The 68,902-nt window shown below is 36.1% G+C and overlaps 10 protein-coding genes and 1 non-coding gene across 12 annotated transcripts in view; 7 read left to right on the top strand and 4 right to left on the bottom strand.

The window, feature by feature from the left end:
• LOC126692801 (homogentisate solanesyltransferase, chloroplastic) overlaps positions 1-976 on the bottom strand; it is a 5,521-nt gene extending 4,545 nt beyond the window's left edge. Inside the window, exons 1-3 of the mRNA XM_050388569.1 lie at positions 675-976; positions 139-260; positions 1-45 (exon numbers count right to left, since the gene is read on the bottom strand). The exon at positions 1-45 is cut by the window's left edge and continues 102 nt beyond it. Of these exons, the coding sequence (XP_050244526.1) occupies positions 1-45; positions 139-260; positions 675-905 (398 nt within the window). The 5' untranslated portion in view covers positions 906-976. The remainder of the gene's footprint in view (positions 46-138; positions 261-674) is intronic.
• Positions 977-1,183: 207 nt separating this feature from the next.
• TRNAA-UGC (transfer RNA alanine (anticodon UGC)) lies at positions 1,184-1,256 on the bottom strand. Its single transcript has one exon. It is a non-coding gene; the product is annotated as a tRNA-Ala (tRNA).
• Positions 1,257-6,434: 5,178 nt separating this feature from the next.
• Positions 6,435-7,788, top strand: LOC126692800 (40S ribosomal protein S28). The gene is made up of 2 exons (XM_050388568.1): positions 6,435-6,567; positions 7,363-7,788. The coding sequence occupies exon 2, from the start codon at positions 7,364-7,366 to the stop codon at positions 7,559-7,561; it is 198 nt and encodes a 65-aa protein (XP_050244525.1). The 5' UTR covers positions 6,435-6,567; position 7,363; the 3' UTR covers positions 7,562-7,788.
• A 12,723-nt stretch (positions 7,789-20,511) lies between these two features.
• Positions 20,512-22,980, top strand: LOC126692799 (40S ribosomal protein S5-like). The gene is made up of 5 exons (XM_050388567.1): positions 20,512-20,659; positions 20,743-20,868; positions 21,772-22,043; positions 22,272-22,475; positions 22,654-22,980. The coding sequence occupies exons 2-5, from the start codon at positions 20,749-20,751 to the stop codon at positions 22,706-22,708; spliced, it is 651 nt and encodes a 216-aa protein (XP_050244524.1). The 5' UTR covers positions 20,512-20,659; positions 20,743-20,748; the 3' UTR covers positions 22,709-22,980.
• Positions 22,981-24,123: 1,143 nt separating this feature from the next.
• On the bottom strand, positions 24,124-25,865 carry LOC126691176 (uncharacterized). Its single transcript, XM_050386241.1, has 3 exons — positions 25,544-25,865; positions 25,139-25,481; positions 24,124-24,781 (listed from the first exon to the last, which is right to left on the bottom strand). Exons 1-3 carry the CDS (start codon positions 25,863-25,865, stop codon positions 24,124-24,126), a joined length of 1,323 nt encoding a protein of 440 aa, XP_050242198.1.
• A 2,037-nt stretch (positions 25,866-27,902) lies between these two features.
• LOC126692797 (pentatricopeptide repeat-containing protein At2g20710, mitochondrial-like) lies at positions 27,903-31,326 on the top strand. Its single transcript, XM_050388566.1, has 2 exons — positions 27,903-28,323; positions 29,879-31,326. Exons 1-2 carry the CDS (start codon positions 28,024-28,026, stop codon positions 31,166-31,168), a joined length of 1,590 nt encoding a protein of 529 aa, XP_050244523.1. The 5' UTR covers positions 27,903-28,023; the 3' UTR covers positions 31,169-31,326.
• Positions 31,327-32,478: 1,152 nt separating this feature from the next.
• LOC126691175 (uncharacterized) lies at positions 32,479-33,984 on the top strand. Its single transcript, XM_050386240.1, has one exon. It carries the CDS (start codon positions 32,479-32,481, stop codon positions 33,982-33,984), a length of 1,506 nt encoding a protein of 501 aa, XP_050242197.1.
• On the top strand, positions 33,981-35,147 carry LOC126691174 (uncharacterized). The gene has a single exon (XM_050386239.1). It carries the CDS (start codon positions 33,981-33,983, stop codon positions 35,145-35,147), a length of 1,167 nt encoding a protein of 388 aa, XP_050242196.1.
• Positions 35,148-38,407: 3,260 nt separating this feature from the next.
• On the top strand, positions 38,408-42,017 carry LOC126692796 (uncharacterized). The gene is made up of 5 exons (XM_050388565.1): positions 38,408-38,840; positions 40,016-40,174; positions 41,057-41,138; positions 41,275-41,457; positions 41,680-42,017. The coding sequence occupies exons 1-4, from the start codon at positions 38,499-38,501 to the stop codon at positions 41,424-41,426; spliced, it is 735 nt and encodes a 244-aa protein (XP_050244522.1). The 5' UTR covers positions 38,408-38,498; the 3' UTR covers positions 41,427-41,457; positions 41,680-42,017.
• Positions 42,018-44,877: 2,860 nt separating this feature from the next.
• LOC126692795 (rhomboid-like protein 15) lies at positions 44,878-57,176 on the top strand. 2 transcript variants are annotated; one of them, XM_050388564.1, is made up of 13 exons: positions 44,878-45,019; positions 48,500-48,665; positions 49,710-50,013; positions 50,220-50,252; positions 50,353-50,444; positions 50,560-50,633; positions 53,071-53,165; positions 53,239-53,308; positions 55,044-55,222; positions 55,864-55,912; positions 56,010-56,066; positions 56,639-56,713; positions 56,834-57,176. In XM_050388564.1, exons 1-13 carry the CDS (start codon positions 44,996-44,998, stop codon positions 56,837-56,839), a joined length of 1,224 nt encoding a protein of 407 aa, XP_050244521.1. In that variant the 5' UTR covers positions 44,878-44,995; the 3' UTR covers positions 56,840-57,176. The 2 variants fall into 2 exon arrangements, with proteins under 2 accessions (XP_050244521.1, XP_050244520.1); XM_050388563.1 differs by lacking the exon at positions 56,834-57,176 and having other exon boundaries at positions 56,639-56,722.
• A 1,568-nt stretch (positions 57,177-58,744) lies between these two features.
• Positions 58,745-61,546, bottom strand: LOC126692794 (uncharacterized). The gene is made up of 4 exons (XM_050388562.1): positions 60,986-61,546; positions 60,434-60,537; positions 59,674-59,792; positions 58,745-59,194 (listed from the first exon to the last, which is right to left on the bottom strand). The coding sequence occupies exons 1-4, from the start codon at positions 61,254-61,256 to the stop codon at positions 59,104-59,106; spliced, it is 585 nt and encodes a 194-aa protein (XP_050244519.1). The 5' UTR covers positions 61,257-61,546; the 3' UTR covers positions 58,745-59,103.
• Positions 61,547-68,902: the final 7,356 nt, after the last annotated feature.

The raw sequence follows: 68,902 nt of genomic DNA, 5'->3' as shown, positions 1-68,902 counted from the left end.
TTTATCAAATGCGAGTTCTCAACCAACGCTCTTGCCACCAAAGCACTGCAAACATATTAAAGATTAAGGCATGGATTGGATTGAGCAAAAGATGAGCAAACCCTCATTAAAAAATGTCATCTTTTGGTAATCACTTACATGGACCCTAGAGTTGTTCCCCGAATGGTATGTGGTCTAAGAAATCTCCAGCACGCATCTTTAAAATCCGAAAATTTATTCAGTACTGGCTCAGATCCAGCTGCTCCTACCTGAGTGCAGGCCTGGTAATATCCCACTTCACATTAATGCCACTCATAGAGATTATATAGTCTTTGGTCTCAGTAACCACAAAGAACCCAACTATAATATAATTAATGTATTAAATTAAACCGAATCAAGTTCTAAAATTGAATAGATGACATTGTCGAATCAAATTATCATTTTTTATACACCAAAAATCATATCCTTATTGTATTACTGTCTAGTACTATCCTGCCTGAACTGCTCATTTTCCTTTATCTAGAGTAAAAATGAACTGGGCAAAGTGCAAAAGTGATGATATTTGTATAAAACACATGAATTTAAAGAAATTAAACAGACCCAAAGAAACAATTTTTGAATATGTTTCCTTTCCAATTACTCCCTATTTTTATTTTGACAAAAAACTCAAAGTAGTTCAAGAAAATGAAACGTACCCGGATGGAATTGCGCCTTGTGTGTAGTGTGGTTGAAGCAGGGATTGAGGAAGTAGTGTGAGTGTAAAGGGAAAGTGAAGGAAATCTTAATCTTAAGAGAGAGTGGTGAGATTTGGTAGTAATTGTGGGCTTAGTGGGTATCTTTTTATGATGAAAGGGAAAGGGTGTCTTAAACTGTGTGTTTAAGCAGTGAATTCGAAGTGAAGACGAAGGAGAGAGTGAGAGCTCCATGCAAAGAGAGAGAAGGAGAGGGATTGGGAATGAGAAGAGTGAAGAAGTGAAGAAGTGAGGCAAGTACTAGTCCAAGTCGAGAAGTGGGGTCAGTCTTTTTAGCAGGCTATAGAGCTTTAAATTGGTTTCACTTTCACACCGTTCGTTTTTTTACACGACTTAACACCAACTAGAAAGTCTAGTAGAACTAGGCGGTAAAAGGTCAACAGACTCAAAAAGGACACAGACAAAGTTAACAAACATAGAAAAGAGGAAAAAGAGAAAGAAAGAAAAGAAGGTGGAGATGCGGGGTATCGAACCCCGTACCTCTCGCATGCAAAGCGAGCGCTCTACCATGTGAGCTACATCCCCTTTTGTTTTATTATGTATACATTATAATTAATCACTACTTTTAATTTAGCAAAAAAGATTAGGTCAGAGAACGGTATTAGATGAGCGAAAAAACAGAGAGGGTCCAACGTAGGGGAGGATTAAGACATTGATGGATAAAAAAGTATAGGATTGGCTCCATTAACCAAGTTTTGATGTAGGTAAAATATATATATATATATATATATTCACATAAATTAACATTATTTTCATTTAAGCCTTGAAGTTCCAGGATTATGTTCTAATTATTGTACTGTATAAAATAATGGAAAATGAAAATACAAATTGGTTCTAATTTATAAATAAATTTCGTATACAATGTAGAATTAAAATGTTTTCACTTTTTTTTTTTTTTTTTTGTGAGAAAAAAATGCTTTCACATGTGATTGCCCATTAAACTGATTTGAAATTTAATATTGTTGTGCACAATAAAGAATTAATATTTTTTTTTTGGTCGAATATGTACAATAAATATTGTAGAATTTAATATTGTTACATAGAATTAGCATTTAGGTTTACATTATTAGATCATCCACAGTAGTGGAGCTAAATTTTTAGCAATTTAGCTCCACCAAAAGTTACTTTATCTATTTTACTTACACACATGCTGTAGCAGTAGATTTATTTTAGCTTTCAACACAATAAAATAATATATTCATCACAATAAAATAATATTTCTACTACAATAAAATAATAATATTTCTACTACAATAAAATAATATATCACCACCACCACCACAGCACAAACATCCTCCACCACCACCACCGGCCACAAGTCCATAGCAGGAAAGAAGGAAAAAAAAAAAACACCAACCCAAATCGAACCCACAAATCCACAACCACCACCACCACCTCCACCACCACCGGCCACCAGTCCACAGCAAGGAAAAAAAAAAAAAAAAAACTCAACCCAAATTGAACCCACAAATCCACAACCACCACCACCACCACCGGTCCACAGCAGAAATAAATAAAAAAAATTTAAAAATTAAAAAAAAAAAAAACAAATCTCCAATCTTTTTCCACAGCCACAACACCACCAGCAGCACCACCACCACCAGTCCACAACAAGAAAAAAAAAATAATAAAATAAAAAATAAAGCCCCCACGACGAGCAAGCACCGATCACGTCAGCGAGCTAGGTCGGCAGAAGCGATGGATCGGCGACTTGGGTGATCGGAGTTGAGAGAGTGAGAGATCAGAGTGACAGAGCGGCGGCTTGGGTGATCGAAGTTGAGAGAGTGAAAGATCGGAGTGACAGAGTGGCGGCTTGGTTGATCGAAGTTGAGAGAGTGAGAGATCGGAGTGAGAGTGAAAGGCCGGCCAAAGTGAGGGAGTGAGAGGCCGACCGGAGTGCAAGAGTGAGAGACCGGAGTGAGGGAGTGAGACCGGAGTAAGGGACTGAGAGACCGGATTGAGGGAGAGTGATGTTCAGACTTCAGAGATGAGAGAGAGAGAGAGAGAGAGAGTGAATGTGAGAGAGAGAGAGAGAGAGGCATTATTTTAATCTACCGGATGATTAAAATAATAAATTTTTTTTTTTGCTCCTCATGAACAGTGCACATCTATTTTTAGATGTGCACTATAGCAGTGAAGCTAAAATTTTTAGATTTAGCTCCACTGTTGGAGCATCATTTTAGCAGCAATGTAGCTAAAATATATTAGAAACTTAGAACCCCAAATCCTCTACTTTATATGTTTGTCTGTTTCTAAGAAATAATTTTTTTTTTTTTTTTAAAATCTATTACCTTCTTAGCAGTTTCACGGGATCACACATTTCATGCATTATAATTACTCTCCTGCATTTTAGGTTTAGGTAGTTTGTTCACGTAAATTATGGCTATAGCTTAATTCTAGTTTCATTTATGGTAAGGATCTTTATGTTTTGTTTGAGACTCTTAGGATTACAACTTGTTTATCTTGATTAGCATTAGTTTTCTTTCTGGTTGAATGGTAAATGTGGACTTTGTCAAATTCTTCATGTGTTCTCTTTTACAGATGTTTATAAATTATTTGAGTGATCGAATGGTAAAATTGGTTTATATTGGTCATTGTACCTGAATACATCAATCTTATGACAGAGCAAAACGGACATAAAATTTTATCATTTCGTAGCTTAGCCTATAAAATTAAATTATAGGACATAGATTAAGTGATTTGCCTATATTATTTTCCTTTTTACTCATATTGTAACTAGGATCCAATCTCATTCTCATTTTTTGCATTAATGTATTTATTTTAAATTTATTGAAGTTGCCATCTTTTTTTTTTTTTTGATACAGAAGTTGCCATCTTTAAATCAAGTGGAAACTTTATCGCAAGTTCCGTAATTTAGGGAGTGCATATGCAATAGAAAATCTACTACAAAATTCGCTAAGAGAATATCCAAATAACATAAATCATCTTAGGTTGTGGCTTTCATCCTTAGAATATTATTTTTTTTGTTTGCTAAATTAAAAAGGAGGTATTTGGAGTGGACTCATCGACCCCATCCTACGTGAAGGTAATGGATAATACCACGTGTGCCACTGAGACCTTGATGTGACTATCATTCGAATCGGTTGCCAAGTAAAGTAATATGAGAACTCCTACCATTAAGGGTGGAGCTATAGCAATGCTTGGGGGGGGCCATTTTTTTTTTTTAATTCTTTTATATTATTTGTAAGTATTAAAATTTTTAAATATTTAGCTACAAGAATAGAATTCCCCCGCCCCCCTCAAATGTTTGAGTTAGTCCAATGATAATCATAAAAACCAATAGAATTTGTCAATCGATCTAGTAATTATAGAAACAAGGTAGTTTTTATTTTCTCAAATTCATTTTTTTCATGTTTAATATTAAATTAGACAGTTTTTGTATATTCAATTGAGCTTAAAAGATGATAAGTTCTCCTAAAAATTATCTTGCGAAGATACTGTGAAGGGGAGGAAAGCTGAGAACGAGAAGACAATAAAAGGAAACCAAAATTAAGGGTCACCTCCTCGAAGGCCGAGGAGGCTAATGGTCCTAAGGAGTGTGGAGGTACATAGGCACTCCTCAGAGGGTCGAGATCTGGCCACAAACCATCAAGCCTTTGGACGAGGAACCGAAGGAAGGCTTGCATCAAGTAAATAAATGAAGATTTCAGGTAAAGCACCCAACGCCTTCGCATTCAATGCTCTACACCCACATAGCTAGCCGCATTAATGAAAGAATGACCCCTAAAACAGTGTCACCACAACTCATAACTTACCACAACAACTTTCTAGCAAGGTCCTGTTGGGACAAGTATCTAGTGGGAAGATCCCTAGACGTCCAAATGGAAGACCAGGATGAATCCTAGAGGGCTATATAAGGAGAAGGGTCCCAGCAAGGAACAGGGGATAAAAAGAGAGAAAGAGAAAGAACTTTGTAATAGCAATAAGTATTCACCATATAAATTCACCTTCCTCCGCCCATTTTTGAGGAGAATGGTTGTGCTTGTATTTGATTTACCTTGCATATAAAAGAGAAGTATCCCAATTTTTATGTGGCAAATTAAATATAGGTCAATCTATTACTGTATTAAGGGCTACATAACATTGATTACTCATCCCATCTCTACAAATTAGTTGTGCGTGTTCAAAATTCATAATTGTGTGCTATAGATACATATGTGAAAGTTATTAATTTTATATACAATATATTTTATAAAATATTACCAACTCTAGTATCAAAATTTTAATGTTTATATATGTGTTTGTGCATTTACGCATGTGTGATGATTTATCTTGACTCGTGACTACTATATTAGTACCGAAATTCCCCCCCCCCCCCCCCACCCCAAAATAAAAAATCCTAGCTTTGCCCCTACCTACCATCAAGTTACACCCAAGCAATGGTTCATTCTTAGAATTTCAAAAGTAGTAAGATGGCCCTTTAATATCATAAAATGATATATTTTCGTGTATAGAGCCGCTAATTTTTCACTTTCTTAATTTAAATTTGCTTAATACATCAATGTTTGGTGGATGAAAAAACAGTTGTCCTCCACACTCCATAAGCACTTATAGAGTGATTGTCACGCCAAAGATGCATATATAGTAGTCAATTATCAAATTATTAAATAAATTAAAAGTACCAACTAAATTACATTATTTGCCATTATTTGAAACTTTAAGGTTGAAAATGGAAATCTGGACAAACTTTAAAAGACCAAATGTAACACCGAACACAATTTTTTATTTTTTATTTTTATAGTTTCGTGCTTGCTAATAATGGTAAATGTCCAAGCATATGTTAAATAAACACGAGAACCATGATGATCTTCTACCTTATTATTATTATTTTTTCTCATTCATTTTGTGGGTTTCAATTAACTCAATTAATAAAGTTTTTTTTTTTTTTTTAATATAAGATAGAAATTCTACTCTAGCCTAATCAAAGTGTATATGTGTGTGAAACTCCCTTCTGAAAACTTGAACCTCGACCCTTACCCCTCACACCCCACAAACACTTATACTTATGAAGTAATCATCATATCAAGGGTGCGCAGTGATATTTTCTCTATGAATAAGGATCATGTTTGAATCTCACTTATAGTCAATAAATGATAATTATAATTGAGCAAACGTAACAAATTAAATCCAACTGTATTCTTCTAAAAAATATATATATATAAATCCAACTGTATTTATTTATTATTTTAAAAAAAAAATTGTTCTCAACTCTGCATTTATTTTTTAAATTGTAGACTTAAGAACAATTTACCACGGATCTTTCACATCTTAAGGTGAAAGATAATAATTTACATTTAAAAAGTTACATCCCATCATAAATAATCAATCCGTAGTTTTTTTTTTTTTTTTTATAAGAATTAATCTGCAATTAAATTAATTAATTTTTTTTAATAGGAATTAAATAATGAAGCAGTGACCTTACCTTGGACCAACTCCACAAGCAGGCATTTGTATTTAGAAAATAAAAAAATTATCACGCACCTTTGTGCGGTGGTCACTTCATAAGTATAAATGCTTGTGGGAGTAAGGACCTGAGTTCAAATCTCAAAAAATGAGTTTTACACACTTATATTCTTAGATTAGAATATAGTATAAATTTTTACTTGTATTAAAAAAAATAAAAAAACATAAATGACCAAAACACCCTAACCATTCATGAAACACTCGTGGGCAATATGGTAATTTAGCAAATAGGGGTCTCTCTATAACTAGGGTTTTTCGCCTCCATTCTCGGTTCAAGGCAAGAACTCCGAAGAGAGCGCAGCTACAAAATCATCTAGTTCTAGCGTTCCCTTCCTCACTCAGCTCAGCTCAGGTATTCCTTTTTCATTTTCTTTTCTTTTCAATACTTCCTTTATTAAACTTTGTTTATGAAGTTCGTTTTTATTTCCTTAACTGTTGTGTCTTAAATATCTTTGTTGCTGAAAGGGTTTTTTTGCTATTTTGTAGATCTGCTAGTTGTTCTATATTTGTAATAACAATACTGTCTATATTTGTGAGAAAAAGCCCTCTGATCTTTGTTTGGTACCTGGGAAAACCTAGGAAAGTGCTATTCTTATGTTTTAGACAGTAACTGAATTATTATAGACTTAAGTTGGAAGCTTTTTGATACAGGAGCTATGGACTGACTTGTTGAATTTATTGTAAATATTGGTTTGCAAACTGTGTATGCTTGTAGCTCTCCAAGTTTGCTCTTTATGGTTTTGAATAGAAATACCCACTTTGGTTTTAAATTCTTTGTTGATATTGCGAGCTGTAAATGTATTTTCTGGAACTGTAATGGTGTTTGGATCCTGTTTTAATGAGTGAATAAAATCATTGTTACAGGACACCTACATAATTTACTTTATTTGGTTATGTTATTTGCTATATGCAAAAGTAAGTTTGTAATGCTAGTGACAATATTATAACATAAGTATTAGTTGGTATTGTTCATATTGTGTTTGATTGGAAGCTGGCAATGGGTATGGGTTTATGTTTTCGCAGGAGATTGAATCCCCAGATCCTTGACCAATTCTTTTGTCGATAATTTGCATAGATGTTCATATATTTTCATGACTGCTTTTGTGTGAAAATTTTGTTTTACTGATATTATTTGTTACTTGTGCAGGATGGAATCTCAGGTGAAGCATGCAGTCGTGGTGAAAGTTATGGGTCGGACTGGATCCAGAGGTCAGGTGACTCAGGTCAGAGTCAAGTTTCTGGATGATCAGAACCGGTTCATTATGAGGAATGTTAAGGGACCAGTGAGGGAAGGTGACATCCTTACCTTGCTCGAGTCTGAGAGAGAAGCCAGAAGGTTGCGTTGATGGGCTCGTTGGTTTCACTTCCTATCCTCTCAGTTTTGGCAGCTCAGCTGCTTTCATGATGTGTTAGTTAGTTAATGGCTTTGTTGTTGTTGTTGACATGTTGCCACAATGTTGTTTTTAGTTTATATTTCTGAAATTAAGTATAACAACTTGAATTTTGAGATGAAATATTTGTATGGGATGCTTCAATCTTCAATATTTGAAAGACTAAGTTTGGTTTGACATTAGTATTGCACTCTTGCTGGCTCCAACTAAATTTTAGTGCTCTTTACACTGCGCTCATTGCTAGATGGTCATTATTTAAGCTTTAAAATGTGGGATGTGACTATGCTGAACTCTGTTAAACCTATGAAATCATTACATAACACTTGCAGATTGTCAATTGTTAGTTTCCATAACGGGCAAGTTTCATAATCAAGATGGTACAGATTCTATTGACGCTTTATTAGGGCCAAGGAGGTCTCTTTCGTCAATTTTATTATGGCCAAGGATGTTAAAATATGTGTATATTTATCAATATATTTCATTTAGGTTTTCTTTTCATCCCTAATTTTGATAGTGTTGAGGATAGAGGAGAAAATCCCAGTAATTTTGTCTTTGTGACAAATTAAATCCTATAAACTTGTAAATATGTTACTTTAAACATTACACTTCCATTATTATGCCAAATTAAACCTGGCCACTTAGTTCTGGCTTGCCTGATTACCCTAATGTTAGCCAGGTTTACTCTCACATGAAAATCATTTTTTTTTTTCTAAATGGCGGCTGTTGTGTTCTTTATCTCACAACTCAATGGAGATCCTAAAAAAAAAATAGAGGCTATTGTCTTTCTCTCATATCAATTGAAGATCATGTTGTGGTTTGGTTCCACCAGTAAGGCAAAACTAAAGCAGTATCAATGGAATTCACCATGATCCTCGTTATCGTTATAACTTGTAAGAGCGCATCAGTCTTAACAGGATTTTTTATTTTTTGAGAGGAAATCAAATTCAATAACAAGAAAAGGATTACAACAGAGAGCCACCGGCAGGATATAGAGAGGGGGGCTCTAAATCTGAAACAATCAGATGAGATACAAAGGCTGGGGTAACGCCTTTCCAAACTTGGGTGAAATGGTTGATCTTGGCGAACTGAGCCAGCTCATGAGCAACTCTGTTGTAGTCCTGTTTCAAGTGATTGAAAGAGCAGCAAGAGAAGTATACGTTTTTAGACTCCTTAAAACACAACCAGATTAACCTAGTTAATTAGTCAAGTGATTACTTAATCAAATTATCAGATCTAGGTTAACACAAATATATCATATTATTGTAAAGTGCGGAAAATAAATAACACAACAATATGATAACCCAGAAAAACCAAACTTGTAAAAAACCTGGGAATGATTTAACCTAACTATCCTCAAGGTAAAATAAATCCACTATGAAAGAATTGAAGTTTACATAATAGCGACTTAGACCACTAACATCCTATTGCTACCTCAAATAGGAAACTTACTACCACGACCACGTGACAGCTCCAAGTCCACGAACTACTTCTTTCTTGGATTCCTAGCAAGTACAAGCACTCTCGTTTGTGTATCTTTAAACTCTTGAATCTGCAACTGAATTGATCACGAAGCTCTCGACATCAATCTTGAGATTGGAAACCCTAAGTGTATGCGAAGGCAAACACCTCTAGATCTCACAAGAAAATTCTCACACACAGCATAAAGAGCAACCAAATCCTTAGAGAGCTTTTAGGTACAAAACCGTAGATCTACAAAAGAGGCACACTCTTCTCTCTCTAAAAAACTTATAAAAACGTTTTAGGGTTTTCTTTATATATAAGAGTATTTTACTTGAAACCCAATATGTTTAAGTAGAGTTTGGGCTGAATTGGAACTCTGCAAAAAAAAAATATGCACATGATTCGATTAATCGAGCTTTGCAGATTTAGTCTAATAAATTCTACAATACCTCGATTCCAATTTTACAAATAAACATACCTTAAGCAAGCCTAAACCTAGACTCTATGTTTTGATCATGGTTTGTCAACATAATACAAATTGAAGTTTTAATACATTAGTTCCTAAAGTCTTAGAACCTAACAAGAAGGAAGCCTTGGCTTGCAAAATACCCTCCATCAAGTGCCCTTCTTCACTTCCAACAAGACCTTGGTTGATAGCTTGGATGACCTAGAGTGCATTAGACTTAAAGATGACATGGGAGAGTTCCATTTCTTGCGCAAACAAGATGCCTTGCTCAAGAGCATAAAGCTCCGTCCAGGCTGCTGGGAACTGTGAAAGGAGAGACTTGCATAGAGCTGCAATAACCCTGCCAAACTCATCTCTAATAACCACCCCAACACTAGAATTCACTCCCATTTCAATGGAGCTCGCACCATCAACATTTACTTTAAAGACTTTGGGAGGGGGTGTGGACTAGCTTGTTTGATTGAGTTGATTAGGGGGAAAGTCCAATGTGATGGAGCCATGGAAGTCATCCACTAGTCTCTTTGTCATCTCATGGGTTTGTAGAGGGGAAAGGCTACCTTCATTGTGGAAGCAAAGATTACTATTATGCCAAATTGACTAGGAAATGGCAAAGAAAAACTCCAAGTGTTGCAATGGGGAATTTTCATGGAAATGGAGGGCAAGGTCTCTGAAGTCTCTTGTTTCCAACAATAAGTTAAGTGGGCAGTCCTGCCAAAGGGCCCAAACAAAGAGGGCAGAGTCACAGGATATTAAGCCATGGGTTAGACACTCTGGATCCTCTTCATAGATTGGGCAAGTATAGTTAGTGCATAGACCCCTTTTCTGCATATTATCCAAAGTTGGCAGGCCATTTAAACAAGCTCTCCAAGCGAAGATTTTGACTTTTTCTAGTAGCTTTAACTTCCAGAGTTTCTTCCACAGAGGAGAATTAGGATCACCTAATGAGCACTCACCTACCTCAGACGAGTCTAGAAGGTTGGCAACTATGTAATAAGCGCTTTTAATAGAAAATTCTCCTTTTTTATTCCTAATTCAAATGATCTTGTCTTCGGGCAGATTCTAGCTCAAAGGAATCTTGAGAATAGTGTCTGCTTCAAAAGGCAAGAAGAGAGCTCTAACAGTGTTGGCCTTCCACCACCTGGTGTCCGGATCAATGAGAGAGAAGACCATGGGGTAGTCTACAGTAATCCAAGGAGGGGTAATGACTTTAAAAGTCGAGAGAGTTGGGAGCCATTTGTCATCCCAGATATGGATCCTTCGACCATTCCTTACTCTCTAGCGGGAACCTCTTCTTAAGACCTCAAGGCTATTATGGTTACTCTACCAGGCATAGAAGGGGTTGCTGCCTAAGTTAGCATTAAGCACATCACAATAGGGAAAGTATTTTGTCTTGAGGATACGAGCTGCCAATGAGCTAGGGTTTGTGAAAATTCTCCAAACTGCTTAAGCTAGAAGGGTAAGGTTGAAAGCTTGCAAATTTCGAAACCCCATACCCCTAAAGGATTTTGGCTTACACATCTTTCTCCAACTAATCCAAGCGATTTTCGACTCTTGGTTTTTTGTCCCCACCAAAAATTCCTCATCATTCTTTCAAGCTCATCACAGAGGCTTTTCAGAAGTTGGAAGCAGCTCATTGTGTAGGTGGGGATAGCTTGGGCCATCGCCTTAATGAGAATTTCCTTTCCACCCGAAGAGAGTAATTTCCCTTTCCAACCGGCCAACTTTAAACCTACTATTTCTTTGATCTCTACAAAGACTTGTTTCTTAGATCTGCTAATGATGGAAGGGAGACCCAAAGAGTTGGTATGCCTCGAGTCTTGCATGGGCCCTAATATGCTAAGGATTGCCTCCTTTAGTTCTAGTGTAGTGTTTGGGCTAAAGTAAATTGAAGACTTATCAGTATTGACCTTTTGCCCAGAAGCTGCCTCTTATTTCTCAAGGATCTCTTTGAGCTTCCTACATTCTTCACTGTTGGCTTTACAAAAGAGGAGGCTGTCATCGGCAAAAAAAAGATAAGTGATCTTTGGGCACCCTTTGCTTATAGATATGCCACTCAAATGTTGATTTCTCGCTGCTTCATGGAGGAGGGCTGATAAACCTTCGACGTAAAGAAGAAACAGGTAGGGGATAGGGGGTCCCCTTGCCTAAGACCTCTAGAGGGAACAATGTTTCCATAGGTATCACCATTGATAATGACAGAATATGATACAGAGGAGATGCACATCATTACCAAGTTAATCCACTTCTCATTGAACCCTAGTTTCCTCATGATCCCTTCAATGAAACCCCACTCAACCCTATCAAAGGCTTTGCTTATGTCAAGCTTTGTTGCCATAAAGTTGTCTCTCCCCTCTCTATTGTGCTTTAGGTAGTGCATTAACTCACAAGCTATAAGAACATTATTTGTGACGAGCCTATCTGCAGTAAAAGCACTCTAATTTTCTATGATAATAAGGGGAAGAAAAACTTTGAGGCGATTAGCTAACGTTTTCAAAATAAGCTTGTAAATCACATTACATAGGCTAATCAGTCTAAACTCAGTCTTTCTTTTAGGGTTGTTTGTCTTAGGGATGAGGGTAATATTGGTTTTATTGATATCAGCTAAAGACATGCTAGAATTAAGGACATTTAGGACCATATTTGAGACATTAGTACCAACAATATTCCAATATTTTTGAAAGAAAATAGCTAACATACCATCAGGCCCTGGGGATTTTGTAGGGTGGATCTGTTTAAGTGTTGTCACAACTTCCTCTCTATTAAAGTTCTTAGTCACTCAGCATTCATTTCATCAGTCACCCTAGTGGGAATTGCTCCAATAACCTCCTTAATCAGACTTGGATTAGAAGTGGAGTAAATATCTTCAAAGTAAGAGATTGCAACATTGGCAATGTTATTCCTGTCCTCACACCACCTCCCATACTTATCCCAGATTCCTATAATTGTGTTTTGCTTCCTTCTTTTTGACGCTTGGGCATGGAAAAATTTCGTGTTTCTATCACCTTCTCTAAGCTGGTGGACCTTGGAACGTTGCCCCCAATAAATTTCTTCGTCATCTAAAAGCCCATTTATCTCTTTCCTGACTTTGTTAATTTCCACCCCAAGAGAACCATCTTTGTCTTGTTGGGTCATGCTAGAAAGCAATTTCCTTTTTCTCCTGAATCAGCTTTGGTATCTGCCCGAAGGTGGAAGACTTCCACAAGGCTATCTCAGAGGCACATAACTTCAGACCACTAGCCATACCTTCCGAAGTATTCATGTCACTAATAGAACCCCAAACAGAGTCAATAATTCCTCTACATTCCTCTCTCTTCGTCCATATGGCCTCAAAATGGAAGCGTCAAGATCGGGATCTTTTGATGGCTAAGGGGTTGGAGATGAAAAGAGCGCAATAGTCCGAGGTGGAATCAACCAAGTGGTGGACTTTGATGTCACCAAATTTTTCAATCCAATCATACGTGGCTAAAGCTCTGTCTAACCTTAAGTATACCCTTTCTGTCCCCTTCTTGCATATTGCACCACGTGTAGTTCGATCCATTGAAGCCCAAGTCTTTGAATCCACAGGAGTTAATGGCATTTTGAAAACCCTCAATTTGACTTTGTGATCTAATTACACCTCCCCGATTTTCTTCCATAGATAAAATCTCGTTGAAATCTCTAAAACAAAACCAAGGGAGATGCATTTGGTTACTGAGGAATGTGAGTAAATTCTATGAGTCGTGACGCAAATGCGTTTGAGGGTGACCGTAGAAACCAGTAATTCTCCATTTGAGGCTTGAGTTTGCCTCTGTGATTGTCGCGTCAATATGGTGATTGCTGAAGCTCTTTATATTCAGGTTTATTTTCCTAGTCCATAGAAGGGCCAGACCCCCACTATGGTCACGGCTTGCCACAATAAGTCCATTCACAAAACCCAATTTGTCTCTGATTCTTTCCATACGCTTACTCCTAAGTTTAGTCTCCAAGAGGAACACTATCTTAGGATCCCAACGTCACACCATATCGCGCAACGCACAAACTGACTGAGGGTTCCCAAGCCCCTGGTAGTTCCAATATAATGAATTCATGGCTCTCGGCAATGCTGCCTAGCAGCCACCGCCGATAAATTCTGATCGTTAGAACTTCCAGTGAAGCCTTCACACTGCTTCTTGTGAACCATGATCTCTTCATCATTAGTAAAAACCATGGTGTCCTAGCGTTTGGACTCCAAAATTTGGCTTTGGCTCTCATTCCCTTAAGACTGGGCTTGCCCTTTTTCTTTGGCTACCTTTTTTAAACACCCCTTACATTTTTGCATTTTGCTTAACTCTTGGGTCGATTTATGTTCCTCTGTTTTGTCACAAGCTTGAAATTCTTTCTTGGGCTTGTGTGGGCTAGTAACTTCAGGAGAATTTTTGGCCCCATGGAGTGGAAGGTCCACTTTTGAGAGTGCATCATTCATAGCTATCTCTTTACCCGCTTCAAGTCCATTTTCAAAGTTGTGAACTGTCATATCATTACGTGAGCTAAACCCTAATCTCGAGTGCTGAACATCTTTTTCTAACTTGTCCCATCTAGCCCCATTTTCCATTGTTTGGCACATTGGGAATTCAGATGTGTCACCTCCCCACGTGTGGCTGGCTTTTTTAAAATTTTGAAAGCTACTACTGCCTATGCTACCTCCGCCACTATCCACCACGGTGATTTGGAGGTTCCTACTGTTGTCTGGCCATTACCCTTGGTTGTGTCTTCACTTTCCTCTTCACGGTTACCCCTGTGGGTGTTTCTCTGCCTACTTTAGTTTTGTTTGAAAGCACCCCCTGCCTTTAGCCATTCACCATACTGTTTTGGGGTGTTTTGCCAGTCTAGAAAGTCTAGGCAATGTTTGTCGTCGTGGCTTAGCTTGCCGTAGAAGAAGCAAAACGTGGGAAGCCTCTCGTATTTGAAGTTGACCTAAAACTTTTCACCATTAAGACTCACCACGTTTCCCCCCTATAGAGAGGTTTATCTATCGACAGATCAACTCTGATGCGCATAAACATTGCTTGGTCCGATTGGCTTGCTCATTTGTCCATCTCTATAAATCGCCCCAACCTGTTCCCAACGTTTCTGCCCACTTCCTCACACATGTGTTCAAAGGGTAAACCCTAAAGTTGCACCCAAAAGGGGGAATGGGTGAAGACCATATTTGTTGTGGAGAGCCCCTTCTTCCATCAACAAAGGAGAAGTAAGTTGTTCTTAAAATTCCATGGTCCACTATTCTCCACCCACTCCATTTGGTACCTTGAACTGAAGAGTACTATTTCCTACATCAACTATTTTCAGTTCTGAGCCCATCTTCCATGCAGACCTCAGAGTGCTCTTCAGTGCCCTTTGGTTTTGCTGTCTGTCTGAGAGTAGGCGACCAAACAAACTTAAGGAGCATTCCTCTAAGAGGTCTGATTTGCTCCTTATTGTGATGGATATTTCTTCTTCTTCTTCTTCCTCTTCCTTCGTAAGGCATAGATTTTGCAGCTCGTCAATCATTTCTTATTCCATAGTATCCTAAGGGGAAGGGTGTTTATAGTTTAAAGAAGATAAAGAGGATTGTTCTCCACAGGGAAGCCCCACAAAGGGTGGGAGGGAGGATCTCTTCTACAAGGAGAAAAGGAGTGTGCTCTTACTAGAGGGAGAGGGAAAGGCTCCTACAAGGGAGAGTTTTTTTTCTCTTTTAACATCAGTCTTAACAGGATTTTAGCTATATTGACCCAAAAAAATTCATTTTGGTCAAAACTCTATTTTTACTTCTTTTAAATTATTAAATACTATTTTTTTCTGTTCAAGTTTTTTTTCTTCTCATCCCACCTTTCCCAAATCAACATTTCCGAATCAAATGCAACTACATCACATCATGCACCAAAATCTACAGCTGAGATTGAACAACGTATCAACTCAACAAAGATTAAAAGGAAGGATCACAACCCCATTTACCGCAACAACATAGAAAAATTGTTCAAACCAAATCCAGAAGACCCATAATCACTGCAACAACCTAGAAAAATCATTCAATCAACTAAAAATAATCACAACCTAACCTAGATAAACCATTTAATCTTGTTCTTGATACCTTCTATTTTGTTGTGTAAAGGTCTCTATCAGTCTCTAAAAAAGATTAAAACAACTTAAAAAATGGGTTTTAATTGTTTGGTTATGAACAAGTCCCTCATTAGAATTGGCAACAGTGTTGTTTATTTGTTAACTTCGAAGGACAAATTAGTGAGGCTAATTGTAATGAGTAATAATGACCCTCCCCAATTGTGTAGATATTGTCCACTATGGGCTGCATGCAATCTTACTCAAATTACATTAATCTTTTCACAAGCCTTTTGAACAATCTTAGGACCTAAGATTCTACTCTCACCAATCTCATCATCCATCCTAATACTTGATAACTGTTGTTATAAGCCAATTCCACTAAAATTGAATGGTTGTTCCAACTACCTTTGAAGTCCAAGGCATAAGCTCTTATCATGTCTTCTAAAGTTTGGATAAATATAAGAGCTATGCCCTAGTCAAAAGTGTGAGCCCCACATGTGAGGATGTGTGTACTCGTAAGGGGGTGGATTATGAAAGACTAGTGGGAGAAATACATGGGGATGTGCTTATGAGGAGTGATCTCCCCATAGAGCTCTTTTTTCTTACTATTGTGTACTTTGGGGAAGGACAAAACTATGAGGGGTATGGCTAATGTGGGCAATATCTACACAAGTTTCACTATTTATCTGGTATGTGAGTTTCGCTATTTATTTGCTAAAATGTTATAATAGTTAGTTGCTCTAATGCAAGTGCTTTGAGGTGGGAAATTTTTTTTTTCCCCAGATTTGAAGCCACAAGCTAGTTGTTACAAGGTTTAACCCTCTTCAAATTTTCATTATATTCCCAACTTAAAAAGATGGGAAAAACCTTTTATTCACGCATGTGTATATCCACATATACCCATTTTTCCAAAATAAATTCATCCCTCTTGATTTCCTATCAATATTAAGGAAACTCACAAAATTAGCAAAACTTAATTTAATTTCAATAGTGCTAGATTCATCATAACTAAAAGTGAGTTTTAGTTAATTTAAAGTATCATGTTTTCTAATATGAAAATTGGAAACAGTGTCTATATCAAAACTCAATTGATGTTTTAGCCTGATGATGAAAAACAATCATCATGAAATGGATATCATGGTTAAAAAAGAAAATTTTAATTTTTTTTCAACTCTCTCTCTCTCTCTCTCTCTCTCTCTCTCTCTCTCTCTCTCTCTCTCTCTCTCTCTCTCTCTCTCTCTCTCTCTCTCTCTCTCTCTCTCTCTCTCTCTCTGTGTGTGTGTGTGTGTGTGTGTGGATTACCTTAGATGACAAATAGCCTCTAAAAAAAGCTAAACCTATGTCAACTTATGATTATCGTTGGGCAAGTAGGGGCATTGTTAGGCCAACCTGCAGCCTCCTCAACAGTCCATACTATTTTTCTCATGTTTTATATAAACACATCTTTTGCATCTTAACAATTTTTTGGGGTCTTTGTGATGGTCTTGACCTAGCAAAGAATCTAAAATATCAAAACTTTACATTAAGCTTGATGCAAAAGCTATGGTTACAAATTTACAATCCTTACATTACACGATGTTTTATCTGATTCGTCTCACCCTTGTAAAACTTTAATTTTTTATTGCAAGTCCGCTCTCAAGCTTTTTGAGGAAACCCACACTCACCACATCTTCCGCAAAATAAATTAATGCGCGGACCTTTTGGCAAAGGAAGGATCTTTTAGAAGTGATAGTTTTGTTTCGTATTCGCTCTACCATTTCTCTATTTTTATCCTCTAGTTTCAGATGCTTGTGGTATTTGTAGCCTTTGGATTGTTTAATTAAATTCCTCTTTACCAAAAAAAAAAAAAAAAAATTGGAGATTTATTTATTTGTTGTTCTTTCGCACAGTCCCTTGATCTTTCAATAGTATATCTTCCCCTTGAGCTCCATTAAATTCTAAGAGGTACCATGAGAGTTAGCTTTAACTTTTTGATTCATCATCCTCCACCTATTTCCTCTTACTCATCTTTTCAATATTATGATGAAGAAGCTGCCAAGGAACTTGTGCTAAAGCCAAACCACAAAACATAGGAGAAATGTCATTCAGATCAAGCTCATTTTGACACTGTTGGAAACCCTCGTTTTGTCTATATGCTTAATTCTACCATAAGCAAAACAGAGCAAATTTAAGCCTTGATACTGAATTCATGTTGTGACAATTTCCCTACCAAAATGGCCTGAAATCTGTACAAGTGGTTTGTCTAAAGTTGGCTTGAATTCTGAGTGTATGTAGCAAAGTGTTATCTAGCACCATATCAAATGTGAATATTTACGACATTGTCTTAAAAATGAACATTTTTTGTTTATTAATAATTGATATTACAATTATATTAACCACAAATGTTTTAAAATTTGACATTTCCTATTTCATGAAATGATTGTCAATCCTCATTTCAAAATTTTCATGCTTTATGATATGATTACTCCCACCAAAAAAATGTCGTAATAATCTATAATTCCATTTTCAAGTAAATTAAGAAATAAAATTGTATTGCAATTTTTTTTTTCAATTTTTAGAATTCAATAATTAGGCAAGCAAGGAAAGATTTAAATCTTAATTTTTTTTTGTTAGATGCCAAAAAATAATAGTTAAGTTACAAAATTCTTAAAATATTACACACTTTTTTAAAAAAAATTGTTATGAACTTTTAACAAAATTATTAATGTTAAGTAAAAAGAATGTTAATTTTTCACAAATCATAATCAAGAATATAAGATCCTCTCCATGGTCCATCATATATATTTAATTTTTTTTTTTTTTTGAGAAAGAAACCGATGGATTTTATTAATAAAATTCAACTACATCTAATTGTAAAATCGAACCAATATGAGATGGGACATCTTCCATCCATACTTGAAAATCTGATATGCATAATGCATTTTTAGCCAGATTATGAGCAACTCCATTGTCGTTTCTCTTACTGTGAGAATACAAGAATCCTTCTCTACGAACATGTGAAAACCTAATACAATGAAATAAACTTGCAAAACATTTAACATCACGACTAAGCAAACCAAAGGATTCCAAAGTCTGTGAATCTGCATTCAAAGCGTTCATTGCAATCTCTGAAACTCCCTCTAGGGTGACATCTTCCAAACTCAGATCAGCATCAAACTGTAAAGCCTTTGATATAGCCAAAGTTTCAAGCTCTATGACAGTTAAGGGGAGAGGGATGATTCCGACCATGTGTGTCAAGCCTTTTCCTTGGCATTCTCGGATGATCACTCCAATCCCTGCCCTATCTTCTTCTTGAAACATTGTATCAATATAATTTGTGCCCGAACCCTCCACAATTATATCAATAGTCGATCTCCAAAACAACACTAATCCACCTCCCATATCCAAAACAACATCCACAGAATTTTGTTCCCGGAAAATTGTATCAATAGAGTTCACCTTCAGGATCGGCCATGGAGGAGGTTTCTAAATGGCACGATGTGGAGGCTGATTGGACTAATCTAGTTCATTACCCTTCATTATTGTGGTTGCGCTTTTTTCCTTGTCTGGAATATTGACCATATTAAACACTTGCCGTTGGGATTGCTGGGAATTAGAGTTAATAGGAGCAATAATTGGTGAGCTGTCATCATTCCCCTCATTTAACTCTGTATCAATGCCTTAGGACAGCTTAAAATCCCATTAATTGCGGGAGATAATGGCAGCGAAGATTCTTGGCTATTGATTGGTGATGCTGGCACAGCCGTTTTTGGAAGAGTATAATTCTCATTCAGTGATAATCCCGAGTTTTTTGGAAGAGTAAATCTCGGACCTGAGCTGGAATTGGAATTAAATGCAGCCGTTTCCTTCTATTTGTCTACTTCAGCCGTTTGCTCATTGTTTGTAACCGGTCCGTCATTAATACCCTTTTCCTCTTCAATGCAAACCCTAGTTGTCATCTTCTCCAGCTCAGCACTCAGTGGATTTCCAACTTCCGGTGAACCACCTTCAGTCTCCACCGCCTGCCTTAATGTCTGACTCTTATTTTCTTCTCTGTCAAATGCCAACTCATGGAATTTCATAGACTCATCAAACTTTTGTATGACGGCAAAGTGTTTGTCGATGCTCCACGGCTAGTTTTCAGTGATCCTTTCCACGTTTTTGATTTTGAAACCATTCTTCAATCTCCACAAATGCTTGAGTGTCCAGATCACAGCTTCCATGACTAGGTAACGTGAAATAAGGAATGTGGCCGCGATGATGTATTCCTTAAGTTGCTGAACTTGTGGAAGAGTAAAACCAGTGTCCTCCTTCTCATAAAGAGTTAAATGTCTCCAATTCTTAGTGAGATCTTTCATAGATAACAGAGGTTTATGGACTCCAAATTATGAAGGAGAGTTGAAAAGACCAGAAAAGTTCCTGTGTTTCCCTATACTCGCGAAAAAACCAACCAACAAACTCAAGAGGCACACTTGGTGACTCAAGAGAAGACAAATACAAACAAACAAAACAAACTCTCCTTCAAAGAAGGGACAAACAGCTTCTATTGCCTAAGAGAAGAGGGAGAGAGACCCCCACTTTCTTAGCAAGAGAAACATATATAATTTAATTGGAATCCTAAAAAGGTTCCAAAATAATTTCAATTTTTAATGAATTAATGTTATAGAAAAATTAAGTGAATTTTAATTTTAAGTTTTTTAATTTCTTTTTTGAGGAAATTAAGTTTTTTACTTAATTAGTGGATACGTCCAAGTATAATTCCCCATTTTATTTCTTTCTATTTATAAAGTTATAATTTTATTAGGTTTTTTTTTTTTTTTTTTTTTTTTCAAGACGGTGATGAATAATTTATCCTTAAAAAAAAAAAAAAAAAAAAAAAAAAAAAACAAAGTCACGTGATCTGCAAGTGACTACTTTTACCAGATCAGTCGTCCGCGCTAGCAAACCCTTTAAACCCTAAACCAGTGCCCCTATAAATACTGAAAAACTAGGTTTTGCTCATTTCCACTGTCGTCCCAGAGAGAGAGCGAGACACATCTAAGCGCAGCCGCTCCCTCTAGGGTTTAGCTTCACTCTTCCTCTCGGACCAAATCGTAAATCTCTCTCTCACTTTAACTTTCTCCAATTTTCATAAATTTTTTCGTAGTGTTTGTAATACCTTCACGTTTGTGCACAGGTAGCCATGGCCGAAGTGATGGCGCCTCCTCTTCCGACTGAACCGGCGGCTGCCGTCGTTCTGGAACCCCTACAGCCTCACAACGATGTCAAGCTCTTCAACCGCTGGAGCTTTGAAGATATTTCGGTATATAAACCCTTCTTTCTAAGTCTTATTGTTTTGCTTTTTTATTCACTCAAATCCCATTGCTTGTTTTTCTTTTCCTGTGATTTCTTTGTTCGGTTCCTCAACTTGTTACTCAATGAAATCTAGAAAAGTGGGAAATGTGTTCTCTTTTTGGAAAATAGGATTTTTAATAAGAAATTGTTATTACTAGAATCAGTATTAGACCCCATTTAATTTAATTTATGTTACATGACATTTGGTTCAGATCTACTGATTAGCATTTTCCTGATTGGTGTAGTTGTGAAAGAAATATTGTTGGAACAGTGATTTCGTAATGTGGTTGGATTTGAATCTATTGATTTGCGAAATATCTGTGTAAGACCAAGTGGTTATTTGATTATTTGTTTTCGATTTATCGGTTAAGTCTAATTTATGAAGTTCAATTTTTTGTAATGTGTAAGTTACATTTGCTTCTGTAAATTTCAGAAGTTTTTGTTTGTGAATCACTTTATGCTAGGCATGTCTACTACAAATTCATTTTAGTGTTTTTATTTAGGTAAAATATCATTAGGGCTACGCTAGTTATGGATTTTCACTAGGTTTTGATTGAAAGAGGGTTTTTATGCATTTCATTTTTCTTTGTTGCGCACTTGCGCTAATTAATCATCTGCTTTTATCTTTTAAGCATTGATTTATTGTGGCTGGTCTGCATTCTTAGGTGCTGTATTGTATCTGTTAATGACAAAGTTGGTTGGTTATGTTGTTTTACTTATTTTCTTCCTGTGATGGCAACCTGGGTCACCCCATTTTTACCTACTGCATCTCTTTTATACTCTTGTTTTGAGACTATATTTTAATTGCTGTTGTGGGAGTGTCTGACCAACATTTTGGTTTTGATTTGTCATTTTTTTTTCTGCCATACAGATGACAGACATTTCACTAGCTGATTACATCGGAGTTGTACCTGCCAAGCACGCTACCTATGTTCCTCACACTGCTGGAAGATACTCAGCAAAGCGTTTCAGGAAAGCTCAGTGTCCAATAGTGGAGAGGCTTACTAATTCTCTGATGATGCACGGGAGAAACAACGGAAAGAAACTTATGGCTGTCAGGATTATTAAACATGCGATGGAAATCATTCACTTGCTAACTGATCAGAATCCCATTCAAGTTATTGTTGATGCTGTGATCAACAGGTATGGTAATAAAGGAGTATTATATTTTTTTTCCTGTCAGGAGTAATATTTTGATAGTCAACTAGTTTACCCAAATGTGCTTACTTCGTAAAATACTACTTGAGAATATGAACAGTACTTTCAGTCTAATATAAAACATGAATGGATGGCATGCTTGTGAAATTTAGACAATTGCAGACTTGCTGTTGATAGGTTAACATATTCTTTTGAATATTTTGTCCATGGCAGTGGTCCTCGTGAAGATGCCACCCGTATTGGCTCTGCTGGAGTTGTTAGGCGACAGGCTGTTGATATTTCCCCACTGCGTCGAGTGAATCAGGCAATCTATCTTCTTACTACTGGTGCACGTGAATCTGCATTCAGAAACATTAAGACAATTGCCGAATGCTTGGCCGATGAACTTATTAACGCTGCAAAGGGTTCCTCCAACAGGTAAATAAGGACCTAGTTATTCCCCTTTTTTCCTATTTGTGATAATTTTTTTTTTGTTCTTCTTTAATATGAGCTATATTGGTACATTTCATCTCGTTTCATTTCTCTTTGCAATTTAATTTTGTGACTCCTTTTTTTCCTGACTGTAACTTACTGAATTTGTCCTTTGCATGTTCAGCTATGCCATAAAGAAGAAGGATGAGATTGAGAGGGTTGCCAAGGCTAATCGTTGAGGGACTGGAACAGAAATCTCAATGACTCAGAGAAAGAGTTTTGTTCGTTTCTTTTTTGTACTATTGAACATGGTAGTTGGGGAGGTTTTTTTGGTTGGTGAGATTTACTTCAATTTAGTTCGAGGTGAATATCTATATTCATGAATATTGAGGATGCATTCAAGACGGCATCTGCTTTCAAAAGCTTTATGCTTCATAGGCTCGTTATGGATGTTATTCAATTTTAACGATTTTAGTGCATTTGGTTTCACAGCACATTATCTGTTTTCGTATGTGTGCGCGAGTGTTATGTTCTCCCCCGTCTTTATTTTTTTAATTAATGTTGAATTTAGCGTTGTTACAGATGGCAAGATACTTTCAACCTATCTTGTTCTCGTCCCAAATAGGGAACGGGATAGGGATTGGGCACTCTTGATTTGACCTACTTAGCTTGTTCCTATTTCTTGCTAAATTGGGTTATCGGTATTCTTATTTTGTATACCTTGTGATGTGAATGATGGAAATTTATGCAATTTTTAAACTTCTTCCCTTGTTTCCTAACAAAGATGATGACATGTGATCACTTTTGGACACTTGCCATCATCTTGGCAGGTCGACCCAAGTTTTTCCCTGAACTTGTGTACATATGTATATATGTACCAGCTAGGGTACATGGTGGAGCATCTATGTGCTAGGTAGTGTACATGACCTCCTTTATTTTTGGTAAAGAGGAATGAATTAAGAGAAGAATAAAATTTAGTTATAAAATTGATTGTAGTTTAAGGTTAAAACTCACTCAATAAAATAAATATCATTATATATTTTGAAAATCTAATCGTAAAATTACATGTTTTTTATGCTCTTAATACACATGTCAAATTTTGTGTTAATCAGATATTATTTACTATATAATCTATAAGTTTATATTTTATGTATAATTTTAAATTAAAAAAACTTGCAATTTAAAAAATTTATTGATGATATAATTATTAATTTTTATTTTTATTTTTTGAAATTTTACAAACATAGAGGATATAAGAAGAAAATGTAATCTAATGATAGATTTGTCAAAATTCACCTCCAATAAAAAGATATTGAGTGAGTTTGTAGTTTTAAGTTACAAACAATTTTGTAGCTAAATTTTGTCCTTAATAGAAACTAAGAATTACAAAGTCAAAAGTAAGAAATGCCCGAGCATAAGCAATAAGCTGTAACAATATACATGGTGGAGAAGGATACAAAACAAAGCTATCATTAGAGAAGTTTCCTTCCTACTCCAATAGGCCCATGCATTGCAAGGGCAAGATGAATCTAACATGTAGAGTGAAGAGAAAATGTCAATCATAACTTTTGCATCAATCTTAATGAGGAGCTTTTTAATGTTGAGATTTTTTTTTTTTTTTTTTTTTGGGTGAAAGATGATTCATTAAAACCAACTATAGAGGGACATCAGGTTCAGGACAAAGCTTGTTAACATTCACCCCATTGAAATCATCCTCAAACACATCCAACAAGTCCACAGGCGAACTATGAAAAGAAGAAAAAACACTATCTAAACTAACACTCATTCTGGCAAGGCTATCCGCACATCTATTTGCTTGGCGAAAGCAATGCTTAACACGAATCTGAGGAATGCGGGAAGCCAACAACCTACAGTCATCCAAAATAGGAGAAATAATATTATTTACATAGGCTGGCTTGTTCAAAATGTCCACAATAACTTTGGCATCAAGCTCAATCTCAAGAGAAGTAATATAAAGATTGCAACACAAGATAAGACCCTCCCTAAGCCCCCATAATTCTGCAACAAAGCTACTGGTGATGTCGATACACTTGCTAAAACCAACAACCCATTGCCCTGCATCATTTCTAATCACACCCCCACACCCTGCCAACCCGGGATTCCCATTGGCCGAACCATCAGTGTTCAGCTTCATCCAGCCTTGTGGCAGTCTCTCCCATCGTATTCCCTTCAGCACTTTACAAGTTTGTAGCCTTGGGGAAGCAACGCAATGATAATACTCCAATGCTTGCCTTACAATCTCCAAAGCAAGGCTCGAGTTCCTGTTCTTCTTATTGAAAACCATATTGTTCCTGCTCTTCCAAACATTCCATATAGCTATCAGAAATACAACTTTCCAAGGGGGTTGTGTAGCACAAAGATTGCTCATCATCCTACCATTAAAAGACAGCCAACTCTGATTCGAAGAGGAGATTCCTAGCTGATTCCACACACATTTCAGCTGATTGCAGTCCTTTAAAACATGTAGAATGGTTTTAGATCCTCCCTAACAAATTGGACACACAATATCTTGGGTTATACCCCTTCTCTCCAAACAAACTTTTACTCCAATACTATTATAAGCACATCTCCAAAGGAAGGTTTTAATTTTTGGGAGTGTTTCCGCTTTCCAAATCCAACTTGCCGGGAAAGTAGTAATTGTATCAAACCCCATTGCAAGCCTATAAGCACTTCTCAAATCAAAAGTGCCTTGAGGAGAACCAGCCCAAATCAACTTACCAGCTCCTCTACTCAAGATTGTCACCGGAATGGCTTGAATCATCCTTTTAATTTCAAGAGAGATCTCAAAAGGAATTTTCCCCCAATCCCAACCCGTGTCTAACATAATATCCTTAACTTCAAGAAAGCTAGCTTCTTGGGTAATGGGACCGTGAATAAGCTTTCTAAGTGAACCCCCATTTGTCCAATTACTATGCCACACATTTAAACCACTATCCTTCCCCACCAGCCACCTACTCCCCTTGTTGAAAATATCTCTACCTCTCTTTATTGCTGACCATATGGAAGAACAAGGGAGCTTGTTAACATTTGCAGCAACCCTCCTCCTTTGTTACAATATTTCATCTTCAACACCTTAACCCAAAGAGCCTCAGATTCAATTTGGAATCTCCAATTCAGCTTAGCCAAAAGAGCAATATTCCTACCCTTAGCTGAATGCAACCTAAGACCCCTTTCCTCCTTTGACTTTGTCACCTTATCCCATCCAACCCAATTCACTTTCTTGGCTGAATCTGAAGATCCCCAAAGGAAATTCCGATTAACTCTATCTACTCCATCCAAAATCTTGCCTGGAAGATAAGCACATTGCATGACATATGACGGTATGGCCGCCAAGGAAGCTTGAATGAGAACTGACCACCCAGCCAATGATAACATATTAGCCTTCCACCCAGAGAGTTTTTGCTTAACTCTATCTAGAATAAAACTGTAATCTTGTGAAGAGGAGCTCAGTTGCTTTAGGGGGAACCCGAGGTACTTTCCTAAAAACAGGGTGGAAGTAAACCCAAGGATATCACAAAGCGGCTCCCTAGTATCTCTATCAACATTTGGAGAAAAGTAAACTCTCGACTTTGCTTTGCTCACTGTTTGTCCGGATATGCTACAAAAATCATCCAGAACGTCTCTTATAGTTGAACAGTTAACCTAATCAGCTTTAGCAAAGAAAATGAGATCATCCGCAGAACAGATGTGAGAAAAACCTGGACCACTTTGAGAAGCTTTGACTGGCTTTCACATCTTCATATTACATTTCTCTTCTAAAAGTTGTCCAAGGAAGTTTATGCAAATAATGAAGAGGTAAGGAGACAACAGGTCACCATTTTTTTTATGCAAGAGTAAGGCCATCACAAAGACCTCATAACTCAGCTGTCATAGAGTGGGTCATATCAATGCTTCTAGTGAAGTTTCCTATCCGATTGTGTCTACAGTCATGAATGAGGCCAGTGGCCTTAGCTCTTCCAAGGTTTCCCCTAACAAAACCATCAATGTCGAGCTTGAAAAAGTTTGCTGGGGGGCTTTCAATGGATAATGTGTAAGATGAGGTTTTCTAGCTTTAAGGGGTAGGGAGAAGTCAATGACTAGGGATTTGATTTTTTGAATAATTATACGTGGATTTCAAAGGGGAGGCTTTCCATGACACTTTTGCCTTGGGTAAACTAAATGAAGTTTTTTGGTTGACTAGACTTGATCTTAACCATTTTAGCCTATATGGATGGTTATTGCCAAAATTGAGAAAAAAAATATTACTCACATCTCTATTATATTTTAAATCTAAAATAAATAAATAAATAAATATCACAATTGAGGCTCATCGTAATTTGCTTAATCTACATGAGACATTTCTGATGTGGGACATGCACATTTTGTATAATATCTTTACAACTTAAATCTATACACAGATCTAGAGTGAAATTATGGTTGATATCAAATTTTAGAGTGTGAAACATAAACTCTTTAGTTAAATAATCGAGCTAGGTGAGAGTTCAAGTGATGAATTTCACAAATTGATTTTGCCCTTGCTTGAGGGTGAGATATTTATATTGTTCAAAACGATTGAAAGAGGAAGGAAGGGAATTGAAGGAAAGGATTTAGTTTCTTCTACTTGGTTGATATGAAAGAAAGGAAAAAAAAAACCAAAAACCGAAGGAATCATTTCTACCTAGACTCATTGTTTATGATTCATCTAATTTTGGCAAAAACAAAGAGAAAAGTTAAATTAAAAATAAAAATGCAATTTTCATTTTTTTACTTTCAATGGCTTTGAAAATCACATATTTTCCCATAGGTTTTTGTCTTATTTTCTCATCTTCATCCAAATATAAAGTTAATATATACATACATATATATATATATATATATATATATATATTCATCTTCTTTCTATTATCATTTCCTCTTTTCTTACTATAAGCATATTTATTTTCTCTCTTCCTATTTCTAAACATACATGAGTGAAGTATTTTCTATCCCCTTTCTTTATTGTGTTCTCCTCCTTTTTCTTTTCTCTCTCTCTCTCTCTCTCTCTCTTCTTTTTTTTTTTTTTTTTTTTTTTTGCAACATACAATGTTAATATTTTGTAATTGTGGGAGGTCAGGTTTAAGCGCATGTTATTCATGTCATAGGTATTTCAATGAATGTTCCACCACACCTTCCATTCATAATTTATACCGATTTGACTATTCTTTTTTAATGAAATTACAATTTTATTTGTAAAAAATAAAGTGATCAACAGTGAGTGTTGGAAGAAACATGGCGAGTTCATATAAAAAAGTAGTAGGAAAAAAGTATCAATAACTTCAACATGTGAAATTAAGTGTGTTCTTAAATTTACCTTTTTTTGGTTCTATCTGTAACTATCCGTCCCAAAACGACGTCACTTCTGCTTCTAAAGAAACCCTTTTGGTTGTGGCTCTAACTTGGCTTAAACCCTCCTATCCCTCTCTCTCTTTCCCTCTCACAGAAAAACAAACCAAAATAGTGTTTCAAATTTATCTCCCATTTTGATTCTAAAAACATTTTCTTCTTCTTCTTCTTCATGAAGCTTCCTCGAATCGCTACTACGATACTAAACTTGGGCACTCGTTTCGGTCTCCGAAGCTCACAGCCACAGGGGCAGGGCGTTTCGCTCTACTACTCAACCGCGCCAACCCCAAGAAAACCCTGGAACTCACTGAGCCGTCTCTACCGTCGGATTTCGCCGCTCGGAGATCCAAAGGTCTCGATCGTCCCCATTCTCGACCAATGGATCAGCGAAGGCCAAACCGTCAGCAAACCACCCCTACTTGACATTATCAAGGAGCTCCGACGCTTCAAACGATATACGCACGCTCTCGAGGTCTCTATATATAACTCACCATTTCTTTTTCTCTGTTTTCTTTTTCTAGTTATTGCTGTTTTTTTTTTTTTTTTTTTGGTGGTTGTTGTTGTTGTTAGAAATGTGTGAAAAAAGAAATAAAATTTCAAATTGATTAGTGAAGTCAAGGAACCACCACTTCAAATTAATAGTGTTTACATGGAACCACCGCTTCTGATCGATCGCTCACAGTCGCATAAGTCAGCAAGTTGTGGAATTGGGTGTGTCTGTAGAATTGTTTGATCGCTTTTAGTTGTTAGATGACATGACCAAACTAAAATCTAACACGTCATCACTTCATAGGGATTAAAAGCGATCACTTTTAAGTTTAAATTTCAAGGACTAAGATTACTCATGAGCTAAATTTTAGATACTAGCAGTGTATTTCGGCCTAAAATCAACTATTAATTAGATTATTTATGTTTCGGTGGATAATTGGCCTTCCTATTGTTGTGTCACTTTTGTAGATTTAAAGCTATTTTTCTGGGTTTGGATTTGATTCATGATTACTAGCAAATAGCAATCAACTACTCTTTGTGGTTATGGAATAAATTTCTAACTAGGCACCTTGTTGCATACTAGTGGATGATCTAGTAAGCCTCTATGGTATATGATCCTAGAGGTGCTGGATGGGGAAGCATTCTTTGAACATCTGGAATTTGGTTTCGCTGTGTTTGATGTGGACTATTCGGAGGGAGTGTAATAGGCATACGTTTGAGGATCATCTCATAAAGTCCATAAATAAGCCTTATGAAAGCCCTACCAATTATGAAAAGAAAATTGTTTGCTTTATGTTAAAGGCATACCGTGTTGGTGGTGCCAAAAAATATTTCCATTAGATATTTGTTTAGGCCTTTCTCTCGACGAGACATTATCTACAAATATGGTTTATTTATTTTGAACTACATTAGGAGTATGGAAATTTATGTGGATGTAGCAGCACCTAAATAGTGTGCTTTTGGATTTAAGATGCCTTCTTTGCTGCTTGCAAGTTTTAGCATTTTTAGAAATCTGTTAAAGCTGGAATACCTTTTTTTCCCCGCGTGTTTTGCTATGAGCTCCTTTGTCCTGTATATTATGACATACTCTTAAGCATTTATGCTAGATATGGCCTGAAAGACCATGGGTTAGTCCAAATACTAAAGTTTTTGAGATAAATGAAGTGGCAATTGTTCCTGCATGTCATCCATATGTGAATAGTTTCAGTTTGTCTCACTTTTAATCTAGCAAACCAGTTTTGTCTCTCATATATCAAATTGGAGTCCACAACATACTGATTGACGTGCACGAAAATTGCCAGCAAATATTTTTACCGTGGAGAGAGCTCATAACAAGCATAATCTGGGTACCCTCATGATAACATTACTGGATACTTTTGCATGTAGTAATAAGTTATTTCATCTTCAGAATTGTGAAAACTGAGTTTCACTTTTTCAATTATCGTCATATAGATAATCGGTTAACTGGTATCTCCATTTAGTAAACTAATATAAGAAATGTAACTCCTGATTGACTTATTTAATACTTTTATTCCCAGGTATCCGTGTGGATGACTGATAAAAGGTACTTTGATGTTTCATTCCGTGATGTTGCCATCCGTCTGGACTTGATTGGAAAAGTTCATGGGATAGAAGAAGCTGAGAAATATTTTAATAACATTCCCATAAAATTAAGAGGTATTGAGGTTTATAGTGCTCTTCTCAACTGTTACGCTTATGTCCATGTGAAGGATGTGGAGAAAGCAGAGGCCGTTATGCAGAAGATTAGGGATTTGGGGTTGGATAGGACACCATTGGCTTTCAATGTTTTGCTTAATCTCTATTATCAGACTGGAAATCATGAGAAGCTGGACGCTCTTATTCATGAAATGGAAGAAAAGGGCATCAAATTTGATTCATTTACATATGGTATCAGGCTCAGCGCATATGCAGCCACTTCTGATGTTGAGGGAATTGACAAGGTTCTCCAACAGATGGAGTCCAATCCTGAAAACGTTTTGAATTGGACAATTTATGCTGTTGCAGCAAGTGGGTACAAAAAAGCCGGGATTGAGGAAAAGGCTTTGGAAATGCTTAAGAAAGCAGAGGGGTTGGTAAATTCCACAAGGAGGAGTAAAGCATTTGAATTCCTTCTCACTCAATATGCATCAATAGGCAAGAAAGATGAAGTGATAAGACTTTGGGAGTTATACAAGAAGAAGGAGAAGATATATAATAGGGGCTATATTTCTGTCCTAACCTCACTGTTAAAGCTTGATGACATTGAAAGTGCTGAAGAGATTTTTGAGGACTGGGAAGCCAGAGAGTTAACTTATGATATCCGGATTCCTAACTTTCTAATTGGTTATTATTGCAGAAAAGGTCTTTTGGAGAAGGCTGAAACTCTTGTGAATCGGGTAATACTGAAAGGGAAAAAGCCTGATGCAAAGTCTCATAATCATCTGGCCACTGGGTATATTCTGATTAATCAACTGGAAAAAGCAGTAGAAGCAATGAATGAGGCAATTTCAGCCTGTAGACCTCAGTGGAAGCCAAGACAGGAAAATTTTGCTGCCTGTTTGGAGTACTTGAAAGGGAAAGGAGATGTGGAGGGAGCAGTGGAATTCCTTGAATTGCTCAGGAATAAGGATATTATCTCTGTGGATGCTCATGATAGATTGTTGAAATATATCAATGACAGCGAATCAAGCTCGCATGCTCTCAATGTGTTGGAAGAGGGTGGTGTTGCTGAAAATGGAAAAACAACTGAATTTTTAGAGCCCGAGGAGGACAGCTTCAATTATAAACCAAGTAGTAGCAACTTCGATACAGATTCGGAGAATTTTTGAAAATTTTGGAGATACTTATTCCCAAACTGATGTATGGAATATTATTTATGTTTTACTCATGTTATTTTTCTAGGAAGAATTTGGAGGTTAGAATGAAGGCATTTTTCTTGATTGAGAAATTTATGTTGGAATGAAAATTGAGTATTTTTTTCTTCCTATGATCAGACAAGCTAACCAAATGTGGAAAGAATGATCTAGCTAATTCTTGCATTTGCACCTTGAATGCCGGGGATTAACAACAATCCCAACAAGCAAATGAAACCTAACGAGCCATGATCCAACCTCTCAAAAATGTAGTTTTACCAACCTCTCCATAAAGTAAATATAAATAAGATAAAATTTAGCTACAAATTAGTTGTCGTTTGAGACTACAACTTTACTTAATAAAATAAGCATTATTATATATTTTAAAATTTTAACTGTTGAATTGCATGTTTTTTACGCTCTTAATACACGCGTCAAATTTTATATCAATCGGATATTATTTAATACATGATTTATAAGTTTATATTTTATGAATAATTTTAAACTAAAAAAACTTGCAATTTAAACAATTTATTGATCTTTAATTTTCTAGAAATTTTGCAAGCATGGAAGATATAAGAAGAAGATGTAATCTAATGATGGATTTGTCAAAATTCACCTCCAATAAAAAAAAAATAAATAAATAAAGTTGTAGTTTAAGGTTACAATTAATTTTGTAACTAAACTTTGTCCATATAAATATTCCTCAAAGCAATTCTTCTCAAATGAGCAAGCTAGAGCAATGATAAGTAGAGATTTGAGTTTCTTAAATGGGAAAAATTGCTCTGACCACCTTAAGGTTTTTTGTTATTAAACTCACATCTCCTTTGGTTTGATATAAGATACTCATCATCTTCTCTAAAATGAAAATTATTTACAGTAAACACCTCTACTAAAATAATGTGCTAAAAAAATCTCACCCTCAAAAATAGAGTTTTAGAAAAAAAATTTATATGAATTTCTTATTAGAGTGGGTGTAAATGGCAGTTTAAAAGAATGGTAATATATAAAATTCAAGATTTTTTAAATTATTTTTCAGTTATTTAGGAAAATTCAATGTAAATAGTTTTCGAATTTTTTATTAAAGAAGGTGTGGATGGCAGTTTAAAAGCAGGGTTAAATGCAAAATTCAAGAGTCTGAAGTTTCTCTGACCTAGCTCTGGCGGCGCTAGAACTGGGTTTGTAGAACACTGTTTCCTACTTTGTAGGAATTTTGTTCCCTTGCGTATTCTTATGTTAGGGCTTATAGTCTTCATTGCTTCTGTACCGTGTGTAGTTACGCTGTTATGGAGAATCTAGAGGAGGCTTGGATGCGATTATCTTTGTCTGAACATGAAGGAGAGGTATTCAACTTTGAAAACCAAGCATGTAGGAAAGAGTATACGTTGGCGGCTAAGTTTTTCACGAAGCGTGCCCTAAATATTGAAGCTGTTGCGCGTACTCTGAAACCTTTATGGAGGACTAAACAGGACTTTGAGATTCAAGACATGGGCAATCATATTTTGCTGTTTGTCTTTGAGAACGAACTTGATGCCAACCGAGTTTTGCTGGGAGAACCTTGGAACTTTGATAAATATTTAGTTGTGCTGCGTAGGTATGAGGATGATAGCTCTCTCCAGAGGCTCCGTTTTGATACAGCGAAGTTTTGGGTTCAGGTACATGGCTTACCGGTTCGACGTATGGTCACAGAGACGGCAGAGAATCTCTGTAAATCTGTGGGAAGGGTGATTCACTCCAATGATAGATTTGAAATAGAATGCGGTGATTTTATGCGTATAAGGGTGGAGGTAGATGTTCACAGGCCATTATGTAGAGGGAGGAGAGTTCGCTTCAATCCGGATAGGGAGGGTTGGGTGTCGTTTTGGTATGAACGGCTACCGATTTTTTGTCACTGGTGTGGGGTTTTGAACCATGACTCTAAGGAGTGTGATTTGTGGCTTCAGAGTAAGGGTGAGTTGAGAGCAGACACACAGGAGTATGGATCATGGTTGAGGGCTGATTCTACAAGTTTGCTTAGGAAAAAGGTGGTAAGGGTATCCGGCATGGGGGCTCCTAATGCAACTTCAAGTCATGGGCAGTCAGTGATGGAGAAGCCAGGCATGAACACGGATATTGAAGGGCCTAATACGGTTGAGGTGCAGCATGGAGAGCAAAGGGTGGCTGAGACAAATGTGGACGATGTGAGTGTATCAGGGATGGTGTTTCCAACCAAAGGTGCATTATCAAATGTTTTGGGTAATGAGGAGGCTTTTCAAACTCATCTTAAGGAAATTGATATGGAATTGGAGGGGCTTAATGATAAGGTATTGCATGAGGGTGGGGCCGAATGTGATGAGGTAAGACAAATGGTAGAGGAGTCAAATGTGGTGGAAACTAATTCAGGTGTGTTGGAGCCTCCTGTCCAACATGATATTAACGTCTCTACGGCAGGTTCTCAGTTGAATAAGTTGGATGGTTGTCAGTCAATTCACACATGTGGGGAGAAACAGGATCGGGATGTGACAGAGACAGTTTCAATGGAATTGGGCCAGCCTAATAATGATCTTGGGCCGAAGACTAGAACTTGGAAAAGGCTTCAGATCCAGGCCAAGTCTGTGAGCACAGTGGGTTCTAAAGAAGTGGAGGTGGGCACTAAGCGCAAGCATAAGGAAAAAACTAATTTAAATGAGTATGCAGAGAGCCCTGAGATGAAGATAAGGAAGGAAGATGATGAAGTTCTTGTAGTGAGTGATCTTTTGCAAAATGAATTTGGATCGGCGGTGGCTGCAAGGCAGCACCGCCGGAAGCAATGAGTACTCTTAGTTGGAACTGTCGGGGGCTTGGGAACCACCGCACAGTTCAGGCTTTGCGAAGTTCCATGGAGAAAGAAGTTCCCATCTTAGTTTTTCTCATGGAGACTAAGATTCCAAGAAAACAACAACATAAGATGAAGGAAATTCAGAATTCCATTGGCTTTACTCAAGGCTTGATTGTTCCTAGTGAGGGTCGGAGTGGGGGCTTAGCCCTTCTTTGGAAACCTGAAACTTTTGTTAATATCAGGGGCTATTCGAAGTGGTTTATTGATGCTGAGGTCGTCTGTGGTAATGTGCAAGGGAGTTGGCGCTTCACAGGTTTTTATGGTCAGCCAGATACTAGTAAAAGGGAAGAAACTTGGCAAATTCTGGAAGCATTTGGTCACAGTAATGTATTACCTTGGCTTTGTATTGGTGATTATAATGAGATCCTCAGTAACTCTGAGAAATTGGGAGGGCAACTTAGACCGACGAGACAAATGGACAGATTTCGGGAAATAGTGGATTTATGTCAATTTAGGGATTTGGGATACACAGGGACAAGATATACTTGGTCAAGACACTTTGAGAATGGAGATAGTGTGTGGGCTCGGTTGGATCGTGCACTAGCAAATGAGGAATGGATGAGGAAGTTTGCTAATGCCAGAGTGGTCCATATATCAACCATAGAGTCTGATCATTGCATGCTTTGCCTCCAGTGGGGTCATGACACCAGGAACCGAATGCACACAGGGAAGTTGTTTAGATTTGAAGTCATGTGGCTTCATGATCCTCGTTGCCCAGAGGTGGTTAGTGATGCTTGGGAGCGTGGACTTTCACTCTCTTCGGGTTTTCCAATTCACAATTGCTTACATTCTTGTAGGGAGGCTTTGAAACGGTGGAATAAGCTTGAGTTTGGCCATGTGGGGCGCCGTATTTCAGCCTTACAAGCCCATTTGCAACGGTTAGAGCAACAACCCGAGCTTCATGGTGAGGAAATTCGAAGTGTAAGGAAGGAGTTGGGCTCATGGTTAGACACTGAGGAGGTCATGTGGCAGCAGCGCTCTAGAAATATGTATTTGGTGGCTGGTGATCGAAATACACGGTTTTTTCATGTCAAAGCTTCCAATAGAAATCAGAAAAATATGATTGAGGGCATGGAGGACAGTTCGGATACCTGGTAGGAAACTCCAGAGGCAATTGAGCAAATTGTCACAGATTATTTCTCGATGTTATTCACCACTTCCAACCCGTCTGATATTGGGAGAGTAGTTGACACGGTGCAGGCCGTGGTTTCTGAGCCTATGAACAATTTGCTTGGCCGAGATTTTCAAGCAATGGAGGTGCAACAAGCGCTAAGTCAGATGCATCCTACAACAGCTCCTGGCCCTAATGGTATGCCCCCTCTCTTTTATCAAAAATTCTGGACTCTTTCTGGTGATTGTGTCACACATGCAGTTTTGGATTTTTTGAATCATGGGATAACCCCACCGAATTTTAATGATACCCATATTGTTCTTATCCCTAAAGTTAAAAACCCCCGTAAAATCACTGAGTATCGGCCTATAAGTCTTTGTAATGTCATTTATAAACTTGCTTCTAAGACTGTGGCCAATAGGCTTAAGACTGTTTTGTCTAGCATAGTCAGTGAAAACCAAAGTGCTTTCACTAAGGGTCGATTCATAACCGATAATATTCTTGTGGCATATGAAACTATGCACCATATTAGCCAGAAAAGGACTGGAAAGATTGGGGAGATGGCTTTGAAACTTGACATGAGTAAGGCGTACGATAGGGTTGAATGGGCTTGTTTGAAGGGTATTATGGAAAAGCTTGGCATCCATAGGAGAATGGTGGAGGTTGTTATGAGATGTGTATGCACTGTTACTTATTCTATTCGGATTAATGGGCAACCTAAAGGGCGTATTATTCCTTCAAGGGGTTTACGTCAAGGGGGCCCTCTTTCTCCTTATCTATTTTTACTTTGTGCAGAAGGCTTATCTGGTTTACTTAGACAACAGGTAGAAAGTGGAAGTATCAAAGGAGTAGCTGTTTGTCGTGGTGCTCCTCGTATTTCTCACTTGTTTTTTGCAGATGATAGCCTGATCTTTTGCCAAGCTACTTTGGAGGAGTGTGCAATTTTGCAGCAGATCCTTTCAGTTTATGAATCAGTGTCAGGGCAACAATTGAATAGGAATAAAACTGCTTTATTTTTTAGCAGAAATACTCCAAGGCCAATTCAGGAGGAAATACAAAGGAGGTTTGGGGCTCCAGTGATCCGGCAACATGAAAAATACTTGGGATTACCCTCTTTAGTGGGGCGATCTAAAAGGAATACCTTTAATGACCTCAAAGATAAGTTGGGGAATAAATTATCTGGCTGGAAAGAGAAGCTTCTATCGAGTGCAGGTAAAGAAATTCTGATTAAATCAGTGGCCCAAGCTATCCCAGCCTATACTATGAGTTGTTTTAAGCTCCCTGATGCTTTGTGTGATGAACTTGCTGGCATGGTGAGGCGTTTTTGGTGGGGGCAGCAGGAAAACCAAAATAAATTGACGTGGCTAAGTTGGGATAAAATGTGTGCTCCAAAAGAGGAAGGAGGTATGGGTTTTCGTGACTTGAAAGCTTTTAACATTGCTTTATTGGCCAAACAAGGGTGGCGGCTTCAGAATTGTCCAAACTCATTATTTTATCGAGTGTATAAAGCCAAGTATTTTCCACATGGAGATTTTGTGACTGCTTCGTTGGGGAGGCACCCATCCTACTCTTGGCGGAGTATTATGGAAGCCCAGAAGGTTGTTCAATTAGGATGTCGCTGGCAAATTGGTAATGGGAGTTCGGTAAGCTTGTGGAGAGATAAGTGGCTGCCTTCCCCGCCCTCACATAAACCTGCAACTGTTCCCCATTTTTTCCTGATGATGCTTTAGTTTCTGCACTTATTTATACGGAGACAGCAACCTGGAAGTCTGATATAATCCATGAGGTGTTTCTTCCTTTTGATGCTGAAGCTATCCTCTCTATTCCTCTTAGTCCATCGTTGCCTGCAGATAGGCTGATTTGGGCTTATACTCCTACTGGCCGGTTCACTGTGAGCAGTGCTTATCGTGTTGCTCGCCAAGCTAGGAATGATACAGAGCAGGGTGAGAGCTCGACGTCACAGCACATGGTGTCCTTTTGGAGGTGTATCTGGAAGTTACCTCTGCCCAATAAAATTAAGAATTTTGCATGGCGTGCTTGTAGGAACATTTTGCCAACAAAGGCTAATTTGTTCTAGCGGAAAGTAACCCAGGATGACATTTGTGATGAGTGTGGGGCAGCTGTGGAGTCTACGGCACATGTGCTTTGGCATTGTGATAAGGCTAAGGAGGTGTGGATAGCGGCGAATATCGATCTCGGTCCAGACGTGGGAGAGGTGCGTGAATTTATTGATCTGGTTTGGTATGCTCGGAATGTGAAGCAGTGGTCGGTCCAGGAGTTGGCTCGTCTATTTATTGTTGCCTGGGGTATTTGGTCCAATAGAAATGAAGTTCGAGTGGGTGGGGCTCGCAAGACGGCTTCTGGTATTGCTGGCTGGACGTTGGAGTTTTTAGAAGAGTTTCAAGTGGCAAATCATCGTATCAAGGTGAAGAATCCAGAGGTTGAGGTTGGCTGGGTTCTTCCTCAACATTCGTGGCTCAAAGTTAATGTTGACGGAGCGGTTTTTGAGAGACAACGTGCTGTGGGCATCGGAGTCGTTATTAGGGATCACTTTGGGCTGGTGTACGCTGCGCTGAGCATGAAGATTCACGCCCCCTTGGGTCCTCTGGAAGTTGAAGCCAAGGCGATGGAGGAAGGACTGAGGTTCGCTTGGGAACGTGGTATCAGTTCCGCGATCTTTGAAGGTGACTCGTTGGTTGTTCATAACTCCCTCACAGGCTCTGTTAATCCTCCAACCAGTATCTACAATTTGATCTCAGGATCCTTGCTTCAAGCTACTCGGTTCAGGGATTGCTTGTTTTTTGTTGTGCCACGATGTGGTAATAAGGTAGCGCATGGGTTAGCCCAACACGCTAAGTCCTTATCCGATTCTTTCAGTTGGTTAGGAACTTGTCCTCCTTTTGTGGAGCAGTTAGTAGCTTCTGATGTAATGTTTTCTTCTTCTTAATAAAATTGTCATAGTTCGCATCAAAAAAAAAATGCAAAATTCAAGATTTTATAAATTATTAAGGAAAAGTTAATGTAAATAGTTTGTATTACAAGGGAGACGAGTGCCTTATTCCAAACTAAAGGAAGATTAGGGTAATTTACCCATTTTAAAACTTTTTATGGACCCCTCTCAAAAAAAAAAAAAAAAAAATTTATGGACTTATATTGTGACAATAAATTCAGCCTTTGTCCCACAACGGCGTCGTTTACAAACTCGTTACCAAAAGTCCTTGTTTTTAATAAGTCGAAAAAAATTTCCTTCGCGTTGTGAAAAAAAAAAAAAAAACACACCACCGTGCCTTTATAGGAGCTTCACTGTGCCGCCACAAAGTGCTCTCGACTCCCAACAAATGGAGGAGGAACTAAAGAACAATCCCATAACCAACTCCCAGAACGGCGTCGTTGTGGACGACGAAGACGACGATAAGCCGACGCTGAGCTCGGAAACCTTGGCGGCCCTGAAAGAGTTCCTGGCGGAGCAGAACGGGCCTCCGGTCAATGCTGAGCCCGAGGAGAAGGAGAAAGAGGTGGCCTTGGTGACGGAGGATTGGAGGCTGAGCCAGTTCTGGTACGACCGAGACACCGCCGAGACCGTTGCTCACGAAGTCCTCACTCTCAGCCAACCCTCTCAATCTCAATCTGATTTTCGCGTCGCTTGCATAGCTTGCCCCACCCTCTATGCCTATCTCAAGGTTTTCCATTCTCTCTCTCTCTATTGGCTCTGTAGCATTTTTTCTTAGTTTAAATTTTGTATTTTTTTTTTCTTCTAGAAATTATGTTTTGAGTGGCTGAAAAAAAAAAAAAAAATTTGTGTATACTACTTGGAATTCAGGGTTGTTTAGATGAGGGAATGAAATTTTGCTTTGGAAAATTAAGCAAACAGTCAGGTTTTGGTTTTGGTGTTTATGAAATTTGTGGTCACACGTTGTTGTTCTCAATGGAATGGTGTGCTCTGAGCTGAACTCAAGGTATTAAACCAGAATGTAAAATGACAACTTACAAGTACAATTGCAATAACACAAGACCAAAAGAAACTATGAGCGCGATGAAGTTTGTAAAAAAGTTTGCAGCTTTAGCATTTTCCTACATATATATACATCTAGAAAATGCGATGAAGTTTTTGTACCTGTGCTCCATAACTTGTAATAGTAAGGCTGGTTTCGTAGAGGAGATTAGTATGCATGAATGCACTTTTGTGATTTTGAGGATAGAGTTTGTTTAGGCACTTCGGTCCACAGGAAACCTTTGAAACAAACAACCAAAAAGAAATTTTAGTTCCCATGTTTCGGATGTGGTCATTTAGTTCAACAATGGATAGTTTCTCATTTGAGAGCAGTTAAAGAATTTTCATATAGAAAACTATCGAAAAAGAACTTACATATAAGGTTGAAGATATAATGGTTATAGTTCATAATGGACAAATCTTAGTTGATGTACATTATGTTCCCCAATTTAATTTAAACTCACGGTTGCATTGATCAATGAAGCACAAATAGTGTTACCTTTTTCGAGGTCAATCAAATTCAATGTAACTATGTATTTGAATTTAATTGGGTAACCTAATGTATTGCATTTAAAGAACTCTACTTAAGTTTTACCCTTTCATAATTTACAGCTCTAAAAAATAAAAAACAAGTTAGGTTTGCTATAAAAATTTCCTTTGTGTCTTAGTGTTGAATATCATTAACAGTCTTTGAAGCAAGGTGCTCATGCAGTTTTTTGATACTCCTGCTGATTTAGGAATGATGCCATTGATAAATCTCCCATCTCTTGCACAATAAATCAACTTTATCACATGTAACTTCATCTGCATAACACATGCACTAATTTGTGTTAGCTTACATTTTTTTCCCTAATCTGACTTCAGAATTTTAATCATGATATCTCGGTGCAACTTCTTGAGTATGACAAACGATTTGAGCAATATGGAAATGAGTTCACTTTTTATGATTACAACCAACCAGAAGAGTTGCCGTTGGAAATGAAGCGCGCTTTCCATGTTGTAGTTGCGGATCCTCCTTACTTGGTAAGCTAATTTGTGTGTAGCTTGGAATACTTTTAAATGGCCTCTCTCCCTCTTCAGGCTTGTACTTCCTTTGTGTAACCCTGTCAACTGTCAAAGTGTCCATCCTTTCTAGAAAGTAATCAAAGCATGCTCTTCTTTCACTTCACTTTTTTTCCCCTCCTTAATGATTTCTGTTATATTGTCCTATGTATTTTACCCATAGTACGTCTCCAGCGTACTTGGGTCTGTTTTGTTTTTAATAAAAGTTTTCACTGCTTATTAAAAAAAATTCTAGACAGGGAATGCTTTTGACTACTTTCTGAAAATGTCTTAATGATGTTTGTGTATGATATTTGATCAGGATGTTAGATACAAGAGTGCATGTGAGCCAGACTGTGCATTTCTAGTTATCAAATTATTACCTATGCAAAGTACTAATCATAGAACTTTAGACTGCTCATAAACTGTTATAAATCTTTTATCCACAGCATCGTATTGAGAAATCAAGAGGATCAGTTTTGCTTAATTTTGTTTAACCATTCTGTTAAATCAAGTTGAATGTTAAATCCTTCCAATATGCTTTATAAACCTAATGATATCTGGAAGTTCAGTGATTTATGTTAAGGAAATCTGTTGTGTGTTCTGTATGAAGGAATGTCACAGGTTAAAAATAGCATGTACAGACATTATGCCTAATAAGATCTTGAGTGGTGGTTGAATCACATATGGTGTAAAGGAATAAAACTTCTCCAGTAGGTTCAACCTTTATGTTATAACTCTTTGGCATATACATATAAGCCTACATGCAATATATGGTTTTTCAAATTACTTAGTTTGTGAAATTTATGCTTTACTTCAATAAAGAAATTGATGAGCTTATGTAAATAACATATATCATGACAGAGTAAGGAGTGTTTGGAGAAAGTCACTCAAACAATTTCTTTTCTTTCACGACCAGGAGAATCTTACTTGCTTCTACTCACAGGTAGACAATCTACTATTTCATGAATGAGATCTATGAGATGGACATATATCTATCGTCATCTCAGGGCATTGATTATTCTGTTTCCTTTATTGCTTTCTAGTGTAAATTTAACTCGTTGTATTATGATGACTTGCAGGAGAGGTGCAGAGAGATAGAGCTGCTGAGCTTATGAGCTTGCGTCCATGTGGTTTTAGGCCTCGGCACTCTAGCAAACTTGGAAATGAGTTCCGGCTGTTCACAAACTATGACCCTGGAAATAGATTAGGAGGGTGGGAGCAAGAGGATTAGGAGCAATTCCTTTCCACATGATCCTAAACTTGTAAGCTATGATCATTTTGGCAATTACTGTATGTATTATGCATGCATGTACATGCACCCTTGCTCATAACACACACTATATTTGTATCTTCAGGAAAGAGCTATAATATTAAATTAAACATCTTATGATACACTAGTGTGTGTGTGTGTATATATATATTTTTTATTTCATTTGATGTCTCTGTGCTTCAATAATTTGATAAAGGCAAAATTTTGATTGCAGTTTTCTTGGCGGGTGATTAAAGAACCTTTCCTGCCAAGAGGATTGCCACGGCCAGAAGGTATCAGTACCTGGCCTGCAATGAAAGTGAATATCAGGCTACAAGATGATATAAATGATATATTCAAATTCATCGAGCATATTTTCAACTCTTTGTTGTTGGTGTTGTTGTTGCTTTTGATTTCTTGCTTTGTTTTGTTTTGTTCAAGTAGTACAACCCCTTCCAAAAATTGATTGCAATGTTGGACCTGTAAATTATGCCTATACGAGAATTCAGAGGATGGAATTTGTTCTATTCGGGTTCTTTTTATTATATTGACTCTTTTATTTTTTATTTATAAGATTATATTTGACTTTTTATAACTTTTTTTTTTCGAACCGCTTTAAAATCTTTCTTCTTTCTTGATCATTGAAACATCTTACCAAATTTTTAGATTTGTTTGCAATGTTGAAGCTGATTTTATCCAATCTAGATCTGGTTGGTCCTTCAAAATTTGACTCTCATTTGAATGCCCTCTGGGTAAAGTAGTTAAAAATGACCACTTTTGGTTCCTTGAGGTTGTTTGGGAGTTAATAAAGGAATGAAATGAATAAATTATAGTGGAATAGAAATGAATGGGATTAAATTAAGTATAACTATCTTGTTTGGATCTTTTAAAAGAAAGAATGGAGAAATGAATGGAAATGAATTATTTTATTACAACATTACCAATATTCCTTCATTTTATAAAAAGTAAATGGATTTAGTTTGGAATCTATGGAGGGATGATATCATGGAAATGCGAGAAAATATAAAATATCGCTATTCAGAAAAATATGTAACATAAAACCATAAATGAACTATTAAAGATCCTTGGAAAGAAAAGGGATATTTTATTTATTTATAATTTTAAGTTATTCTCGCACTAAATCTTAACCATTATTTTATTTACCCCTAAAAAGCTATTTTATTCTTTGAAAACTTCAATTTACATGTTTTATTTTTAATGAATATATATATATATATATATATATGAAACAAACGAAAGAATACCCATTTCATTTCTTGTACTCTTCTTTTTTTTTTTCTTTTTTCTTTTTTTTTTTATTTAATAATTGAGAAAAAGAAAATTTAAACTTTGAATGTCTCCATTGGAAACATTAGAAAGTGTTAATCAATCGAGAAACCTCGATCTATCCCTCTACTTAAACTCTTATAGAAGAGAATAAAATGAATATTCCAAAATAATTCTTTTTCATTTTCATTCTATTCTTTTCCATCTCTTTCATCCCACCCAAACAGAGTGTTAGATATCATGGTCAAACTAAGAACTGATAAATGATCACTCCATAAATATTAAAAGTGACAATTTTAAATTAAATTGGGACTAAAATCGTTTACTTTATATATTTTTAATGCTTAAAAAACAATTATTTTAAGTTTGTTAGGGATTGAAAATAATTATTTTAAATTTCATAGACTAAAATTGTTCATAAGTAAAAATTTAGGGGCCAAAAAAATAGTGTATTGTGTCTTTTTTTCTTTTCTTTTCTTCTAATTTAAAAATAGGAAATAGTCCATTTTAAGAAATTTTTTTATGAAAAAACGAAAAAGTAATTTATTGTTTTGACAAAATTTTCACAAAATAGATGATTAATATGTGCCTTTAGGGCACACATTAATCGGGTTTTAAAAATAAACTAAATTCCATTTAAAAAAAAATTGAAAAATCAACCAAATGGAGTTTTGCCCACCCGAACTTTCTGGTCCGAACCCGGTTTTCTACTTTGGAAATTGGATAATTCGAGAGCATTTGTTGTATCTCATAGGTAACTAAGTGCCCGTTTGTTTCCACGTTTTTAGCCCAAAAAGGGCTTTTTGAAAAAAACCAGGCCTAAAATTGCATTTGGTTAAGCCCAAAAACACGGACTAAACGCGGAAAATTTATGAACCTCTGAGGGTCCATAAATGAAAACGCGCACTGCGCATTTGATGGGTTATCGTTGCTGATGATGGAATTACGGAAATACCCATGAAATTAATCAGTTCTCTCAACGCCTAACCTCACGCCTCCCATCTCTTCTCTCTGCTTTGCCCTCTCCGTGAGAAATCAACCCAAAGAACAGATAAATCATAACCAACCCATACCCATGAGAAATCAACCCAAAGAACACACAAAAAAATCATTACCCAAAACACAAACCACAATCCAAAACTACAAAAATCAAATAGCACAAACCCACGGCCAAACAACCATAAACACGCAGAAAGACAGAAAGAAAGAAGAAGAAGAGGAAGAAGAAGTGGAAGACGAAGAAAGACAGAGTAGAGAGACTTACCACGAGTTTTCTCAAGCTCACCGGCTCTCTCAATTCCACGAGTTTTCTCATGGGTATGGGTTGTTTTGATTTCTCTATTTTTTGGTTGATTCAAGTAATTGAGAGAGCTGGAGAGCCTCTGGAATCAAGTGGGAAAAAAAAAAAGAGAAGAAATTGAGAGAGCCGGAGAGCTTCTGGAATCATCAAGTGGAAGTAAAAGAAAAATAAAAGAGGAGAGAATGAAAGAATGAGGAGCTTCTGGAAAGTGGAGCTGTGGAAGTAAAGAAAAAGAAAAAGGAGAGGATGTGGACAAAATAATGTATATGTGTGTGGTGGACAAAATACAAGAGAAAAAAAAAAGAAGGAAAAGGAAACGTATGGAGGAAAAAAAAAATGCAAAGAATTAGAAATCATAATTTAAAAATATTACCACAATATTTTCACAATAAATTTTAAGTAATTAGCTAATATTGATGAGTAAAAATATAATTTCAGTAATGGGTTCAAATTAGAACTAGTAACAACTTTTCATATAAGATTTTGTTATGATTCTTGTGAAAGTATTGTAAAAAATATTGTAAATGTAACACTTTTTGTTGAAAAATATAATTGTTGAGAATAAATAGAAAAAGAATAAATAAATATTAAAAAAGAATAAATTTGATTACAAAATAAAAATTAAAAAAGTGGATAGACAAAAGATAAATGTCACTGTTGATTGTCCAAACAGCACAAAAATTTATCTAACTTGCTGGAGATGCTCTTATATATACATTATCCTTTTTGGTAATTTATCCTTAAATTGCCACTTTTATAAATGTTAGCCAAACACTCAACTAAAAAAAAACATATATATTTTTTAACAGTTTTTACCGAATACACACCTTTTTAAAAATTCACTTTCTCATTACGCACTATTGTTACGAAAAGCTGAAGTAACTCACCCTAACTTTGCTGGTACACAATACACAAAGCACCAAATAGATTTCAAACAAAGTCTGAGAAAACAATTTCGCGGAAAATGAGACCCAACATCGTTACCGAGGTGAGCTCCGATCTACATTCTACACTATTCCTTTGCTCGTTTCGATTTTGATAATTACGCATTGTCACTGATTCCTTGCCTAACCAACCCTAACTTCAATTTATGCTCTGTTTGGTTGCTGAGAAAAATGAAATGAAATGATTCAATTTTGCTCCTTATTTTCAGTTTTTTTGGTATGGAGAACATTGTATAGCAAAAAAAAATCTGTACTTAAAAGAGTTGAAACTGAGCAAATTACCACCACTAGTGTGCTTAGTTGAGTTGACTCTCAAATTTGGAAAAGTTTTACCTTTTTAGACTCATATCCTATCTGTTTGCTTTCTTTTACTTTGTTCTATGAGAAATAATGGGAAAGTTTTTTTTTTTTTTTTTTTTTTTTTTTTTTTTAAATTCTGGGTGTTTGAATTGTGTCTTTGTGTCATACTGTTACTGTTGGATCAGGTTTGGAATGTTTGAAATTAGAAGGAATTGTGGATTCGATTGGAAACCCTAATTTTGTTTTTGTTTAGGTGGTTAGTTAACCTTTTTTTAAATGAGTATAATTAGGATGTAAGGATAGTTACTTCATGTTATGAAGTTTGTTCAATACGAATATTTATCTATAGGCATAGTCATAGGGTGCCTTAGCTTTCCTTGGATGATACCTAACATCTAGGTATCAATAAGATTTAAATGGGTTTTGATTGGCTTAGATATGGAAATATTTTTTGTTTGCTAATATTCGAATTTGCATGTTCTGAAGGTTAAAATGGCAAATTTTTACATGGTAAAGTAGCTTAAACAAAGCTTCCATTGCTGTAGAATAAGTGACGATAGAGGCATCAAATTGGTGTTTTTTTCTTTTTCTTTTTCTTTTTAAATGCAGAAGTGGGTATTATTAGTGTAGTCAAAGGTGAAAGGCAACGTTAAGGTGCCAAGCCCTTGTATCACCTAAGGTGTGTGGCACCAAAAAGGGGCCTTATGGTGTAGGATTGTAGAAATATATTAGGAGAAGATGATGTGCGTTGGTGATGGCTCCATAATTCGTTTTTGGCTGCATGACCTATGAAATGGTGAGACAACTCTTGAGGAGAGATATTCTAGCCTCTTCCTAGTTGCCAGGGACAGTAAAGCCAAGGTGACGGATTATTTATAGTACAAAAAAAGGAATTTTCTTTTTGGGGTGGGGGTGGGGGGGGGGGGGGGATCATTGATTCAATTGTTGTAATTCTTGAGTGGAGGACGGAATTCTTATCCTTGTAAGGGCATGGGGAAAGTTTGTGTACCACCAAGGATGGCTTATTTATTTATTTTTATATCCCATTGTGTGATTTTAGAAAAGACATTGACTATGGATAATCTAAGGAAATGAGGGTTGACTTGATTGGTACTTTTTTTTTTATAGGTAATCAGTGTAGTTATATTGATAAAAAAATATAAAGGAAAACAATGAGTTCATGATGATGAACACAAAAGAACAAAGAAAGAAAAAGGACAAAGATCAAGCTGCTATTCTAAGAGAGACAAGGAACTTTATGCTGGATGAACAATCCGAGAAACCCCTACACCAAGACCAATCAAAAAGAGTTCGATGGCACAAATCTTTTAGATGGTCTAATGATTTTTCGATGTCCTCAAACAAGCTACGATTCCGCTCTGTCCAAACAATCCACATCAAACAACCCGGAACCAAATTCCAAATATCTGATCTATACTTGCCAAGCCAATTTCTCCTGCAAAATAATAAACCAGCAATAGAGTCTTTCATGACCCGTTCCCAAATAACTAGATCATATTAATCCATAGAGCATTTGCTATATCACAATGAAGAAGGAGGTGATCCACTGATTCCCCATTATGGCAACACATACAACACTGATTCACCAATGGCAGACCCCTTCCCATGAGGTTATCCAGTGTAAGAATCTGACATAAAGCTGTTGTACACAAAGAAGACAAACCTTTTAGGAACCTTTACTTTCCATACACACTTCCGTGGAAAAATGGAATAAAGAGCACCCCCAATCTCTTGGTAGAAAGACCGAGTATCAAAAGTACCACTTCCCTTAAGGCACCAACGTAATCTGTCACTCCCCACACCACTTGGATCCTGAGAGCAAATAAAATCAAGAAAAGAGAAAACTGCCTCTAATTCCCAATCGTGAAAATTCCTAGAAAAGATCAAATTCCAAATTCTATCATTCCCCCCCGCATGGTGACCCAAAACATCAAAGATACAAGCTTCCTTATAACCTGAACACTCAAATAAATCAGGATAAAGAATCTTAAGAGGAGTTTACCCAACCCACCTATCATACCAAAAAATTCGAGTACCATCTCCCACCACGAGGGCCAAATGATGAGAAAAACTCTCCTAAACTTCACTAACTCTACACTATAAACGATTTGATTTGTACTTCATGTGCAAGAACCCAGGGGAGAGTGTTGTTCATTTTTTCTTCATTGTGCGGTGGCTCGAAAGCTGTGGTCTTTGGTTTTCTGTTTGTTTGGTGTTTTTTTGGGTGATGCCTTATTCTATTTTGGAAATGTTATCATGTTGGATGGGATGTTTTGGAAAGAAATGGGAAGATTTGGAAAGTTGTTCCTTTGCCTTTAATGTGTTGTCTCTGGAGAGAGAAATGATTATTGCTTTGAAGGAAAGAGATGAACCTAATGAAGTTGAAGATCTTATTTTTGAAGAGTTTATATGATTGGACTTTGACCTTTCATACCTTTGCAGAGTTCCTGGGTACTTTGAGCTTCCATTAATTGTGATTTTTTTTTTGCCAAGAGTCACCTACTAACTTGAATTAAAATACATTTTCTTTGCCAAATTACAAAACTGCTCTTTTTTCTTTTTTGCTAAGTTTCATTGAGGACCTTGCATCAAGCATCTTATAGTATGCTTAAGGTGCTCAAGTACTTTCCTAGGCTCTAAAGGTGAGTGCCTCTCTAAAGTTGCCTTGCTTTAGGGGTTCAGAGGCACGACACATGCCTAGGTGAGCACCTGGCTTGCCTTGGAGTATACTATTATATAGGTGTATATTTTAAAATAGAGGTAAATTACATTTTAAATCCCTTAATTTAGGATTGGTTTAAACTGAAAATCCACACTTTCAAAAGTTTCATGCTAAGGTTTGAATTGAAATGCATTTTATTGTGTAAGGTTTAATTTGAAACCACCTGTAAACTATGGGGTTTAAAATGTAATTTACCCTAGAAATGATGTTACAAAGTCGTTGTAATTAAAAATGTCGTCTCCTTTTCTTACCTTGAACTTTTGCTAATAAGCTTCATAATCATTTTGACTCCTCATTGTAATGGAGTAAGAAGGTGCTTATCTCCCTTTTCCAAACAAAAATGCCATCCTTGTTTCATCAATTTTGAAAATGCCACTATCAACACATTTTTGGATGGGTAGGTGCTTTACTAGTCAGAATATTATTTTTCTTTAACTCTTGAGTTATTAATTTCACATTGTTTTTTCATTGTGGTGTGCAGGCAGGATTGCAAACTAGGTTGGGTCAATGGTGGGATGGCATTCCATTACTTACTTCTGCCGTGGTGGTTGTTTGTGGGATCATATACTTGGTCTGTCTCTTGGTTGGATATGACTCCTTTTTTGAAATATGCTTCTTGCCCTCCGCAATTCTATCACATTTCCAAGGTACATACTTGCAGATTGAATATGATTCCTTTTTTGAAATAATTGTGCAATGTTTACCTTTGAAACTTTCATGTTTTTCCCCTTAAATTAACTTATGTATAAATCCAGCACGCAGTTTAAAAGCTAAGCATTGGATAATCTTTATCCGTCTATTATGTTGGGTGTACTTGGAAGATATAATGGGGTGGCTTCATAGTGATATATATTGGGGGATGGGATCTCAACATATTTTTAGTTATGTATCTTTAATTTTTTTTTAAAGGAATAGGTCAAAAATTGTTGCACTTCATATTTTATGCAAGGATCTATGCTGTGATAGATATATTTATTCCTATATGTGAGATATCTTTTTGAAATACTTATTCAACTATCAATATGCTACTTAGGGAAGGATTTTAAAAGTAGTCTAAAAATATTCTTGGAAAATATCTGCTACAGAAAACTGTTGCTCATTTTTGGTCTTATGATTTCTGGTCATTCTTGCATGTCCTCAGCTAATAGCAGTCCTTGGTCTGCCTGAAATTTTGTGGGAACATAAAATATTTAGCCTAAGAGCAGTCCTGAGTAATGTCTATGAAAGCCTTTTTTAACCTGTCTAACATTTAGGCTGCAATCTAATATTTGGGTCGGAGAGGGTCTGTTCAAAGCCTTATATCACACACTACATAGCCGGTCCTGTAAATCTTTAGGAATTCCCTTTGTAAGTTAAATTTTTGTTCCAATTTAATCTGTGATGGTAGTAGATTTTGGTATGAAAGTAGCTTTCATTTGTGCCCAAAGCCTTGTAGCTCAACTAGCGCTTCTTAGTGTTCCAATGAAGACGTCCAGGTTCAAATCCACCCTTCCCAAACTATTGAATTATAAAAAAAGAAAAAGAAAAAAAGTAGCTTTCATTTGTATATGAAGAAGAAACTATACACCTTTCTTTCTTATTTATGTATTTATTAAATTATTTTATATTCATGGATCTTTATAGGTTATCCCTTCTCTTTAGTGAGACGTGTCAGTCTTATGGTCATTAACCTTACTCTTTTTTGTTTACAGTTTACAGGATTTATACATCCATCTTTTTTCATGGTTCACTGCTTCATGTTCTGTTCAACATGCTGGCATTGGTTCCTTTGGGTTCTGAACTGGAGAGAATTATGGGATCTGTCCGTTTGTTGTACATGATAATTCTATTGGCTACAACCAATGCTATTTTTCATCTTCTCATTGCACTATTGGTGGGGCATAATCCTTTTCATCCTTTTTTGTATCTCATGAATGAGTGTGCAATAGGCTTTTCAGGGATCTTATTTTCTATGATCGTGATTGAAACAAGTTTGAGTGGAGAATCTAGGAGGAGGTTGGTCATTTGTGATACTTAATTTAGTAATACATGCAATTGCACACGTACTTTTACCCTCATGATATTTCATAAGCATGATAGAATCCTGTTGGCTCAATATTATTATCATCATCATCATCATCCAGTAGACATTGCATGGTTTCTCTTAAGTACATCCATTCCTGGTGTCTTCTGATTTACAACCTTTTCCCATCATTGTGCAGTGTCTTTGGACTCTTCCATGTGCCTGCTCAATGGTAAATGCTCATCTAATTTCTATTATCTTGTTTGTATTATCCTTAGATAATTTATTGAAGATGTGACGTATTTTTTTTTTTTTTGAATTATTTGTTCCAGGTATCCATGGATCTTGTTGATACTGTTCCAGCTTCTTGCATCAAATGTCTCATTGCTTGGACACCTATGTGGCATTTTGTCTGGATTTGCATGTAAGTTTCCTCACAGTTCAACACATCTCTATCTCTGGTTTCCCCTTCTCCTTCCCGTACAGCCATATTCATAAGGAACACAATAGAAATTCTATAATTTTGTCTTTAATTTCAGATACATATGGCATATTCAACTTCCTGATACCTGGAGCATCCTTTTATTCTGCCATTGAGGCCTCCTCTTGGCTTGTAAGTATCTTTATGAAATTGCGTTTTGATTGCAGAAACAGTATGGGAAAATAATTATAATTTGCTCTCTTTCATGAAAGTAGTATAAATGCCTTTGAGCTATCAAAGGACATGGAATTGAGAGTGATGATAACCCTAGATTATTATACTCCTTGTTCTCTGTTGGATTTACCTTTCAAGGATTCCATACACATTGTCCACCCAATTTGTCTCTACCCATTGCTAATATGAGGGCATTCTGGACTTCGGAATACAATAGTCCAATATCTTTAGAAGGCTAGCCTGGCAGAATTGAAATTGGAGTGTGTAATAAAATATTTCAAGGCATGCTACTACAAAATAAAAGAAATTGAAGTTGTTGGATGTAAATTTTATGCTTAATACCTTTCAGTTTTTAGAATAATGCTTCTGTATTTTCCTTCTATATTGGCTCAGCTTCCCACATGTACCTTCAATGTTCATTTTTTAGATTTTGATATGCTTTTCTGTTGAGTCTAATTTTCAGAATTCAAAGGACTTAGCATTTCTTTTAGGTGTTTCTATTTATATATGTTATCAATATTTTCCTGCATTACTTTTGTATAACTTTACCAAGAGTTAGGAGTTGGCCAAGTTTCAATACCTTTGTCATAGAAAGACCATATCCAAATGTTCTGCTCCTACCTCAAGACCTAAGCTTCTCTTACCTTACAGCATTTATGGTCCAACTATCATTTTTGCATGCATGCCTGTGTATTTAAGAAAGTTAATACAGTAGTTATCAGTTTATCCAAAGATTTTATTCTCATGTTTTATGCTGAATGATCTTGAATTGTCCTAGACAGTAGTATTGAAAAGCTATTGGTTTATTTCAATAGAGCCAATTAATACTTTTATATATTTATGTATTCTTATTTTCATAAATAGAATACATAAATAAAATGATTTTATTTGACAAAGCCGATAATTAAAATTACATACTACATTGTAGATCTTACAATTTCAAATCCAGACTATCTACAAAATCTAAAACCAAATGTGAGGGAATATGTTCTAGCACAATCACCTAATTATACAAGCACTGTAACAATGATTGTTTGATCATAATGATTGGCTGTTCAATTCTATCAAAAGTTTGCAAATTTTGCTATCCCCAAATTATCCACAAGATGCACAATGGAATCACATCCCAGGCTTTAGAATTTCCGACTCTGAAATCTCCCTCTCCAACAAATTAGCATTTGCACCACTGCCTTCTGCATGACACAGGACAGTCCAAATAACACCCACAGAAATGACCAAATATCTCTAGCTACCATGAAGTAAAAGGTGTTCCACTGATCTCCGTCAGTCTTACACATGCGATACCAATTGACAATCATCATGTCATGCTTCCACAAATTATTCACTATTAAAATTCTGTCTAGTGCTGCTGTCCATGCAAAGAAAGCAACATCTGTAGGAACCTTGACTTGCCAGATGCTTTTCTATGGAAAACTTGCCCCTACCCATCAAAGCTTCATAATAAGAATGAACTTCAAACTTACTGACTTTTACAAGCTTCCACTCTGTTAAGTTATTATTATAATAGATATAATGTGTGTGTAATGGATATGCACGCATATATCTACACACAGACCATAAAATGCACATCATGGACATCCACTATCACTGAACTAAATTGAACTCATAAATGCCCTGTATATCTACTGTTTTGGGTTCCTAAAACCTTTGCTACCATTTACTCTGCTTAGGGCTCTAATTGTGCCATATTGTTTTTATTCAACATCTCAGTTTTTTTTTGGTTTCATGTCATTATCCTTGTAATATCATATGGGAACATATAATCTTACCACACCAGTTGAAAGTCTGTTACATTTTGTGTACAGATGCATAATTTATTGTCTTAAGAGATTAGAATTGGTAATTATCTCAGGAAAGAACTTTTGACAGGCTGTTATTTTAAAGCAGGATTTCTGTTAAGTAATAGTTTAGGTGAGGCACTGCAAATATTAGTATTGAGCTGTACTTTGGATAATGTTATATTATTAATATTTTCCTCAAATATTAATATTGAACTGCAGTTTGCATAATGTTTAATATTAATATTGAACTGTACTTTGATTAATGTTGTTCAGGCTTCCCACTGATTAGTAGCCTGCTTTATATAAATTTAGGAGTATCTCATCTCAACCTTTTGGTATTGTTTTAGTTCTATTAACTTATGTCATGAATAACTAGGAAACCTTATAATGTTGACTATCAAATATTCTCCTAAGTTTCAGTTTTTACTTTTTAGTCTTTGTGAAGATGGTCTTGTGCAACATATATTGGTTAATAAAAATGGCATGCTGTACATGGAGGTATCTGCCTGTGTTGGCAACCCTTTTGTTCTAACCATGTATTTATAATACAGATAGGCCTTTGTGAATATGATCTTTTTTAATATGATTTTCAGTCATCTTGTGTGAGGCGGCCTAAATTTATTTTGTGCACTGGCGGGAATTCCACAGGCTACATCCCTACATATACAACCCAAAATACTGCATCTAGGTATATTACGCTTTTCAAAGTCATTTATTATTTGATGTCCTAGAAACATAATTTGATATTATTTCTTGAGCAGTGGATTATTTTCTGGAAATACTTGGAGAAATTTGTCCTCATGGATGCCTCAAAGGGAATCGTCTGCTCAGGTATTGAGTGAATCTCCTTTTCAGGATCTTTTAAGGCATTAGGATATTTTCTTAATTTATTTATTTATTTATTTTTTTTCATGATGTCAATATAGTTGTTCACTTTTTGTAATGCACTAATAATGCAAGCCTCAACTTTAGCAAATTACTTTCAAAGTTTATCTTTAAAGAGAACTAATGCATGCTCTGATCTTTCAAGAATATGTTTTTTTGTTAGGATAGCTAATCTCCTATTTCATAAGCTTAATAATTCACCATTTGTTTATTTTAGGTTTCAGGGTATGTTTAGTGAGAATTCTAAGGAAACATCTGATCCAGCAGAAAAATATAAAAAAAAATCACAGGGAAACAAATAGAACAGGGAAAACAAAGAGATAAACCTAGGAATCAGCACCTTAGGTTGCTTGGAATCAACACCAAGTAGGTGAAACAAAATAAAACCTAGGGTTGCCTGGAATCAACACCAAGCTATTGGAGAAAATTAATAGTAATTTTATTAATCAAAACAAGCATCACCATACTGAACTTTGGGCCTTTAAATAGGTTCCCTAAGTTTTTTTTTTTTGATAAGTAATAAAACTTTTATTAAAAATAATAAAAGTAGACCATGTACACAGGATGTGTTCACAGATTACAAACAAACTAAGCACCAAAAGAACAATAATCAAGCATCTCAAACGTGTGATCAAAGGAAAATAGAGAGGAAGCATTCATCAACTCAAATAAAGATCTGAGAAGAAGAAGCTTACGATCAAGCACTGATATCTCCCGTCCCTCAAAAGTCCATGCATTCCTCTCACACCAAGGAAGGAAAGTAATTAATTTTCAAACTAAGTTAGGAAAGGAAATAAATTTCTAAGCCAAGTAGGAAAGGAAATAACTCTTAGCCAATTACATAAAAGCAATAAATTTAAACAAGATCCATTAAATCAATTGGGCCCAACTGGCTGCGGGTTACTTTTGCCCTACCATGTGATCGGGGGTCTTCATCTGGTGTCTGCACCATCATCCACATTAATTTGTGGAATTAGAAGATAGAGCTGGAGGGGAACACTTTTCTGGGTTTCCAGTTTCACTTCATTATGGCTGAATGCCAAAATCTTCTTTTGACATGGATTGTGTTGGCATTTGCTTGATAATAGTATATAGTCCTTTTACCTCTGAAGCCTAGCTCATATCAATTAAACCTGTGCTTCTTATATAACAAGATCCTTAGTCTACTCATGCAAAACTCTTTCTTTTGGTTGGATTTTATATTTTTGCTTTAGGTCTTATTTGCAATAGCACTAGACATCATAGAAAAGTGCTTCATATGAATCATATCTGTAACATTAATTCAAATTTTGAATCCATTCATTTAGAATAAATAAATATAGTGATGGTTATGCCCTAATGAACTTGGGGAAATGTTGAATGTTACTAGAGAGTCAACTTGGAGAAAACAACACTCAAAGTTATATCCTCCTTTTAGTTTTAAGTCAACAACACCTTTCCTCTTTTCATTTTGTTATTAACTGTTGTTTATTTTTCCTTTGGGTCCTCTGGCCTCAACTGTCTCAGCAAAGTAATGGCCAATAGCCTGTAGCTCAATGGCATTGGCTGATCTCCTTTATGAGGAGAACTAGGGTTCGAATCCCCCCTCCTCGTATTGTTGTAGCTTTTGAATTATCAAAAGAAGTCTCAGCGAAGTTATGTAAATTTATTGATTTAATATGCTCTTTTTGATCACATGCAGTCAGCAGAAGACGGTCATAGATTTCCTGGAACGGGAAGGGCACTTGGATCCAACCAAAGTCAAATGGTTTCTGTGGATAATTCTGATTCAAACCTACAGGCTAGACTCTTGGATAATGGTAATCTAGATCGTCCATCAGACTTGGCAGCAACTGGTGCAAGACGACAGTCTGATGGAAGGTATTAGAAAAATTCTTTGGTGCACATCTAATTATTGATAGCTCTAGGTAGATCAACCTGATTGTTGGTTTGAAGTAATTAGTGCTTGGTTTTATGAAATGGTTGTTCTGATAACTTATATAAAAAAATGTGTTTTGATAATCTTTTCTTTACCTGACTTTGAAACCTACTGAAAATATCAGGCTGGGCAATCAAATGTCAGCCTCCCCACCCACCCCCCTCCCCTGCTCCCAAAAAAGAAGAAGAGAGGATTGAACGGTAAAAGTTGATTTATATAAGCAGAGGTCCTTTCGATTTTTAAGAAAACTATAAACAGTTATGGTTCAGGCAATGGTGGCGCTGGTTTTAAAAAAACAATCAATTATCAAAGGATGCGTACACTTTCATTTGAAATACTGATATTTAAATGATGATGTCTAGTTAAAATCTAGTTTTATCCTAATCTTGCCTACAAATCCCTGAGGGTCTTGAATTGGGTTAAGATATCTGCCAGTAAGCCATGTTTTGTCACGTGAGGTGTTGACTTCATCTGTTAATTAAAACTAGTCATAATGCCTTTAGTTTATTAGGTCCAATAGACTAGTACTAAGCCATGTTTAGTGGCCAAATGATATTGATCACTTTGTTCTTGACAATTTTAGGCGGCAAGCAGCAGATAATACATCAGTTGGTGTCCCTCCAAGCCATCAGGTTTCTTTTATAAATCCAAGTGTTGGATTTTCCTTTTTTCTTTGTTCTGGTTAATCTGTTTCTGAATTTCTTGTTGTCTACTTGGAATTTGATGCAGGGTTCAGTAGCTACTGATGTAGAAATCCAAAAACTTGTAGCAATGGGTTTTGAAAAGGTAAAATTACATCACTCTGCCTGCTCTCATAATTAAAAAGCCATTTCACCATATTCATGTCTATCCATGATTGCACATGATTTTGATTTTTTTTTACGATTAGAAAAGATATAAAGGTTAAAAGTTGACCATCAAAGGATATTTAGAGTAGGATTGGTCCTTACTATTATTATGGTCTTTTACTTTCGTCTTTCACAACCTTGCAACATAGGGGATTTGTACTAACCAACAAAGTTTGTTACAACCTTCCTGTTGGCAAGTACAGGAACATGGGGTAAAGCCATCTCTGATGCTTCCTAAAATACAACCAAGCTTTAGTTCCAAAATTTTAGGGTCAGTTATGGCTCTTCATTAGACTAATTAGGGTTGGCCCCATGCGATCTTTCTCACCTTTCTTTTCTATTTGAAGTCATACTTTCAGTCCTGAATTGACTTAAACCACTTTTTAATGCATTTGGGGTCTACTAGTAGGGGATGCCACATGTATCTGTTAGTGGATCCATTCCTAGAATACACATATTTAAAATTTAGATGGTTGGCATTTTAAATTCAAATGTCTTGGAACTGTTCAGACACAGGTAGAAGTTGCACTAGCAGCTGCGGATGGGGATCTGAATGTGGCTGTGGAAATTCTTATGAGCCAACAGGTTTGTTAGTTGTGCACGCGGCTTTTGACCATCTGGGGCTCTTAATGATTTTTCTTTTTCCTAGTTCTTGGTGACTGCTCTTGCCTGGTCTAATTTTGGGAACTCTGATTTTCTCTGCAGGGATAGGGATAAATTGCAAAAATGAGTTACGTTGATTTCTCATTGACACCAACTATGAGCTAAGTTCTGTTGGCCTAGTTGTCTGCTTCTATCATCTCTCTGGTTCGGATTGTGCTCTGTATATTTTCTGATAGCCAAATTGATAGGATGAGGCAGCCGGAGGAAATATGTAATCAGGAAAGGCTGTACTAACTTTTGCTATTAAAAAGCAATGTCAAAAAAAAAAAAAAAAAAAAAAAAAAAAAAAAAAGAAGAAAAGATGACAACGTTTGTAAACATGTTTTGACTGACAGGAACGTTCAGGTTCAATTCAAAAGAGTATCTTCAATTAGCTTCAACTAAACTTTATTTCTTTAATCCAAGTAATGGCTAAAAGAGATCCCCCGTGTTGATATTTAGACATTTATAAAATAGACAATATTGGCTCAACTCTCCTATGTAGCATATACCAATTGGACCCTAATAAAAATGTGAAACTTGAAATTCAAAGAAACCCCTGAAGAATTTGGACTTAGTCGTCCATCACTCTAGATATCAACTTGTACACATGTTTGGACACATGTTTGGACACATGTTTGCCAAAAATGTAGGGCACACGCTTGGACACATGTTTGCCAAAACTTGCTTAGATATCAACTTGTGATTAGAGTGCTTTAAGTGGTGGATCCATATTAAATAATGTAATCCAATCACCAATTGAAATCGAAATAAGTTATGATAAAGTGTGTGTTCAAGTGTATGATCCTAGAAGAACTAGAAGTTCAAGGTGAAAGGCGCAAGTATGTTATTTTTCTTGCTCTTTCTTTTTTATAGAAAAAAAATCTTTTCTTCTCTCCTCTCCTTTCCTACCTTTCCTTTTGCTGCCCTTTGCGTTATTTTACCACTTTCCTTTCTCTTCCTTTTGCGTTATTTTGCCAAACTAAAGGGAGATATCATATAAATTGGCAAATGTCAATTGCGAGTGGTGACATAAATTAGGCATGAACAAATTAGGCATGAACACAAATTCCCAAGTTGATGGCACGGACATGGTGGTGTAAATGTGTTCCAAACACTATGTTTTTGTTGTGAGTCCCACATTAATTGTTTTATATTTATAAATTATCGTGAATTTTCAATCTCTTTTGATATCTTAAGATATGCGGTCTAATCTCCTTTGATATTTTAAGATATATAATCTAATGTGAATATGAACCTTATTTATATCACACGCTATTTCATCTTGTCTTTTTTATCTCTTTTCTAGACTCTTTTTGGACTTTTATAATTATTTGTGACAGTTGATTTCAACCTATTAGAGATTAGTTACCTATTATTTATTATTATCTAACCAAGTCAATGGCTTATTTAACACACCATCATAACTAACTTTTTTGAGGCTTCTATAATTGTTTTTAACCGTTAGTTTTAGCCTATTGGAGATAACCGCCAATTGGAGATAGCCACCTATTATTTATTATTATCTAACCATAACTCAGTGGCTTATTTAACATGCCACCACAACACTTTCTTATTAGATAAATTATCGTTTTCTTCATCAGAACATGGTATACTTTTTCTCTTCCTAAAAGTGTTCTTGCTCTCCCACGCATTTTCTCTTGCTCAAATAGTATTCTTGCTTGATCAATTAAAGGAAAGACATTAATAAAATGTTGTTTTTGAACCTCTACATGTGAAAATGCATCCATTATGATAGGGTCTAATCTTGGATGACTGTTCAGCCTGAAATTCAATTCATATCAAATTCTATTTTGAGTGGTACAGATCAATCTTCAAGCTTTCTTGTAATACTAAAGCATTGTGAGATTATTTTTAAAATTATCTCTATTTTTTGTTCTTGTTGATTATTCCAAGGATTATTCACTAAAATATTTTCCACAAGACATAGAAAAGAGGTTTAGCAACCATAAAGAGAAGAAATAATACAATTTTCTTATAAAGCCCACCACAAACGATCACAGCAGATTGAAGACCTTTTGCTTTCATCAAAATGGCGAAACGTCCAATTTTTTTTGGCTGGTGGTTCACAAGTAAGAGCATCATTGCAGTATGTCATGTTACCAGTTTACAAATTTCTTATTTTGGCTTAGTTACCACTAAGCAATATTCTCCTCTACAAAATTTACAAAGCCAAGAAATTGGATGGCACAACAGAAGATCTGAACGAACGATCCTTATTACAACTTACAAGAAGATACATGAAACGTCTTTTAGCACAAGGAGACAGAGAGCTAAAAATATCACTCTAGACTCTAGAGGCCATGGCATGACTATGTGCTAGACTCCTTTGGTGGCCTCACAATTAGGACGGGACATTTTGCATGATGTGCACAGTAATCACTTACACTGCCTAGGAATGCCCTGCAACCAGCAAATAATTTAACAATAAGATACGTATTATACAATTTATACTGGCAATCAAAATTGGCAAGAGGGCATAAAAAAATTGGCAAATGGATAAACAACATAATATAGTTGTGAAAATGTTGCGTTGAAAGGAGATTTACACATTGCTCGACTCAATGTTATATTATGTACATTTATATTATATATTGAGAATAAATTAAGTAAATAATAACAAGGCAAGAAGAAAGTATGCAGGATAGGATGTAAGAGGAAAAACCATTATTGGGGGAAAAACATATTATCATGAATAACAAACATACGATTCAAAATTTTCTGTTCCAAAGTGCTTGTCTGTGGGCTAATTTTATTTTATTATGTAGCAATATCAGTTTAGAGAATATGCTAAATCATGAATACCTAGAAGTTATTGCATTTCTTCAAAAGAATAAAATAAAATGGAGATCAACAAGGCTTATGAAAGTCTAAACTGTCACCTTTTGATCATGCCAAGGCCACGGCTGCCCACTACCAAGAGATCAGCATGCATTTGCTCCGCTGCATGACAAATCATGTCCTTCGGATCTCCATCAAGAACTAGGGTCTCAGCTTTGACCTGCACATGTTCAATATACAATAAAACACCACCAATCTAATCAAAAGGACAATTCACTAAGCCCTATACAACATAGGAATTAAGATTCATATCTCTTCCATTGCAATCAATTGCAGCATAATCAAATCTCACTAATGGGGCGTTTAGTTCACCGTTACATTAATGTAATCTCAATACAAGAATACAACATTAGTTACATTATATTGTTTAGAAAGGTGATTAGATTAAGATGATGTGATATATTTTGTAATTTTAAATTATGATAATATTAGGAAAAATAAAATAAACTAAAAACTTTAATGTCATGATAATGTGCATCACATTAATGACACATCACAGTAAACCAAACATATTTGGCATTTAAATGCTTCTGTCAACCTGTTAAATCTGCTAGAATATGATTAAATGACACTATATCCGAACAATTTATGCTTTTGGGACAAAGTAGTTTATAATGATGTCTCCGCTCTATCCTAGTACCCTAGGATAGCTTTTTGGGACAAACATAATTTATCAAGATATAATAATAGATCAAACTTCTAAAAAATAAAAAAATTTCGTGTAAAAACAAATAACAAAGGGATACTTTATAAGTGACAGAGAGTACATACTGTATACATGGGAAGTCGTCATAGGCTTACCATCTTGTCTTTGCATAACTGTAATGCACGAGAAAGTAGGATTGCAGAACTTTCTTCCTGGGCTTTCCTCACTGATTCCACTACCGAAGTTGGTGGATAAAAGACTGTACAATTAAGCAATCCATAAATTATACATTAAGCTGTAAATGTGACAAAGGATTATATACTAATGTTGGATCACATTTCCATCTTGCATACAACCAGCTTGAGATCAATTTAAGATCCATTTCTGAACCAACAAGTTGGCCCAATTAAATTAAAAGAAAAGGCTTGAAACGATTTTAGGATATAAGATAAAAAACCAAAAAAATCAAAGCATCAATTGCATTATGGCAACCTAATCCATTTATATGGAATCTTATCAAATAAATTAAATTTTCTAAGAATAATAAACATCCTTTCAAGAACAATATATGTATTTTTTATAATTTGATGGTAAGTGAATCAAAAAATACATATAATAAACATAAACCCAATATCAATATGATTTTTAACAAAGAAATTCTCTGAAATTAAGCAAAGAAAGAGTATATAATATGAGTTGGGAATTACTTGCTCCCCCTGGACCAGCTGGGACTGTGAAGTGCTGAAAGGGCTGCTTAACATGAACCAGAACCACCATCCCCACCTCCTCTACGCTCGTTTCTGGTGCTACACCAATGGCCACAAACAAGTGATCAACTGCCCACTTCAGTGCATAGAAGCTTCCATCACTATCATCGATTGCCACCATTACTTTCAGCTTCTTGATCTTCTCATTTTTGTTTATCAATATTGCCTGCTGCTCTTGCACCACTGTCCCTGCACTTGTAGTCTCCTCCATAGCTATAGCTCTTTTGAGTTTGATCAACCTTGAGTCGGCCTAGCTAGCTATATATATTTGTGTTCTTTGATATATATATATATGGAGTCCGCGTGTAAGGCTTAAGATGAAACTTGGCAGTGAGAGTTAGCTATGAAAGAAAGCGAGCTTGAAGGTTTATCAATGGTGGATCAACAATGAAACAGAGAGAATGGAAACGAAGAATCAAAAAATCTTCTATGAAGCTTTGCTCAATAATAGTAGGTAACCTGTGTTTACTATTTATTACATTACAGATGGTAACTACTCTAGAAGATTCTATCTAAAAAACTAACAAATTCCTAACAGAAAATACAGCTGTACATTGTAACAAATATCTACAACCAAAAATATCTGGACTCTGGAAGCTTTGAGTGAAACAGGGTAAGGCCAGAATAGGAGAAGGAAGAGCTTCTGAAAACGACATCGCTTGGAGTATTGTACTAAAACACGCGTGTGTCAATATAAAAACGGTGCCGTTTCTCATTTAATAAAACGCCACCGTTTTAAGCTCTGTTCTTGACCGTTGGAGCTATCCTGTTGCTTCTTCTCAAGATCAGATTAAGTAACTCTTCTAAGTAGCGACTTCATGAATTTTTTCCAGGGTGTTCTTTAAGAAGCATAATTTTTCCCAGTGGCAGCTCTAGGAATTTTTCCCAAATATATTGTTGTTTAGTTGTTTCATTAATTTATTTGTCTTTTATAAACTATAATTTGTTATATTATTGTTTGATTAATTATAAAATTATTAATTGTTGTTTAGCCTAACATAATTTAATTTGTTTGTTTTTTATAATGTATTGGTTAATTAAATTATTAATTATTGTTTATTGTTTGTTAGTTGATTTCCTTAAATAATTATTGGTTAATTAATATCCCAAACAAACAAAATTAATTAGTTCAACTAATTACTATGGTTGTTTGATACTTGGAATATCACACTATTACTTAACAAAAAAAAAAAAAAAAGTCAATAAATTGTGCAACACAAAAATATATAGGCTCTATAGCTTAAGTATAAGTCTAAAAAAGAGTGATTTATTACAAGCCTCATGCCTGATACCCCCAATCACAAGAGCCAGCTGCCAATCAGAAAATTTCACAATCACAAATCACAATACACATTACACTAATAGACAATTAATATCTCACCAACACACACCAACGATAAGATAAAGCCAAATTCAAAAGGTCAAAAAACAGGCAAAAAAAAAAAAAAAAAAAAGAATAAAGCTAAAGATTTGGCCAGCTAATGAGCCAGTCACAGACTCACAGTTCAAAAGAGAGAGAGTTAGACTCTTAAAGAATAAAGAGAGTAAGACTCTCATTCATTAATTTCATTTCATATTTTCATAGTTTTGACTTTTCATTTCAGTGAGAGATTGAGAGAGAGTCAAAGAGAAAAAGAGAGAGAAATACCTTAAGGGAGGGAGCATCGAGCATAGGAGCAATCTGTGATGAGGGGTGAGCGACGACGACGAGCGACCCAGCGACGATGTGCTCTGGACTAGACCGATTTCCGACGATGTGCGAGTGATCTCCGATGAGCGACGATGTGCTCTGGACTGCAACTGGACCGATCTCCAATGAGGGGCGACGATGTGCTTTGGAATTTGGACTGCGACTGGACCGATCTAACTTCTAAGGGGAGGGCCGAGAGGCATTGCTCTGCTTTTAGGTTTGCTTTAGCTTTAGTGATTTCTGATGTACTGATTTACTGATTTAAGGTTTCTGATTTAGTGATTGTCGAGGGCAAAAAAGTTTCCTTTCCGATAAATGAGATTTATGTTGGGTTGGAGGGTCTAAACTGAAACTCGACAATGGGCTTGATGCACGACCCAAAGGCTATCGGTGAAGATCCAATGAATCTACTATATTTTATGCCTTGGGCCTAGATTGGGACTGACAAGAGTAGCCTATAGACAATCCTTATAGCAGACACGTCAGCACGGTTAAAAAACATACTGTAAGAAATAACCCAGCAGTAAAGTGTTTCTACAGAAAATAGCTCAGCGGTAAAATGTTTTTGCAGAAAACAATCTAGTGGTAAAATATTTCTACAGAAAACAGCCCAGCGGTAAAATATTTCTGCAGAAAACAGCCCAGCGGTAAAATATTTATGCAAAAAACAGCCTAGCGGTAAAATGTCCCAGCGATAAAGTAAGATAAAACAGTGTAAATCTCCAGCTGTTAGCTATTTCACAGATTAAGGAAAATGTATACATTTTCAGATTCATCATCAGTTATTTCTGGAGAAGCGTCTTCCAATACAATAACATAAGGGAAAAATGCTGTAGTAATAGTTACATTATAACCATCAATAGTAAATGAATAAGTAAATGTCATGGGTTCCATTATGACAAATAATGAGAAAAGCTAGTGTGGGATGAAGGGAGAGAGAGAGATCCTAGCTAATGCAGCAAGATCATTATGGTGCCAAGACATACTCATGAATATAGTGAGTAGTGAGGGATATTTCAGGTAGTATGAGTAGTGAGAGTCATTTGTAAGTAGTATGAGTAGTGAGTGGGAGTGTATAGTAAGACTGCTGGGACTTTCTATTGGGGGTAGCCGAGTGTTTATGAATAGAGCTATGAGCAGGGGAACTTAGTTTCTAAGCTTGAAAAATTAACAATTCAGTCTTTTTCAGAGCTTAGAGAAGGCCCTTTTACAGAGAGGTTAAGGAAAAGTCTTGGTGTATAGCTTAGTGTGCCCTGAAGCATTAATAGAGAATTCCATTTATAGTTGGGTTTTAGGGGGTAATTAGCAAATAATCTTTGCTAAATCTTCCTTAATCTTCAGAAAATTCTTAGAGAATCGTTCTTAAGATTTTAGCTAAGAGTAGTAAGCTCAACTTTAGAAGGTTCTTGCTATTTTGGGTTATAACAGCTGGGATTCTGACTTAATATTGAATACTGATTGGCCTTGGCTGATGGGATTAGAGCATGCTTTAGGCTAATGACCTTGGTTGTGCTGCAACTAGAATTAGAGCTCCCTAGGGCATATTTGAACCACCCCAAGCCAGGTGTCAACCTTGGAGTCCTTATTAGGAACTCTGCTGGGATCCACTTGGTGCCCTCCAAACCACATTTCCCTAAGTTTCCCCATTTGGGGTTCGTGTGCTTGGTCCATAAACCAGAGAATACACATTTTTAGTATGAAAATGAGCTGATTTCACGTTGTTTTAGGAGCTTTAGTGGTCTGATCATGGTTGTTCTTGATTTTTGACCGACTGGATTGGAGAAGAAAGAAGGGACGGCTGGCTGATGGAATTTTAGCTTGTGAAGGAAGGGTTCAACCCCTGATGGACACGTGTCCTCTTCTGGTCTGATTGGACAAGTTGGGACCTGATGGGAAGGGGCTCCAGCTGTTCAGTTGTTGCTGAAATTTGGCTGGTTAGTTCACGTGACCTCCAGCTGTTGGGATTTGTGTGTGGGCTGGCCTGACTCAGCTAGGCTTTGTAATTAAGCTTCCTTGGGCTTGGTTACCCCTACAAAATGAATAGTTTTGCCATGGGTGATATTCATGGGCTTTTATAAATCTTGTAAGAGAGGTATTTCTTGAGGGATGAACAATTATATTTCTCATGAGTGAGGGATTTAACAAGTGTCAAAATAATATATGAATTTAGTAAATATGTGCCAAAGTAGCATTTGGGTTTTATGAAATAGTTGCCAAAAGAATATTCGGGCTTTGCAAAATAAGTGCCAAATTAGTATTTGGGCTTTGAGCATAAAGTAATTGTTTTTACCAAAATATTATTTTGGGCTTTGTAAAATAGTTGCTAAAATAGATTTGGGCTTTGTAAAATAAGTGTCAAATTAGTATTTGGGTTTTGAACATAAAGTAATTGTTTTTGCCAAAATATTATTTTGGGCTTTGTAAAATAGTTGTCAAAATAGATTTGGGTTTTACGGAAATAGATGTCAAATTAGCATTTGGGCTTTACAAAAATAGATGTCAAATCAGCATTTGGGCTCTATAGGATTTTGTAAAAATATTGTTGTATCGTAACGGGTTTTAGAGATGCCGCATCGTAGCAGGTTTTGTAAATGGTGCCGTGTAGTAACGGGCTTTAGAGATGCCGTGTAATAACGGGCTTTAGAGATGTCATATCGTAGCGGGCTTTAGAGGTGCCGTGTAGCAACGGGCTTTAGAGGTATCGGATCGTAGCGGGCTTTAGAGATGTTGCATCATAGCGGATTTTAGAGATGCTGTGTAGCAACAGGTTTTAGAGATGCCGCATCTTAGCGAGCTTTAGAGGTGCCGGATCGTAATGAGCTTTAGAGGTGCCGTGTAGCAATGGGCTTTAGAAGTAATTATGTTGAAAAATAATGTTAATGGGGTTTTAAAGAACAATGTGTGCGCCTGCACGCACGCGCACACAGAGAGAGAGAGAGAGAGAGAGAGAGAGAGAGAGAGAGAGAGAGAGAGAGAGAGAGAGAGAGAGAGTATGTGTAGAGAGAATATGTGTAGTGAGAACATGATTCTAATTTTTAAAAGACAAGCTTGAAGTTAATTATACCTATATAATTATTGAAAATGTTATTTTCTTCGATCGACTTATATCTGTTATTGCAAAATGAATTGCTAAGATTTTTTTAACTAGAGAAATACTATATTATGTATTGTTTTAATATAGATATAACATACAAGCCTTTTTTTTAAATCAAAATTTTTGTTTTGTTTTTCTCCAATAATTTGATAGGTATATCCTTACAACAATAACAATAAAAATAAATATGAATATAATAATAAGAATAAAAATGATGATAATGATAATTAAAAGTGAGTTTTTGCGATCATCTTTTAGAGATCATCATAATAACTAACTTGAAATACACAGTTATTTTCCACAATGAATTTTATGCCTTTATACTAAAGCAATACTTAGTTTATGTGAATTTGAACATAGTTTTTTTTTACGACCTCTTTAGATAAACTTAATTTGATAGATATATTTTGGACAAAATGGGCTTCTGTCCTTTTCAGCCAAATTAATTAGCTTTTTGCCCTTCTTCCCAAACTAAATAGGGAAATACCCCTCTTTTGAAACTCGACTTTTTCAAAATCGAGTTAAGCCCTATAGTGACGTTTTGTAACTTGATATCCAAGAAATCGAGTTATAGGCAATGTTTTAAGAACCTATAGTGACGTTTTGTAACTTGATATCCAGGAAATCGAGTTATAGGCAATAAAAACGTCACTATAGAGTTCCAGAATTTTTTTTTTTTTTTTTAAACTCGATTTTGAGAAAGTCGAGTTTCAAAAGAGGGGCATTTCCCTATTTAGTTTGGAAAGAAGGGCAAAAGGCTAATTAATTTGGCTAAAAAGGGCAGAAGCCCATTTTGTCCGATATATTTTACATAGAAACGTTGCCGATAGTCAAAATTATTTGTATTTTAAGCAAAAAAGAAAAAAAGAAAAAGAAAAAAAAAAAAGAACCATTAGCTAGAAGTTCAAGAAAGAAATCGCATAATTATGCATCTTTCATCCTTTTGATGTGAACAGTCCCTTATATTCTTTTTTATAATGGAGAAGGGGGATTATATGAGCCTATGCTGAATCAAATTGCTCATGTAATCCTGCAATCTATCTTTTTAACCAAACCTCCATAAGGGGGTGGATTTTTTGACCGTGTGTAATACATAGTTATAGCCATCATTCGAGTTCTCTGCTACTTTTATTATTGATTATAATTAAAAGATAATTAATTAACTAATTTATGAGAAAATAATAAAAATTATTGTTCTTATGGACATACCATGAGATGCTAATCAATTGAATTACACGACTTTAAAATAAATTTGAAAAGCCTTGATAGCGGCCAAATTGGATATATATTTGTGTGTGCGCGCTGTATATATATATTTTTTCCAATATGTGAAGCCAAATTGGATTTTGATTGTAGTGATGAGGTTTTGATATATAGGGTCCGTTTGGATACAGCTGAAAACTGAAAACTGAAACTGAAAACTGAAAAACACTGTAGCGAAATAATTTTTAAATGTGTGAATAGTATCGTGGGACCCATTTTTAATGAAAAAGTTGCTGAAAAGTGAAATTTGTGGGTCCGTGAACAGTACACGATGTGCTGTGATTGGTCCAAAAAAATTTGAAAAGTCAAAGTTTGCGGCTACTGTTCATTGAACAGTGCATGAACAGTAGCCGCAACACCCAAAACGCTCCAAAACGCGTGAAAAAAAAAAAAAAAAAAAAAAAAAAAAAAAAACAGACAAAACGCAAACGCAACAATTTTCAGCCGAATCCAAACGCGCTCATAGTAGCGAAGAATGTTGTTAAAGTAGTAATCACTAATGATCAATGTAGGCATTAGTGTTGTTTTGGTGGAGAGAGAGAGAGAGAGAGAGAGAGAGAGAGAGAGAGAGAGAGAGAGAGAGAGAGAGAGAGAGAGAGAGAGAGAGAGAGAGAGAGAGAGTTTTAGTGGCTTAAGAAGAAATATGTGAAGTAAGGACATCATTCTATTTTGGCGAAAACACCATTTTGGTCCCTACATTTTAGGGTCACAGTTAATTTGGTCTTTGCATTTTGGTAGCAGTCAATTTGGTCCATATTATTTTCAACTTGTAATCAATTTAGTCTTTACCGTTAACTCACTAATAGAAAATGTTTACGTGACTAATGGATTGCACAATTGGCACACTTGACGCTTATGTGGAAAATATATATATATATATATATATTTAATAGATTTTTGAAAATGCCACACTATCCCTTAAATGGAAAAATAAAATTAATTTCTCAATTTTAAAGATAGTAAAAAAAATGAAAGAAGATTTCCCGTTTTTCTTACATTTTCTTGGCAACCAAACACAAGAGAAACAAAATAATGTAAAGAATTCAAAATGTGGATCTAATTAAAAAAATCAAAGCAGAAATGCGAAATCAAAGAGATATAAAAGAATTAAATCGGTTGCTAAAATTTTTACGAGATATTTTTTGAATTATTACCCCAAATTCTTCTTCCAAAATCAAAGATATTCCACTTGAAAAATTATGTTTTAATGATCACATTTCCAGGTAATATGCTTGATTGAATTTTAGATTCTGAAAATTCCCTGAAACAAAAATGACCATCCACGAAAGAAAAACTAATATTTCGTTATCATTCTAAAGAATCTTTACCTAGCAAAAAACTAATTCATTACGAAGCTATCATATACCCATAACGCATGAAAAGACAACAAATCCAACAAGAAACCAATTTAATATGGCTAGGGTTTGACTTATTGATCTCTCTCTAACACGAAATCAACGGCAAAGGTTTGACAGCGGAATGACTTAGTAGAGATTTATGGACGTCTGAGTGTCGCAGTAGAGCAAGGAGACTTTTCCTTGTTTAGATCGAAGATAGACAAAGAGGATATAGATTGGGTTTAGAGAAGGTGGAGTTTGGCCATGAGAAACGAGAACCACTGCCTAGAGTTGTGGTGGTGACGAGTGACAGTAATGAACAAGGGGTTGCTCTACCATGGTTGATCAAATTACTCTGGCCACTAAGTCCAAGCCAGAAACTAAGAACAAAGCTGGACATCATGAAATCGCCTTCAACTAGAACGAATATTCACCATACCCACTTTCAAATTGATCTTCATGTACAAAATATA

This window comes from Quercus robur, chromosome 7 (assembly GCF_932294415.1).
Source record: "Quercus robur chromosome 7, dhQueRobu3.1, whole genome shotgun sequence".
Classification (NCBI taxonomy): Eukaryota; Viridiplantae; Streptophyta; class Magnoliopsida; order Fagales; family Fagaceae; genus Quercus; species Quercus robur.
Note: the sequence above shows the minus strand (reverse complement) of the source record. Positions and strands in the feature narration are given on the sequence as shown.

What these genes read in the sequence shown, in the direction of transcription:
- LOC126692794 (XM_050388562.1), bottom strand. Translation starts at nt 61,256, where the DNA reads ATGGAGGAGACTACAAGTGCAGGGACAGTGGTGCAAGAGCAGCAGGCA. An exon ending in AGCTGGTCCAGGGGGAGCAA is followed by an intron (nt 60,538 to 60,985) that starts GTAATTCCCAAC and finishes TTAATTGTACAG; the next exon opens with TCTTTTATCCACCAACTTCG. An exon ending in AGTTATGCAAAGACAAGATG is followed by an intron (nt 59,793 to 60,433) that starts GTAAGCCTATGA and finishes GAACATGTGCAG; the next exon opens with GTCAAAGCTGAGACCCTAGT.
- LOC126692799 (XM_050388567.1), top strand. Translation starts at nt 20,749, where the DNA reads ATGGCCGAAGTGATGGCGCCTCCTCTTCCGACTGAACCGGCGGCTGCC. An exon ending in GGAGCTTTGAAGATATTTCG is followed by an intron (nt 20,869 to 21,771) that starts GTATATAAACCC and finishes TCTGCCATACAG; the next exon opens with ATGACAGACATTTCACTAGC. An exon ending in GCAAAGGGTTCCTCCAACAG is followed by an intron (nt 22,476 to 22,653) that starts GTAAATAAGGAC and finishes TTGCATGTTCAG; the next exon opens with CTATGCCATAAAGAAGAAGG.
- LOC126691174 (XM_050386239.1), top strand. Translation starts at nt 33,981, where the DNA reads ATGAGTACTCTTAGTTGGAACTGTCGGGGGCTTGGGAACCACCGCACA.
- LOC126692796 (XM_050388565.1), top strand. Translation starts at nt 38,499, where the DNA reads ATGGAGGAGGAACTAAAGAACAATCCCATAACCAACTCCCAGAACGGC. An exon ending in TTGCGGATCCTCCTTACTTG is followed by an intron (nt 40,175 to 41,056) that starts GTAAGCTAATTT and finishes ATATCATGACAG; the next exon opens with AGTAAGGAGTGTTTGGAGAA. An exon ending in TTACTTGCTTCTACTCACAG is followed by an intron (nt 41,139 to 41,274) that starts GTAGACAATCTA and finishes GATGACTTGCAG; the next exon opens with GAGAGGTGCAGAGAGATAGA.
- LOC126692795 (XM_050388563.1), top strand. Translation starts at nt 44,996, where the DNA reads ATGAGACCCAACATCGTTACCGAG. An exon ending in ACCCAAAATACTGCATCTAG is followed by an intron (nt 53,166 to 53,238) that starts GTATATTACGCT and finishes TTTCTTGAGCAG; the next exon opens with TGGATTATTTTCTGGAAATA. An exon ending in AAAGGGAATCGTCTGCTCAG is followed by an intron (nt 53,309 to 55,043) that starts GTATTGAGTGAA and finishes GATCACATGCAG; the next exon opens with TCAGCAGAAGACGGTCATAG.
- LOC126692797 (XM_050388566.1), top strand. Translation starts at nt 28,024, where the DNA reads ATGAAGCTTCCTCGAATCGCTACTACGATACTAAACTTGGGCACTCGT. An exon ending in GATATACGCACGCTCTCGAG is followed by an intron (nt 28,324 to 29,878) that starts GTCTCTATATAT and finishes TTTTATTCCCAG; the next exon opens with GTATCCGTGTGGATGACTGA.
- LOC126692800 (XM_050388568.1), top strand. Translation starts at nt 7,364, where the DNA reads ATGGAATCTCAGGTGAAGCATGCAGTCGTGGTGAAAGTTATGGGTCGG.
- LOC126691176 (XM_050386241.1), bottom strand. Translation starts at nt 25,865, where the DNA reads ATGTTATCATTGGCTGGGTGGTCAGTTCTCATTCAAGCTTCCTTGGCG. An exon ending in GGTGTTGAAGATGAAATATT is followed by an intron (nt 25,482 to 25,543) that starts GTAACAAAGGAG and finishes CCATATGGTCAG; the next exon opens with CAATAAAGAGAGGTAGAGAT. An exon ending in GCTTATAGGCTTGCAATGGG is followed by an intron (nt 24,782 to 25,138) that starts GTTTGATACAAT and finishes TTGGAAGAGCAG; the next exon opens with GAACAATATGGTTTTCAATA.
- LOC126691175 (XM_050386240.1), top strand. Translation starts at nt 32,479, where the DNA reads ATGGAGAATCTAGAGGAGGCTTGGATGCGATTATCTTTGTCTGAACAT.